The sequence below is a fragment of the Hippoglossus hippoglossus genome, chromosome 3 (assembly GCF_009819705.1).
Source record: "Hippoglossus hippoglossus isolate fHipHip1 chromosome 3, fHipHip1.pri, whole genome shotgun sequence".
In the NCBI taxonomy this organism is placed as follows: domain Eukaryota; kingdom Metazoa; phylum Chordata; class Actinopteri; order Pleuronectiformes; family Pleuronectidae; genus Hippoglossus; species Hippoglossus hippoglossus.
Genome location: NC_047153.1, coordinates 11,406,772 through 11,459,111, shown reverse-complemented (window position 1 = coordinate 11,459,111; position 52,340 = coordinate 11,406,772). Strand labels below are relative to the sequence as shown.

At 40.6% G+C, this 52,340-nt stretch overlaps 7 protein-coding genes across 11 annotated transcripts; 5 read left to right on the top strand and 2 right to left on the bottom strand.

The window, feature by feature from the left end:
* The first annotated feature begins 3,717 nt into the window (after positions 1 to 3,717).
* Positions 3,718 to 6,255, top strand: LOC117758759 (60S acidic ribosomal protein P2-like). 2 transcript variants are annotated; one of them, XM_034580723.1, is made up of 5 exons: positions 3,718 to 3,864; positions 4,869 to 4,992; positions 5,095 to 5,143; positions 5,633 to 5,728; positions 6,141 to 6,255. In XM_034580723.1, the coding sequence occupies exons 2-5, from the start codon at positions 4,870 to 4,872 to the stop codon at positions 6,212 to 6,214; spliced, it is 342 nt and encodes a 113-aa protein (XP_034436614.1). In that variant the 5' UTR covers positions 3,718 to 3,864; position 4,869; the 3' UTR covers positions 6,215 to 6,255. The 2 variants fall into 2 exon arrangements, with proteins under 2 accessions (XP_034436614.1, XP_034436606.1); XM_034580715.1 differs by having other exon boundaries at positions 6,135 to 6,255.
* Positions 6,256 to 10,892: 4,637 nt separating this feature from the next.
* On the top strand, positions 10,893 to 14,050 carry LOC117758741 (ferritin, heavy subunit). Of its 2 annotated transcripts, XR_004613352.1 has the most exons (6): positions 10,893 to 11,190; positions 11,865 to 11,970; positions 12,819 to 12,965; positions 13,248 to 13,373; positions 13,595 to 13,821; positions 13,897 to 14,050. XR_004613352.1 is itself a non-coding variant. In XM_034580688.1 (5 exons), the coding sequence occupies exons 2-5, from the start codon at positions 11,869 to 11,871 to the stop codon at positions 13,751 to 13,753; spliced, it is 534 nt and encodes a 177-aa protein (XP_034436579.1). In that variant the 5' UTR covers positions 10,893 to 11,190; positions 11,865 to 11,868; the 3' UTR covers positions 13,754 to 14,050. The 2 variants fall into 2 exon arrangements, 1 of the variants encoding a protein (XP_034436579.1); XM_034580688.1 differs by having other exon boundaries at positions 13,595 to 14,050.
* A 1,637-nt stretch (positions 14,051 to 15,687) lies between these two features.
* Positions 15,688 to 18,849, bottom strand: mcee (methylmalonyl CoA epimerase). The gene is made up of 3 exons (XM_034580703.1): positions 18,713 to 18,849; positions 17,600 to 17,940; positions 15,688 to 16,038 (listed from the first exon to the last, which is right to left on the bottom strand). The coding sequence occupies exons 1-3, from the start codon at positions 18,738 to 18,740 to the stop codon at positions 15,886 to 15,888; spliced, it is 522 nt and encodes a 173-aa protein (XP_034436594.1). The 5' UTR covers positions 18,741 to 18,849; the 3' UTR covers positions 15,688 to 15,885.
* Positions 18,730 to 23,593, top strand: mphosph10 (M-phase phosphoprotein 10 (U3 small nucleolar ribonucleoprotein)). The gene is made up of 11 exons (XM_034580505.1): positions 18,730 to 18,915; positions 19,832 to 20,504; positions 20,596 to 20,777; positions 20,874 to 21,039; positions 21,375 to 21,516; positions 21,643 to 21,710; positions 21,798 to 21,935; positions 22,024 to 22,134; positions 22,428 to 22,535; positions 22,627 to 22,857; positions 23,309 to 23,593. The coding sequence occupies exons 1-11, from the start codon at positions 18,830 to 18,832 to the stop codon at positions 23,459 to 23,461; spliced, it is 2,058 nt and encodes a 685-aa protein (XP_034436396.1). The 5' UTR covers positions 18,730 to 18,829; the 3' UTR covers positions 23,462 to 23,593.
* Positions 23,594 to 24,508: 915 nt separating this feature from the next.
* Positions 24,509 to 29,485, top strand: ist1 (IST1 factor associated with ESCRT-III). Of its 3 annotated transcripts, none has more exons than XM_034580527.1 (10): positions 24,509 to 24,618; positions 25,132 to 25,231; positions 25,397 to 25,577; positions 25,698 to 25,785; positions 25,886 to 25,969; positions 26,138 to 26,248; positions 26,341 to 26,559; positions 26,678 to 26,779; positions 27,266 to 27,311; positions 27,492 to 29,485. In XM_034580527.1, exons 2-10 carry the CDS (start codon positions 25,144 to 25,146, stop codon positions 27,656 to 27,658), a joined length of 1,086 nt encoding a protein of 361 aa, XP_034436418.1. In that variant the 5' UTR covers positions 24,509 to 24,618; positions 25,132 to 25,143; the 3' UTR covers positions 27,659 to 29,485. The 3 variants fall into 3 exon arrangements, with proteins under 3 accessions (XP_034436418.1, XP_034436426.1, XP_034436407.1); XM_034580535.1 differs by having other exon boundaries at positions 24,511 to 24,618; positions 25,128 to 25,231; positions 27,305 to 27,311; XM_034580516.1 differs by having other exon boundaries at positions 24,511 to 24,618; positions 25,128 to 25,231.
* Positions 29,486 to 31,803: 2,318 nt separating this feature from the next.
* On the bottom strand, positions 31,804 to 44,172 carry LOC117759246 (polycystic kidney disease protein 1-like 2). Its single transcript, XM_034581293.1, has 23 exons — positions 43,792 to 44,172; positions 42,598 to 42,705; positions 42,427 to 42,452; positions 42,308 to 42,341; positions 41,660 to 41,712; positions 41,473 to 41,535; positions 41,197 to 41,355; positions 40,977 to 41,089; positions 40,745 to 40,868; positions 40,544 to 40,666; positions 39,433 to 39,652; positions 38,583 to 38,764; positions 38,231 to 38,461; positions 37,801 to 37,902; positions 37,059 to 37,237; positions 36,768 to 36,914; positions 36,451 to 36,653; positions 34,752 to 34,939; positions 34,439 to 34,571; positions 33,508 to 33,703; positions 32,717 to 32,936; positions 32,476 to 32,560; positions 31,804 to 32,093 (listed from the first exon to the last, which is right to left on the bottom strand). Exons 1-23 carry the CDS (start codon positions 44,108 to 44,110, stop codon positions 32,047 to 32,049), a joined length of 3,255 nt encoding a protein of 1,084 aa, XP_034437184.1. The 5' UTR covers positions 44,111 to 44,172; the 3' UTR covers positions 31,804 to 32,046.
* A 971-nt stretch (positions 44,173 to 45,143) lies between these two features.
* On the top strand, positions 45,144 to 52,040 carry dhodh (dihydroorotate dehydrogenase). The gene is made up of 9 exons (XM_034581294.1): positions 45,144 to 45,267; positions 47,249 to 47,461; positions 47,551 to 47,750; positions 48,479 to 48,561; positions 49,090 to 49,277; positions 49,587 to 49,700; positions 50,696 to 50,849; positions 50,984 to 51,143; positions 51,329 to 52,040. Exons 1-9 carry the CDS (start codon positions 45,250 to 45,252, stop codon positions 51,468 to 51,470), a joined length of 1,272 nt encoding a protein of 423 aa, XP_034437185.1. The 5' UTR covers positions 45,144 to 45,249; the 3' UTR covers positions 51,471 to 52,040.
* Positions 52,041 to 52,340: the final 300 nt, after the last annotated feature.

The following is a 52,340-nucleotide window of genomic DNA, read 5'->3' as shown; positions in this document are numbered from 1 at the left end:
GTGTAGTGTAGGAGACTCAACCTCAGGATGTACACACTAATGGTGGTTGATAGGACGAAGAGGAGGAGGAGGAGGAGGAGGGTCACAGCGAATCATAGAAATGACTCCTGACATTGACAGAGCAGGTTTAAAGTTTTAAAGCATTGCGTGATTGGCTGATTGGATTACAGTAAACACCTAACCATCAGCTGATCAGAAGAGGCCGGGAGAGAGAGAAGTGTGAAAAGAGGATGGTAGAGAAAGTCTCCCTGAGAGAACTTACGCTAAACGTCCTATGTCAGTCTGCTGTTCCTTGAAATGTCAGGTTACCTGCAGCACTGTGATCCCAGTAGAAGGTGTGGGCAACTTAAATGAAATTGTGTGTTACTTTAACATACATGTAGAATTACCAGGTGTGTTCTCTTTAAATCCTGAAACCAAACTCCTGATGACACCTCCTTAATTTTTGGGATAAAATCTAATACAGCACAGACACACACAGTACTGCAAATCAACTATCTATGCAAGGTCATGGCAAAACTTGTATTGGTGAAAAATAGTTTTGCTGCAGAATGTTATTGACATTTATGACCTAAAGGCTGTGTGGACAAATGTGATGTGGGAGCCGCTGCACTTAAAATGATTGGATTTACATAATGAGCTGTTTGGTTCATTGTAAAAATCCAATATTGATCACCATCAAGTGAAAATTCCCATGTGATATTAGCCTTTCTACCTAATTAATGATTGTCCGGATGTATGTAGGAGAATATATGACAGCGTGGTTATTAGTTTGACCATTCCATAGCTTTCTTTAGTTAGGAGGCAGAACATTTAGCAGAAGAGCAGGATGTACAGATAAGTGGAAAGGTCTTAATATAATGTATACTTTGTCCCTTATAATTGTGTTTTATCAGGCTTCAGATAAGTAACTAACGAACGACAAGTAAATCAGGATCAAAACGTAATGAGACTTGGTTATTGATCTTGCACAGTCTCCCCCTCCACTGAATGTCACTGACCATCGTCTAAGTTAGTTGCAGAACCTTTGTGAAGTCAACTTTCTACCACTTCTCCTTGTCTATATATTGGAATGGTCAATAAAGTATTTTTTATAATAGTTTTGTTTTGATATTTTTCTCAATTTTTATAAGTGGGTTTTCCTAAAAAATAAATACCAGGAATAATTGGTACTTCCATTTTGACTTGTGTACCAGGACATGTATCAGCGAAGTCTCTCTGAAATGCGGCGCTGATGTGGAATCGATCTTGCGGCTGTATGAACGAACGAAACCGTCCTCGATCAGCGCTTCTGTTCTGAGACCTGAACTGATATGTCTTTTCTTTTTAGTACCAAGACCAGACTTGCGACGTTTGTGAACATTTTTGATAATGTTTTGATATGTTTTAATCGTTGCTCGTTTAGGATTATTACCTGTAGACTGTGTTGTGTTACGTTGTGTTATCTAATTTCCTGTGCTAACGTTGGTGTGGAATGTAAACTGTTGTGATGTAGAACGTAACAATGATTTGACTGGAGGCTGAATAAACCGTGCTTCAATGTGTGACTTATGATGGGTTTTCTTTAACGTCTTTCACGCACACAACACTTGTTTCAGTTGGATTCTCAGAAGCAGGGAAGGAGTTTTGAGAGGTCGCGTCTGACGCCATCCCTTCATGATCAAAACAAGATGTTCATAGGCATGTCTCTTATGATTCTTACAGTACGCGAGCGCCACAACAATCTTCACACTTCATAGTAATTGTCATGCCTGGCACATACGGCAAATGTTTTATGGACACTGAACGCATGCACACCACGCCCAGCACAAGCTCCTTTTGAAGTGGAGAGAAACATGTTTGCTGTCAAACACTGTTGAAAGAATGAACCCGCTGTGAACTTTCATGCTCAGCTATTGAAAGAGTTGTTATTTTCTGACTCATCTGTAACACTCGTGTTTGTAGCAGGTTCACCAATAAACATTTCTCCTTCCTCCTCGCTGTTCTGCGTCACTGCTCCATCACTGTCATGTCAAGAGAAAGCAACTTGGCTTTTACAGCATGAGTTCAAGTGTTTCTCTTGAACCACAACAGTTTCTTGGTTGAAACCATGTGTCTGTGAGTAGATGGAGACATTCAAGGGACAAAAAGACATGAAATGAAAATGAGATGGCAATAAAGTCCTGTGGTTTCCTACTTTGTCTGTCATGCTCCTGTTTGGAAGCCAAAAAAAAGACCTCATTCTCTTTTTATTGCAAATTAACATTTAAGCAACACTTTGCCCAGACTGCCGCAGCTTTTACAACCAAAAGAACAAAGCTTTTTGATGTTCCTTCACAAGATTCATGCTTTTATTGGGGCAGCTGTTTCCCAGGAGCAGGTCGTCCACTAACCAGAGGGTCAGAGGTTCGATCCCTGGCTCCTCCAGTCTGCTTGTTTTCGTCTGTTTGTCAGTTAGCAGGATTATTATGCATTTAACCGATTATTATGGGCTATAATCCAAAGAAGAACCTATTACATTTTGTAGCAGATCTAGGCTTTTCTCTTATATAATGTGAGATATGGCTTTTTTTTTTTTTTTTTTCCCAGGAAATAATACATGGATCAGGCAGGTGAAAAAGAACGGCATGTTTAGGGATCTGATTTCTATGAGTGTGGTGCAGCTTGATTGAAGTTAAGTTGATTGTCGGGCCTTGGTGGAGGTATGGGCTTGTTGTCCCTGCTCTGTAACAGCAGATTCAGTGGTAGATCGGGGCCGGTTGCCTGGAACCAAACAGTGCACGTGACAGCGATTCATTAGAGCTGATTGTTCACACTACAGCTGGAGACCAGAGCGCAGATGCTGGTATCTCATGGTGTGGGCCCCCGATCCGTTGCAGAAGCTCACGTGTGGATGCTTCACTTCGTGCTTTCTGGCAACTAAAATCAATCACACCCAGGAGCAAACCCAGCGGCAGCAGCAGAGACTTGAGGACGAGGCAGGAGGCCGAAATGGATCAGGAGCCAAGTCAGCAGCAGGAACAGAGCAGGAAGAAGCTGATACCCAGTAAAACACACACACACAAATCTAAACTCACTTTGCTTTTTTCTCATTTTCATGCCAGGCTTATGATGCGAGTCAATCCAACATCACTCATTGCCCAATGACATTCACTGGAAACGTCTAACTCATTAACACGAGTGAAAGAAACAGTGAGGACGCCATGGAACAAAATGTGGAAAAAATTGCTATAGTATCAGTATAGAAACACATAAAACATGAGACAGGTGTATGAATCAACTGCCTCTGAGCATACTGGGAGGCTGCCCTTCACATTGACCCCATGATGGTTAGTGAGTGGTGGGGATCAGGGTTTCAGCTCCGCTCATTACCATCGCCAAGGAAGTTATGGTTTCACCCTGTCCATTTGTTTGCTGGTTGGTTTGTTTAGCAGCAGGATTATGCATAAACTACAGAATGGAGAGTTGTTTCTTTCTTTAACATTGCAACACGTAGATTGTTGTTTTTTTGTACATTTTCACAATCTCCCCAACTTTGTTTCATGGATCTTGGTGAAAAAAAATTCATAATAGTTCAATAATAATATAAGTGTGAGTGCAGGATAGCTTCAAGCAGGGTTAAAATAAATCACCAAACTCTGAGCTGATATTATTATTATTATTATTATTATTATTACTGGTGAGACTCAGGGTCCAGTTGTGTTGAACCAGCAGTTCACGTTTCATTGCACTGTCGGTAGGTGACCAGCAGGAGCCGCCTTCACTTTCTCTCGCTCTGATCACCGTAGAAGAAGAAGCACGGTTTCTTCCGCCTCCATCAGCCGACGCTTCTTCCTTTCTGCCCGCTAACCCCGAAGAGAACACGCGTTCACCTCTGTAGCTCAAGTGAGTGTCTACTTTTAATAACCTAATAAACACGTGAATCAGTGCGCAACCGAGCACAGCGTGTCGAGGAACAACTTAACTTCTGCTCCTGGTAACTCAGAGACAGTAAAGAGCGATGTAACGTCAATATTTAATGTTTTTACGCCCCGTGGCAGCAGTTAGCTAGGCTAGCTAGCTAAGTTGGCTAGCTGGACCGGGGCACACGCCGCCACATGGGTGTCAACCCTAACCCTCTTATATCAAGTTTTTAACTGTTAACTGCGATTCGCTATAACAACAGGTTTTAACACTTCATATTTGTTAACACTTGAGAGTTGAAGGTCCCACTCATACACCCGGGAAATGTGTACGAAGCTGTGGTGTGTCTATGCTAACTGTCCAGTATTCTTTTCATGATCTGGTGACAGTCATGTCAAGCGAACCTTGGTAATGTGTATTTGTAAGAACACAATGATGATCCTTAATGTAGATTGGTAGCGTTTACTCTACTTTCTACCTAATAACAAGTTGCTCAGATTATATGTAGACAAATCAAAGTGACAGCAAGGCTAGCTATCATACTTCCATATAGAGGCAAATAAAGATTATCTCTGTATAAAAATCAATCAGTGACCATCCACAAAGAAAATAAAGGATTCGAATTTTCCTCCAGTCTTCATGTTTTTAGTGAAGATGTCTGTGAACTGTGAAACAGACCAAAATTATAATGATCACGATAAATGTCCCATCATTTCTCTCAACTTTTGTTCCTGAGCAAAGAATTTTGCCATTGATGGAAACCCTAAGTGAGATTACAAACGTGAACAAGCTGTCAACAATATATTAGTCTATGTGCTGGATAGACCTGGGTGTGTCACACTGATGGTTTTTACGTTTTCTACTGTTTAATTAAGATGAAGAATAGGCTTCCTTTCAACAAAGTTTTCTTCCAACTTGTACGTCTCTTGTATTTCTGGTTGTCAACAATACGTCTGTGTTAAACCGTCCCATTGTTGTGTCTTTAGGATGCGTTACGTTGCTGCATACCTGCTCGCTGCCCTTGGAGGCAATGAACACCCTGAATCCAAGGACATCAAGAAGATCCTGGAAAGTGTTGGCATTGAGGCCGATGACGCATGCATGACCAAGGTACAGAGCAGCCTGCTCTTCATTGTTTCTGCTGCTACAGTTGAACGGTTGGCTGGTCATGACTTTGGTGATATACATATAATTTGGTCTCCTTCTCAACAGGTCATTTCTGAGCTCAAGGGAAAGAATGTGAATGAGGTGATCGCATCAGGTGAGTCTGCCACTTGTGGTGTACCTTTGTGGTGTTTAATTTTGATGAATTTGGTAGATCTGAGTCCCTCTAAGACAATGAAGCACCTGTTAGGATTTGAACAATATGTGCCTTTGAATTTTATCCAAAATACATGGAACTGACCCAAAATATCTGCTAAAAACAAACTTATTTGCAGCCAATGATGATAATATCCAGCTTTTAAATATTTACTGTAATCTGAATTGTTTTACACTTGGTTAAAACCAGACAATACTGACTGGGTTGAATATTAAACTTTGACTCTGCACTCTAAATATGACGACCAAAAAGGCAGTGTTCACTTAGCTAAATCTGTAAAATACATCAAAATATTGTCACCAAGTCCAGGGAAGATGTTTATGCTAATATTGTTGAAGCTAAATATCCACATTGTCTTACTGTTCTGTTTCTGGCTGCTGAGTCCCAGTGTCATCACTCATGCTTTGTTTGCCAACCCATCTCCCCCAGGTTACGGTAAACTGGCCAGCATGCCAGCAGGTGGTGCCGTGGCTGTTGCCAGCTCTGCGGCTGCAGGCTCAGGTGGAGCCGCAGCCCCTGCTGCAGGTGAGCATTTCAGCTTAGCACCTTGTTTGTCAGCATCAGTGACACTTGGCACACAGTGCCTCTGCTTTCACCTTTTATGTTAGTAAGATTACTTCAAGCCAAATTAGTTGTCGTAGTTTTCTTTATCATATAGATTGTGGGTAAATGCCATTAAGATGCTTTTAGGGTTTTTGGGCAACAATTATGGATTCTTTGTGTAAATTTGTAGAAATTGGTGTCATAATTTTCTTATTCACAAGTTAAAGTATAGTATCCTCTTGTACAACAGTTTGTCATATTAACCCAGTGGACAGCTGTTTTCTAACATATGCACAAGTTACCTTAGTGACCTCTTGAGCGTAGCTGTTTGTTCAAATGTGCTTTGGTGTTTATAGCAGAAAAATAATATCAAGTTGTTGTTTTGCAGCTGCTGCTGCTGAGGAGGAAGAGAAGAAAGATGAGTCGGAGGCGTCCGATGACGACATGGGATTCGGCCTGTTCGACTAAACTTTTCAAAACATGAATAAAGTTTATAAAAAACTCTTCTCTTAAAATCATTTTTATTTTTTTACAAATCGCCCTCCTGTAAACCACATTTTGTGTCACGTAGATGGTAACATGCTGTTTTAAGCTGCTAACTATAATGCTCCCTGGAACAATAGTTTTCAAATTTGATTTGACCAAATAATGCATTTTCTCACTTTGTTGAGGTTTCAAAATGTATTGACTGATCAAAATTGACAGCTAAGCAATTTCATAGGACCAGTGTCAATATGTGAGTTGTAGGATGTCAGTGTTTAGTCTCTAGGTCCAATTGTGCCACAAAACAACGGTTTCTTTCTACTATATTACATCCGGTACTGGACCATGACTTGTGTAATTGAGTGGTATGGCCAACAGATGGCAATATTGAGTGTCCGACTAGTGCAGTGTGTCAATGTTGGCTGCTGTGGCTAAGTGCTGAATTATCCATGAGAATAGATTCCTACACCAGAAACAACTCTGCACCTTTTCAATACTTAGTATAGAAACCCTACGACTGCAGGTGATGTGCACGTAGTTTACCACTGAGAGCATATAAATTAATAGATAAAAATAATATAATTGTTTGTTTCTATTATCCTGGATATAAGCTGTGTTAACTTGAATGTGATCTTTTCCTTAATGAATACTTCAGGGCTCTGTAACAGGAGTGAGAATCCATCACTGTCGCTGAAACACGAGAACATCAGTTCTCAGACAAAAAGCAGGTTATTAATAACCTCAGTCTTTGATCTAAATCTGGAAATTCAGCACCATTTCAGAACAGACAAGGATATAATAGTATAAATAAAACACAGAACTTTAATGTTGGCCTAAAAAGCAGAATGTCTTATTACACAACATCAATTGAACTTATCAGTGAGTTTTATTTTCTCGGTTTACTGCCACTCATAATTAATGACTGCTGCAACCAATGAAGAGAAAAGATGAAGCTTCACTGGTTTCCTGAGGTCAGTTCATTTCATGAAATTCAGGTTCAAGGGTCAACACAATGAGCTCAAAGCACTAATCATTAAACCACACAGACGAGTCAATGTCAATAGCAGCAGTGAGTTTTGTGAGCAGGTGTAGGACACAGTCAGACTTCATGAGAACGTGTGGTTGTGTTTCCATTGCAGCACCAGGCCTATAATCAGGTTTGAAACTATCGGTCATATGTACAGTGTGTTCTGCTGACTGCCTCGACACTGCAACTGAATATTATCATCTAGGTTTTTATATACAGTCTGTTATCTACAACACCGTGTGTTACGAAACACGAGAGTAGTATAGAGGATGACTGAATCACTAAAATCCCATTTCACTGTGTACTGTAATAGCTCTGATTACATTATCCACCTCTCAGGCTGAACTCAGGCACAATGTCTAAATCTTTGCTCATATCTACATATCTTTGCTCCCGAGTAATCACAGACAGACCATAAACTCAAATACGGACCTTAATGGAACATATATAATTAGAAGGGCACTCAGTAGAGCACATACCTCCACCAAGGCCCAACAGTCCCCTTAAATGTAACAAGCTGCACCACATTTGGCACTCATACCCTAATCCTGCCGTAACCCAGAAGTGAGACCTAAACACAGCTGTTCACATTGAAAAGAAAATGTCCCTGTTTGTCAGAGATATTCAACAAAACGACACATGGGGTGTTTTTGCATGATGGTGACAATACAGTGCAGCAGAAAGAAAGAAAGAGCAGGTTTACCTGAATCATATGATGTACGACACACGATACTGACTGAGAGAATCAGCTCTGATTTGAGTGAAATATAAAACAATGTCCAGACGTGAAACTGTTCCAGCATGTAGCCTCCTCTTCCTCCTTCTTCTTCTGCCGTTGTTTGTGTTTCTCGGATATTACATGTGCATGTTTTATTTCAGCAAAATACGTGAATTATTCCTTAAGAAAATAACAAAAATTGTTTAAATGTTTAGTTTGTCTAATCTGGCCTACTGTAAAAAACATGGCGGTCTCCGTAGAGAGGACCCGCTCCTGATGTAAGTATGAAGTATGTAAATATAAAGGGCCCATTCTAGGGTAAAGAAAACAACAATTTGGACAATTTAGGTGATTATGCACTAGTGACAACATCACTAAGATTAATATATATTCAGTTTCTGCCAATAGATCCCTCGCTCCACAATCTTACAACTTAAATGGGTTCTTCTTTCGCCCACTTCCCATCCTTCCACCCAGTTTTCTGGAAATCCATGGACTTGGTTTTATGAAAGGAAATTTTGCTTACAAACAAATGATCAAACATACGGACAGGGGTTTAAACATAACCTTCTTGGTGGAGGTAATACTTGATGGGCATGTTAGGTTCATAGAGGGTAAAGCTAACATGTTTCTTTCTCTACTTTTTAAATTTAGTCAACCCTTCCCTCCAACGCTAAACCCACAGAACCAAAGCTGTTTTCTTATATGATGACTCCTGAGTATCAGTAGGGGGCTAACATCAAATAACAAGACCCAGCTTATGGCTCTGGATGCGTCATTAAAGCAGATGAACCCGGGACAGAAAAGTTTCCACTGTGGAGTTTTTTTTATCAACTCAACTAATATGTCTTAATCAACCAATGAGTCATGTCCGGAGTGTGACTATAAGACTGTTACTTAATCTTAAACTTTTTTTATTTTTGCTGATGTCACTGAAAAGAACAGAGCTGAGTCATGTGTTGTGAGGTGAGTAAGTGGGTCTGTGACATGTTTTGTGTTTTATGTCTGAGGACAGAAAGTGCTGCGCAGATTGTTCGTCATCTGCTCTGTTAAACATTTAATGAGGGCTGTGCAGATACCGGAGAGAAGCATGGAACAAGATTTGAAAACACAACAAAAACATCATAATAGCCTGTTGATTTATAGCAACACGTATTTAGACAGAATGGAATCTTACAACAAAGAGCCTCCTGTAATTTCCCAAGACGTGAACTCCCCAGGCACTTCTCCTTCTCCAACTGAGCATCCACGGACACGTCATGTATGGGAAAGTTCATGATGTGACGTAAACTGACCGGCGGCAGCCAGATCATTATTATTAATTGTTAAAGGTTCTTCTTGCTAAGAGCCTCAGACAAGTTGGTGTTAATCACAAATGTGGATTCTCCCAAAGTATATTTACATAAGTTTTGTACTTAAACACAACTTTGAGGTATATTTCCATTTCACGCCCCTTTATACTACTCCACTACATTTCAGGAAGAAGGGAAATTTGTGAAATGTTGTGCGGCTTGATTGAGTTTAAGGGAACTGTTGGGCCTATGTGCTCCAGTAATTAAAGCTAGTTAAGATCCATAGTTGTGTTTACGGCCTGTCTTGGATTCCTTAGCAGCAAAGTTATATAGACATTGTGCCTTTCAAAAAGTTCAGCCTGAGAGGTGGATAAAGTAATCAGAGCTGTTAGAGTACACAATGAAATGTGATTTTAGTGATTGGGTCCTCCTCTATTACTACTCTTATGTTTTGTAGAACACTATGTGATACGGTGTTGTAGATAACACAGACGGTATATAAAAAGGTAGATAATATTCAGTTGCAGTGTCGAGGCAGTCAGCAAAACACACTGTACATATGACCAATAGTTTAAAAACCTGATTATAGGTCTGGTGCTGCCATAGAAACACAAGCCACATGTTCATAAGTCTGTTGTCCCCATTGAACTTGTCTGTGTGTTTAATGATCAGTGCGATTACTGTACTGTCCCAGTCAGATCCTAATAAAAGTCCAGATCTAGTGTATTTAGGGTGTGTTTCATAAGGAGGCTGTTGGGCCTTGGTGGAGGTATGTATGTGCTTTACAGAGTAATATTCTAGTTTTACTTTGTAGTTTTGGTACTTAAAGTAATAGAGTAAGACTATATCACTGAGCCCTACTTTACTATATAGGTTCATATAGAGTACTACATTGTGATCTCATCACAAAAAGGAGAAAATTCACTGCAAATTGCGAACATCGGAAATGTTTCCAGGGGAGCCAAAAAAGTGATGAACCTGGCTGTAGTTCAATGCTTTGTGAAGTCAGTGAAGTCTGCTACACAGTGGTGACGGGACTTCTTCGGGGCATTTTCTGTTTTTTTCTGTGTTTTTTTTACATTTGAAGAGGTGGTCACCAATTACTTCAACTGTGTGTTGGATTTGGCTGCAACACTGACACTCAAAAAGTGTGTAGTGGACTCAAACACTTCACCCACCCCTCCTTCGGCATAGATCATTTGTGAATTTTCTTTTTTCTGTGAACTATCCCTTTAAACTTGACAGTGAAGCTATCGATCTATTGATCGTCAAATTGATGAGCTGGTTTCTTGATTTGCACGTGTTTTTTTCTATTTCCCTGTGTTTTCTTACTTTGCAGTGCGTTGAACTCTTTCGGCCACCGCGATGTAGGCTACAAAATATTTCACTCAACATCCGGACACCACTACAAAATGGCGGACTATACAGTGATGAGTGAGGGATTTCGGACACAGACAAAGTGTTTACAATAAAAATGAAGACAATTCTTGAGTTAAGTAAATTAGTTAATTTTTAACGCTGATGAAACACGTGACTGTTAAATAAATGAACGGTACTGCGCAGACTCCTCCCACCAGGCGGTGGCGCGCGCAGTGACGTCACGGTCGGTTTATAGGTGAAGATCGAAGCGCGCTCCTCAGTCGACTCCTCGCTAGCGGACAGTGAAGGTTACCTGCTTCAACAGTGCTTGAACGGCAACCTCTCATCTTGTCTCCCAACACCTCGGCTTAGGACCTTTCCATCCGATCAACTCCTCCATCCTCCCGCATCTCACCGCAACTAAACATCCACCTCCGAGGAAACACCGTCCCGAACACCGTTAACCCGACAGCTAGCCAACCGTTTGTTGTGCTAACGACACCAGACGCTGCTTTTCAACCTCCTCACAGGACGAAGAAGTACAGACGAACAACACCGACGTTTGGTAAGGAGTCTTTGTTTCGACATGTGCGTGTTAACGTGTTTGTCACGGACGGGCACACGCACACACACGCAACACGCTGCGTCAGTGTTGTTGTTTTCTTTCTTCTGCGGCCTTTTACGCAGACTCTTCCCTGCGTCATCTCCTCAGCTCGGGGACATCTTCACCACAGACTCGGACATTTCAAACTAAACAGTCCTCACACACTTCACTGTTTTTACTATGAGCCTCCATGTTTACTCTGCTGTAATATTATGTTAAATATTTGTGAAGAAAACCGTTTTAAATTAAAGGATTTAATAATAAGCTTTAATGTCAATGGCAAGAATTGTGTTACATAAGTAAATAAAGCCTGGTTTATAATTATCAGCAGATATTTGGGAAATCGAATAAATCCCCTACTAATTTGTGGTGATATGTTTTAGTTTTTCTTTTGTGAAGTAGTTTGGGGCTGTTGATGAGGAAAGGATGCGATTTAATCAAATTTATCAGAGAATAAGGTGACGTCTTCAAATTACGTTTTTTTTTCCCGACCAACAATTCGAAACCCCAAATATATTCAGCTTTTTTTTTCCTTCTGCAAATGCACTAATCAATAACTTTACTAATTCAATTGTATATTTTTTGTTGATCAGTTGTCCCATTGTGAGACGTTTGGTTTGTTTGCTGTGTTTCAGAACCATGACTTCCCAAGTGAGACAGAACTTCCATCAGGACTGCGAGGCTGCAATCAACAGGCAGATCAACCTGGAGCTGTACGCCTCCTACGTCTACCTGTCTATGGTGAGAGTCAGGTCCATTTATAGAGGAAAACGCTGAAGCCATAAATAAGATTAAATAAAGTAGAAGTGGTTGGTGTAAAGGGAAGTAGTTTATAACAGCAATCCTGGTAATGGTTATTATTCCTGATGATTTTAACTCTGTTTAAACGTACTGGTTATTTAACTGCTCTGTTAGTGTTTTCTCGAGTGTTCCCTGTGTGCCAACATCCTTCACAGGGATGAAAGAGCACGTGGGAGGTTTGGGTGGGGGAAGGCAAGGCAGCCGTTGGCCATCTTAAATAAACACACAGTCGTCAGAGCAGCCATTTATTTCCAACTAGAACAACTTGTAAACATGTTTTTAGGAACCTGTTTGATATCATTTGCCTGAACTGAGGTGAATGAATGTTGTGTGGCTGAGTAATAACACAAAGGTTGAAGTTGCTTCATGTGCAGAGGCAAGGCAGACGGTGCGTTGCCTTGTAATTGTTATAATTTTTATAAATGATTTACAAGGTGTGTTGAGACATATTTTAAAGGTTTTGTATTCTATTTACCTTGCGTGTCTGAGCTGTTACTACTTCCAGCCCTGCTGAACATTCATATTTTTTACCACCAACATCATTACTGGCCAAAGGTGTATGAGTATGGCTTTGTGAGATATGATTCGGGTTTTGGACGACACTGAAACACATTTTTTTTTTTTCTTGTAACTGAATTTTGTCAAATTAGCCTCTGCCCATGTGGTTGTTTTTGGATGTGTGTAGTAATTTTGCTGCCAAGGAATGTGTGCTCTCCTTCAGCCACATTTCACCTGAGGGAAATGTCTAGTTTTGAAAACACTAACTTTGTCCTCTTTTCTCCTCACAGGGTTACTTCTTTGACCGGGATGACCAGGCATTGCACAACTTTTCTAAGTTCTTCCGTGATCAGTCACACGAGGAGCGTGAGCATGCTGAGAAGCTAATGAAACAACAGAACCAGAGGGGGGGGCGGATCTTCCTTCAAGATATCAGGGTATGAGCTCCCGGTTCATCTAATGTGTCTATATAGATATAAATGTCTGTTTTCTAGTGATTTCTTTTCCATATCTATAATGTTGGGTGGGTAACATAAGGTCATACAGATACAGAGGGTGGGAGGGCGCTGTCCAGCTTATCTTTCTCGGACATCCACAACACACACCCTCAATCTTGAGTAAAACGTTAAACTGCCAACCCGCGTTGTGTCGGGTTACTAGACTCCTACCTTTTCATTAATGAGTGTCTCACTGCTCTCTTGACCTGCTTTGTGTTGCAGAAACCAGAGAGAGACGAGTGGGGCAGTGGGATCGAGGCTCTTGAATGTGCCCTGCAGCTGGAGAAGAGCGTGAACCAGTCACTACTGGAGCTGCACAAGCTCTGCGCTGATCACAACGACCCACATGTGAGTATTAATCAAACACTTAGTTGCACGTCTTCCTCTTTAAGTCAAACTTTAAGTTTTAGAGAACACCAGTCCCAATCCTCATAACAAAAAGAGGTGTCAAGTATTATATTACTAGTACATAAGCTTATCAAGAAACAGATCTGGTATTAGTCATAGATTTTTAAAAAAGTTCTCATTGTATTTGTTTAATTTAAAATATGATCCATCTCTCTTTTCAGCTGTGTGACTTCATCGAGACGCACTACCTGGACGAGCAGGTGAAGTCCATCAAAGAGCTGGGAGACTGGGTGACCAACCTGCGTCGCATGGGAGCTCCTAGCAATGGCTTGGCCGAATACTTGTTTGACAAACACACCCTGGGCAAAGAGAGCAGCTAAATCCCTGCACAGTTCCTTCTCAGACGCCTCTATATGTATATTTGTATCTTGCGTCTAAGTATTTTAAACAATACAAAGGCGTCTGCATGGTAGTGGCTTGTCGTTTGGAATGTGTTCGCTTCTTCTTTTCATTGCTGTTTCCTCTAATCTTAACATCTATGAAACACTTGAGTGCTAGTCCATTCAAATCGTCTCTCATATCTTGCGCTCTCTTTCAGCTGCATTCTTGTCATTACGATGTATTTGCTGAGTTTTATGCCAAGAACTGTTGAATAAATTGAGCCCTCTGGATTCTGATCAGTCTCATATTTTAATGTCTGTGTTAAGAAAAGGTAATTTGAATGGTCTAAATTAAGCCACGTCTGAAAAACCGCAAAAGTCCTCCACGGACAGTGAAAGAGGAATTGTAGAATAAACTATTTGTTTCACTTCCATTACCTGAGGAAAACATAACTCGAGTCCTAATTATGGGTAGTGATCATAGTGTGGAACGAACTCGAAATTAAACCCAGGTTTTACATCTTCACATCTGAAACTGTGACTGTATTTAAACAAATCCAGAACAAAATGTTGGTAGCTGACGGAGACTCCAAAGTGACTAATAATCAAGAATATAAACACTGTTTATCTGAATGTAAAGATCATAATCACTGCTTTCCTCACAGTCTGGTCTCTAGAATATAAACACCAACAATCCCAAATAAGCAGCTTGATGTGAAGCTAATTCATATCATCTGCTGTTCACACTCATTGGTGTCTGAGACTTTCGTAGACTGCTGTGACCTTGGTTAATTGATGGTTCCCTAGACTAGTTTTTAAAGGTGTATGTTGACTTTTCTGGACCCTTTGGAGGATTTCTAAAAAACTGATGCAACATGCATTTATGACTCAAACGTTTTCCACGTGTAAATATATCTAGCAGGTGCATTCAGTGTTTTTCTGTTATGGATCTCGTCTGTTGTTTCTGTGTCTGTGATTGGTACCAGTGTGAATCCCTCGACTAGTGATTCAGAAGTAACGAGACAGTAAACCACAGCGCTAATGCCACCAATAATGAATAGGCCAGAATGTTCTGACAGTAAAGCTCATACCTCCAAGTCCAACAGTTCCCTTTACTTCACTCAAGCTGCACCAAATTTCACAGATATCAGTCACCAAATGTGCCACATTTCTTTCAACAACCATTAATTCTCTGAAAAATCAATGAAAATGTTGAAAAGTGCCTCTCGCAATCTAGAAAAGTCAAAGGAATCCCTGGATCAGTTCTTCCTTGGCTCATGTCCCAACACTCCACAAAATGTCAAGGTAATCGCATGAGTAGTTTTAGTGTAGTCCAAATAAAAATGCAGATGAAATGCCTCCTTGGCAGAATGGACTTTGAAACAGCTTTAGACATGTAATCAACACACAACTACATATACGTATAAATCTTTTTATATGCAAGAAAATCCATTTGGACCTTGAGTTAACATCCTCTGTAATACATGAGGATGATTCATGATGTTTTTACTGCACTCCTGAACATACTGTACTGAAAGTGTGTTTCATTTTTGCTACTGTCAACCAATCTCCAAACATTTCCGAGTTTAAAATTTATGAAGAAAATGTCATTGTTTTAACCTAATTCAATCATTTTCATTTTAGGATCTGTTTCATTCTAGTGAAATTATTGTAGAGTTGTAAATCGTGTAAAAAATAAACAGTAACAGCCATGTTATGGTTAAAATAATTAAGTACTTAATGTGAACTCATCAGCTGGAAATGCAGATATTAAACTTTGTTTAAATCTTTCTGCAGTTCATACTGGATCCTGTATGTAGTCATTACATACAGGATCCAGTGTGTCGTAGCACATTGGAGCGAAGTTAAACTCCTTTTTAAATGCAATACTCATATTCAACATTCATCAGAAATACACTTTATGGAAGCGGTCATAACACACCACTCTGTAGTTTATTCCCAACTAGAACAGCTCTGAACAACAGTGAGGCACCTTTCTCAAACGAGAAGTTCAAAACTTAAGTGCTACAATGAACAATATTACAAAATCAACATTTGTTGATAATCAGATTCACTCTGGAATATGTGAAGGTGAATTAACAGCGACCACAGTCCCGGTCATATTGAGGCTTTCACGCTTCTTCCAGCTCCACCAGCACGCCATCACAGTCTTTAGGATGAAGAAACATCACTGGTTTCCCATGAGCACCTATCCTGGGCTCTGCTGACAGAGTTCTGATGTTCTTAGCTTTCAGGTCGGCTATCGCAGCGTTGATGTTGTCCACCTGCAACCCAGGAGCAAAATGTGTTCATTATTCATCTCACTTCACTTAGTCTGATTCAGACTCATATAAAATTCAGGAAAATTAATGGATCTATTGTATGAAATATAAAACAGAGGGACAAGTGGGACAACACGGTTTAAAATGTGCAACATTAAAGCTGCTTTCAGACATGAGCTGACATCCGGACATTTTCCTTTCTCAAGAGTTTTTGGAGACAAAGGCTGATGTCGTTGTGCTGTGAACACAAACATGTGATTTTCACCACAGAGTTAATGCGCCATGTCCTCCCAGCACTCTACCCAGGCTCCACCCCTCACCTAAATTATTTTTACAACTTTCTGTTGTTGTCGTGAACGTGTCGGACTTTGACCACCTCCTGCTGCGTTCTTCATATGTGAAAAGCAAACTCCAGAAAATGTCCAGACATTTTACAGAGTTAATGTCTGAAAAAGGCTTAAGTGTCGCCTCAATTTTTTTTTTTTTTTTAAATAACACAGCCCACAAAGCTATCTCTTTCAATTCACTCATCCCAAACTCAAGTACATTCCTAATAGCACTGAAGACTTCTGCACAAAACCCCCCGCAGCCAGAGATGTGGCACGTTTGGTTTCAAGTAGCGTTACTGTGATAAGAATAAATTAGACAGCAGATGTTTCTGAAGCGATTATTTTCTGAAGGGTTATAATCAGCATGGGACAGTTTGCTGTTCACAAATAAGATTCGTTAGCGCCCTCTGGAGGACAAACCTTTTAATGTTGACACTTTCTGCTGCTGGTTGACAACTGCATACATTTCTTTCACATTTTTGTAAACCTTGTTTCTAGATGTATAGAGGGAACGATGATGACACTGAACTTTAGACTCTGATGCCTTAAAACATAATTAAAATGTAATAAAATGTGCACTTTTTTTTGATAAATCCAGAGCTGACATTTTGAATAATCAGACACAGTTGTAACTGTTAAGGAACGGGTGATGGACACATGTTAAGTACTTCAGTGGCAATAGAGACCTGATGTTGACCTTGTTGATGATAAACACTTTGACCCTTCACAGTAGGTAAAGCAGGGGTGTAAACTAACACCTATGCTTCTCCGAGTATGACGCATCAAAAAGTCCTGTAGTGCATGTTGTTGTTAATTACCTCTGCCAGTGAGGTTATGTTTTTGCCCCTGTCCATTTGTTTTTGCAAAAACTACTGAACAGATTTCCACAAAACCTGGTAGAAGGATGAGCCAAGTAAGAACTCCTTCATCCTGATGCCGATCCAGAGGAAGTGGCAGATGCAACATTTTCACAATTTTTTTTAATCAGGCATATTAAGAGGACTAATATCAATGGGTATGTGTAATTTGGTGCCTTGACTCATTTTAGGGGGAATGTGTTGGGACTTGGTGGAGCTATGAGCTCAACTGGGTGCCATTCTAGTTATACCTGTGGTTTTCCTGCAGCAAGAAAGCTCAATTCAACCTGATCTAAAAGTAGGTTCTATATAAAACTGGTGAGATCTAGCTAATAAAATGTCCACTGACTAAAAGGACTGCGATAGATGCCGCCTCACCTCGATACAAATGTGGTGCATCCCTCCAGACTTGTTCTTTTGTAAGAAGCCAGCGATCGGGCTCTTCTCCCCCAGAGGATGGAGCAGCTCCAGCTTCGTGTTGCCGAGCTCCACAAACACCGTGTAGACGCCGTGCTCAGGCAGGGGCACCTTGGCACTCACCGTGGCCCCGAGCACGTCCCGATACAGAGCCGTGGCCTTCTCCATGTCAGGGACAGCGATCGCGATGTGGTTCAGCCTCCCCAGCTTCCACAGAGATGAGGGAACGCCCTGGTGGAGGGGTGATGTTATTGAATAAGCCCTCAGGAGTGGGAGACGGGAACATCTGGAGAGACCTGCCACTGAATAAAAGAATGATGAGATGAGAAGGTGGAGCCTTTACCTAAACTTACCTAAATCCTCTTTGTCCCCACTGCCTGACATTATCCCATCTGTACCAACTTCCAACTCGTACAAAGCTTTATGATGTTTACAGACTGAACACCTCATGTTTTTGCGCCTGCATCACTCCATCAAATGAAATTGAACTAGATCTTTCATGTCATGTGACATGCTGCCCCCAAATCATATCAGATATAATTTACTAGATATGAGTCCTTCTTATATTACACATGAACATTGACTCAAAACAAATGCTGAACTGTAATGTTAGTCTAGAAAAATAGGACAAACCCCTTTTTGATGAATTTGAGTGCTTCATATATTTGATATAAATATTTTACAACACACATTTTACACAGAAGAATTGTGTTACATCCCTCCAGAGGAGTTCAGAGACAGGACCACTGAAGCAGATGTAGTGTCTTGTATTTTAGTTTAGTATTGATACTTCCTGTTAGTTTTAGTGAGTATATGAAAGTTGTGGTCGAGACGGATTTAACTGTAGTGAGTGAAATCATCTTTGCCGTCACATTAAATAAATGCAGGAACTTTTTTAGCAAACAAAACACGATAAGTCGCGTGTTTGCAGCAGCTGCGTGAACTGAACATGAGCTTTAACTGAGACATCGGTATGAAACAGAAGAGTTGAAGTCTTGTTTAATATTCTACACTAAATTAAAAAAGGGGACACAGCGCAGAAAATCATTCTTTTCATTATTGACACAAACCAACCTGCAACCTTCAGCACGGCGGACGCCATCTTTGGACCCCGGAACCAAGCAACAGCGGAACGGTTTCTCCGTGAGCCTGTTTACCTGCGACACAGGCACACACGCATGTGGGGACAGGATGGCGAGCGGAGAAATGTGGAGCGCGCTGGAGGAATGTGTGAAGACGATAAATGACAACACATCACAACCAGAGGATTTTCTCAGGCAAGTGTTTCCACCGCGTGTGTTGGTGAAGAAGCTGTATAATGTCGCAGCAGCTTCGTTAAACGCGCTGTTCGAACGTGAGAGGCTCGGCTAGCTCACCACTAGCTAAAGCTAACACGAACAAGGACCCAGCTCCTGTGCTCCTGTACTATCAGTGCTGCAGCTTATAAATACTCTGTAACATGTAAAATTACTTTAAAATCATATAGTACTAGTTATTTATATTGTTTTGATGTCCAGCTCTGGATCAGGCCCATTCAAAGGGTCAGGGTATCAATCTGAGATCATCAATGAGGCACAGCTGGCCCCTGATTTCATCTTCAACACTGACTCGAGATTCTGACCTCTTATAGATTTAAACAAGGATAATACGCAAGTGACAGGAAGTGAAGTAGCTGTAGGAGTGACTGCAGTGAATGCAAGATGCACTCGTAAAGATTTAAATCTCCTCGTTGTACATAAATTCAGGGCTGAGCTATAAAACCATAGTTATACATTTATGTTTCGTCACTGATTCAGTGTAGTTAGCAGATATTGACGATCAAAGCAATTGACATAAGCAGTAAGAACAACAATCTTGCTGTGATGTAACACCTGTATTTAAGGCTTTTATTTTTATACTTGTCTGTTAATTTGTATGAAATTATCAAAGAGGATCTTTATTTCCAGTGAAGCAACAAAGTCTGCAATAAACCTTTGAGTGGGAAAACTGAAACTGTCCCTTAGAGACAGAATTACAATGCTCAGGGCTAACAGTCATTCTTTAACCAGCGTAATGTTTATGCATCACAGATGGATGTATTACATTATAGATGTCATTGAAGATGATAAGCCACCTTAAGACAAATGCAAATAAAAAAGTTTGCTTTTAATAACTCCGACTTGCTTTACTGATTGTGTGTTTCCAATGTTGCAGTCTTCAGGATGGAGTGGCTGCAGACTTTACCTCTCTCACTAAGACCCTGTATGACCTCCATAAAGCCCAGGAGCCTGCGAGTTTTAAAGGCAGCCTGTTGACACAGCTGGTGGTGGAAGACTTCGATGAAGAGCAGATCTGGCAGGAGCTGGAGCTGCAGAACAATGCTGTCCTGAAACACTTTAAAACGGTCATTGATGAGGCTGTGTCAGATGAGACTTTAACAGTGCTGGTAGAGGAGGAGGAGGAAGAGAATGGTGATGAAGCAGAGGTTGAGACTGATGATGAAAATGTTGATGATGGGGAAGAAGAAGAAGAGGAGAAGGAGAAACCACGCAAACAGCCAAGGAAAAAGGCCGTGGAGGCTGAGGCTAACACAGACGAGGACTCTGATTTAGATTTTGACGTGGATGCTCTTGAGAAGCGAGAGAAACGGAAGAAGGAGATCGGGAAGAAAGGCTCACAGACAAAATTTGTTCCTTCTGAGATTGATGATAAGTTCTTCAAGCTGTCCGAGATGGAGTCCTTTCTCGATGATATGGACAAGCAGGAGGGAAAGGGAGATGAGGACGAAGATGGCGTTAACTATTTCCGGGACCTGGCCTCTGATGAGGATGAGGATGATCTTGACCTAGAAGAAATAATTTCTACCAAACAGCAAAAGAAAAAAACGGTAAATATTTATCACGTATTAATCATCTATTTGAATGTGTCCCGATGATGCAGACCACGGGAAATCAGTTGATTATTGTTATTGTCTGCAGGTAAAGAGCTCCAGGAATCTCAAGTACAAGGACTTCTTTGATGCTGTGGATAGTGAACCAGCTAAAGCAGATGAGCAGTCAGATGGTGAGGACGACAGCGAGGATGAAAGCCCGGCGAAGGGTGAAGAACCAATAGATGATGAAGATGATGACTCTGATGGTGAAGAGGAGGGTGACGATGAGTAAGTGTGATTAATATTATGCAGTGTGTGTATAACTATATATGGGAGAATCATGTTTGGTTTATTCCACTATGTTTGTGAACCACTCTTCGATAGGGATGAAGGGGGAAGTCACCTCAAACCTTCCAGTAAGAAAGTGGCCTTTAACCTCCCTGGAGACGAGGACAGTGAAGGAGAAGTGGTGGAGGACATTTTTGGAGGAAAAAGTCAGAATTCAGCGAAATCTGAATCAAAGTCATCATTTGAGAAACGACAAGACAAGGTAACAAGGTTTAAACTATACATTAATTTATTTTGAATTTTTTCTATTTAACAAATTAATAATATCCTCTCTTATTCAGGCTAAGAAGCATTTGAGTGCCTTATTTTTAAATACTATGCAAGAGATAAAAAACTTTTTGGTTCTAGTTTGATAGCATTCAGTCCAGACCTTTGTTGAGTTGAAGGTGATATGGAAAAGTAATTATGTCTAAACTGGTACTTGAGGCAACCTATACTCACCTGTGCAACCCCTTGAGTGTTTAAGTGCAAGCCAGGTTTCCATCTGTATGCCCACTGATATTGATTATTATATCCTTTTGTTTTCCTAACCTACAGATGTCAGAGAAGATTGGGGAGCTGGAGAAAGCAGCTCTTACAGCGAAGCCCTGGCAGTTGTCTGGAGAGGTGACGGCACAGACACGTCCCGAGAACAGCATGCTGGAGGAACATGTGGAGTTTGAGCAGACGTCCAGGATGGGTGAGTAACTCATCTGGGTTTGTGTGCATCTTATCAATGTTGTTATATATTTATACTCTTTCACTAAGGGCCCTCTCTGTATGTGCTACATTAAATTCATCAACAACATTCTATCTTCTCTTTTAGCTCCTAGTATCACAGAGGAAACCACACTACAGCTTGAGGACATCATTAAACAGAGAATTAAAGACCAGGTTAGTCACAATAACTTTGTTTTTATATTGTCTCGACACAAAGGATTTTGTTGCCTGATAATAACATCAACCTTGTGTTTCCATCAGGCATTTGATGATGTGGTTCGCAAGGAGAAACCCAAAGAGAAGGTGTTTGAGTACAAGAAGAGACTAACATTGGACCACGAGAAGAGCAAGCAGAGTCTCGCAGAAATCTATGAGCAAGAATACCTCAAGCAGAATCAGGTTTGACTTTTCATCTTGTTTTCACTGTTACTCCAACACATATTCATATAAAATATTCATTCATATTTTGTATTTGTCTTTATTTCAGCAAAAGACAGAGGAGAAGGAGAACCCAGCCCACGTGGACATTCAGAAGCTTATGGACACACTCTTCCTAAAACTGGATGCTCTCTCCAACTTCCACTTCACACCTAAACCAGTAAGTTTTGTCTGACAGCACCAAATATGCCTGAAATAGGGAGGCTGTTCTTTTGAAAGATAAATAGAAGTTAACTGAGTTGGCAGGCAACAGAAATAATAGGCTCAGTTTAATCTGTGATTCTTATTGCAATAAAAAGGTTTTAATTCATAGAAAGTCATATCATGTAAAAATGCAACATGTCATCCTATCGAGAACAAAACTGTTATTACAGCAATTGCATTCAAAATTTAAGTAAAGTTAAACTGTAACTATGAACAAAAAAGTTCTGACCACCTTCATGTTGTCCACAGCCTGTTCCTGAGGTCAAGGTGGTGTCTAACTTACCATCCATCACAATGGAGGAGGTGGCTCCAGTCAGTGCCAGTGATGCAACTCTGCTCGCACCAGAAGAAGTCAAGGTTTGTCATCCATCCACGTTCAAAACATGTATTTTGATCTTGGTATATTTTGTCAAGCACTGTGTCTATTAATACTCTCCTCTAACCACAGGAGAAGAACAAAGCAGGAGATGTACTGGGTGATGTTGAGAAGACATCGACAGACAAGAAGCGTGAGAGACGCCAGAAGAAGAAGGTGAAGCGTCTGAAGATCATGGAGAAAGAAAAGAGACAGAAACTTAAAGAGGCCAGTAAAACTGGAGAGAACAAAAAGCTAACAAAGACTGAAGTCACAGAAAACCTGAAGAAACTCACAAAAGGAGGCAAAGCCACAATACTCAAGGTGAGTGGTCATCTTTAATACAATTATAAATAGAAACAATAGGAATCAAGTGAACTGTTCTCCTGTGCATTTTGATCAGATATTAGAGATTATTAGAGAACCTTTCCAGTAAATAAAATTAATAATAGCTTGACTTAACTACATTTCAGAAAATATGTCGCAAATCACTATATTTGACATCTATAGTCCCCCCCACCCCCACCAACACTGACTCAATCAATGAAATGCTCAGATGAATAAAAAAAACTATCTGGTGCTGTGTGTCCTGCATCAACTGATATGTTAGCTTCTTACTGCATCATAAACTAGGTCATCTATTTTAAGTTCTTAGACTGATTGCTCAATACTCTGCTTCCATTGCTCAGACATCTTCACACACTTAAATGGTAAAATAACATTATTGTGAATGTTCCTGAGGTAACTGAACTAATGGTGTGTTCCTCTTTTCCAGGACGAGGGAAAGGACAAGGCTCTGAGGTCGTCTCAAGCCTTCTTCTCTCAGCTGCAGGACCAGGTGAAGAGTCAGATCAAAGGAGCAAAGGACCAGGCTTCAAAGAAGAAGAAGAAACACAAAGAGGTCTCCGTCAGCAAACTCAAGTTATAATAACTGATGGTTTGTTATGTGAGATCAACTTGTTATTGTACAGAGTCTTTTTACGAGCAAGCAGAAATTTATTAACTCTGAAAGTCCTTGTAAAATGTTTCCATTTTCATTTAAATAAATCAGTTGTCTAAATCCTGGTGTGTATTTGATCTTTGTTAGAGCACTTGGAGTTGTTGAAATATTACCAGTATAACGCCAGTGGAAATCCATAGAAAACCATAGCAGGTGATCACATAAATGAAACGTTTGTATAAAGCTGTTCAATAACTAATTTAAACCACCTAACATCAAAATGGACTTATTAATGAGAACTATTTCCTAACTCAGTCAGGCTCGCGAGGCTTTGATCGTCACCACATACGTCATCAACACAAGCCTTTATACGCGCTTCACAAAAATCTTCCTGTATTACTCGACACACGCCTCGAAGCCTCGACACGGAAGGACACATCACTAATGTTTTGTATGTAACAACTTCAAGTGATTTTGTGGATTTTTATATTTTCAAACAAAAAGAGGTAAATGCACCTTCTGCAGCAAACAGACACATTAAAATGAGCTTTTATTTAGTGTTTACACACTTTTGCATTCACTACAGCACTAACTAAAAATAATATTGTTTATGCAAAAGTTTGGACACCCAACTAAAATAAACCTGGTGCATTCAAGGGAGGTTGGAATGATTGGATAATCTAAGATTACATTTTTTTCTTGTTATTATTAAATAAGGACAATGCTCAGACACTAACCAGTAGCTTTTATTGCGATCGTCTCAAATTTCTCACTTTTTTCATTTTGCAAACTATGTTTATCTCTCACAAGCAGCTAACTTAATACTTTTTAACTAAAACCGACAGTTTAATAATGAATGTGTGTACGTTTTAAATAATTTAAACATAAACATACCACACATGTTTTATTCGGGATTTTCACCCACACTCTGCGGATCACGAGCAATTTTCAGGCCCTGACACACAGCATGTTTATGATTTACCTACATGTCATTTTTCCGATTATTCCGCGGCCACGTGAATACACTATAAGACTCCGCCCCTTACAGAAACGTCCCATGACGTGAGTGAAACTCATTGCGGAAGTGACCGAGGCGACAGACGCAAACAAACAAGTTGGTGCGGACGATTGACGGATATTTACCGGTAAGTTACGGTCGCTCTCTACGACGCTGGCGAATTATTTCAATGTTTCATCAGTTTGTATCGCTGAAGCTAACGTTGAGCTAGGTAGCTAGTGCAAACGATGACACAACAGAGACGTGCTCACAGAAAGCTATCTTAACAGGTGTAACATTACAGCTATGCTAATGCCTTCCAAACACAACAATGCTGTGGTTTATTATAAATGTGAAAATGATAAATAAGAAAGGTAAGATTGTATCGTTTCGAGTGGCACGGCTCGTGTCTTTGTTAGCTGTCCGGCTAAAGCTAACTTCCGTAATGTTACGTAGTTTGCACAGTGTCAGTGAGCTAGCTTAATTGGTATCGCGGTGTTTATGTTTGTTTGGGAGTAAATCTGCGGAGTCATTCTGCCGCGATGGGCTGGTCATGCCCACGTGATTAAGTGACTCGATCGGAGGTGAGGTCAGCTGGCCTGTGTTGCCTGGTTTCGGTTGAATACTTCCGCCCCTCTCATGCTCTCCTGCTCTCAGACAGAACACCACCATCATGCTGGGAGGAGGATTCAAAGCAGAGAGGCTGAGAGTGAACCTCCGGCTGGTCATCAACCGACTGAAACTCCTCGAGAAAAAGAAGAGTGAGTCCTGGGCTGGGTGAAAAAAACATGCGTTTCCCCTCAGCTGATCAGTGGATTCGTGCTTGGAAGTCAAGATTGTTTCTTAGATATAATTCTCCCGTCTAATCACTGTTTATCTTTCACCCCCCCCCCCCCCCCTTTCCCATTCACAAATTTACAATAAAGCTGAGCTCGCTCAAAAGGCAAGGAAGGAGATCGCCGATTACCTGTCATCAGGAAAAGATGAGCGGGCTCGGATCCGTGTGGAGCACATCATCAGAGAGGACTACCTGGTGGAAGCCATGGAGATCCTGGAACTGTACTGCGACCTGCTGCTGGCTCGCTTTGGCCTCATTCAATCAATGAAGTGAGTACTAAACACACTGATGCACAGTCTACATGAATTTTCCACTCCAGCCTTTGACATAGTCCATCTGCCTGTCGCAGTGCTCAGCCTTGTCAAGCCAGTTTCTGTTGTTTCGATCAGGGAACTGGATCCAGGCTTGCAGGAAGCAGTGTCCACACTCATCTGGGCAGCGCCTCGTCTTCAGGCAGAAGTGTCTGAACTAAAAATTGTAAGTGCTTCTAAATTCCAGCAATCCCAGGAGTATTTAACAAGTTCTGTCTATTTATTAGATTTGTCTTGACAGTCTTATCTCTGAACCTTTCTTGCAGGTGTCTGAACAGCTATGTGCAAAATATAGCAAGGAGTACGGCAAGCTGTGCAGGACAAACCAGATTGGCACAGTCAATGACAGGGTAGGGTTTTTTTTCTCCCACCAGCTGCCAATGCCTTTTCAAGATTATTGTTGGTGTGTTGTTGTTTTATATGTGAGCTAAAGTATCTTATCTTATCTTAATAGCACATGAACCTTTAGTCTGGAAAGTTTTTATCAGTAGCTTACTAAATATCTGTTGTGTTTTTAGCTGATGCACAAACTGAGCGTAGAGGCCCCTCCCAAGATCTTGGTAGAGCGCTACCTGATTGAGATCGCCAAGAACTATAATGTGCCGTACGAACCTGACGCCATGGTCCGGGTGAGCATTTAAGAATCAGTTATCACTCACTGTCAAGGATGAAGTCGTACACTCTGTTTACTTACCGCTCATCCACTCCTGTCTCTGGACAGCCTGAGGTGGCTCCTGGCGAGGAGGCAGACCTGATTGACGTGGACAATGACAAGAAGTTTGGAGGTGGAGGAGGGTTTGGAGGTGGAGGAGGAGGAGGAGGTGGTGGTGGCGGTTTCGCTATGCCTCATGCTGGTGCTATGCCTATGGGCATGCCTATGGGCATGCCGATGCCTATGCCAATGCCAACAGCTTTCAACTATCCAGCACCCAAAGGAGCCGTAAGGAATTATATTTAAAGACTCTATTCTTTATTTCTTGCACATGTGATTAAAACATTAGAGTTCAATAAGAGTCTTAATCCACAGTAGACTTGCACCTGACTGTTGTTTTTTCCAGGAACCGTTTAATGCTCCAGTTGGAACCTATGACCACTTCCATCACCACATGGGAGGAGGGCAGCCCCCTCAGCTGCCCAATTTCCCCCCCACATACGAGTCCGTAAGTGACTGAACTCTTCCCATCCATGCCCCCTTCTCGTTCACACAGATGGACAGACGGACAGGGCAGGGCAACACTCAGGGAAGAGCAATTTATTCAGCTTGCTTGCAGTTTTGCCTGTCGTCTACACTTTTACACTGTTCCTCAGTTTTTGCTTCATCCGCATGGATGTCAGTAGCATGAGATGCTCATACCTAACTACTAACTATGACTTTATTAGTTGCTCTGGGTGGGATTAAATTGAACAGATGAGGGTGTTAATGCATTTTGGAGCGAGCTTAGGTTAGTGCAGTCTTAACACCCACTCGCTGAAGGTGGTGGTTTCTCAAAAGTCCCCTGCAGTGCTCCCTTTTCTTTTCTTACTGTTTGTGTTTCTCTGCAACATTCAATTTGATTGATAATTATTTCACAATACTAACCCTTATGAAATTATTTTATTTCAACATGAAGATGACAGAAGTCCTAAAACATTTGTCTGTGTTTCAGATTGATGACCTAACTGATGCGCCTTTTGTTCCTTCCCAGGCTGTAGGTGAGTTCTGCCAGACAGATGGCTAAATCATTTCCTAAACCTACTGGGTAGAGTAGTTTTAGCAAATTCTACCCCCAAAAAAGTATTATATACAAAAAGGTTACATTTCTGTCACGTGCGAAGAACCCTATTCTTTATATAAACTCACAATTAATTTTTCAACCATATATTTCTCTCCAGGTCCTGGACCTTCATCTAAGCCATTTGACAACAACGCTCTCCCAGAACTCCCCTCTGTTCCAGACACACTCCCCACATCGTCCTTCGGCGGCAACACCACCAGCTCGGATGACATCGACTTTGATGATTTAACACGACGGTTTGAGGAGCTGAAGAAGAAGACTTAATTGCTATATCCCTGGTCAACACAAACACACAAAAACACACTCAAACACACACATACACACACACACACACACAGTTCTGTGTCATCACCCGGAACAGGAATTTTGAAAAGGGCTATGTATCCCATTTGCATAGTTCTCCCCTTACATGGCAAATTAATCTCATACAGATATTAAACATACATGTATTCTTACCTCATATATATATATATAAATATGTCCGGCTCACCGAGGGTGTGGTTGCTAATTCAACCTCGTCACTTATCAGAAATCAAATTTCTGTTCACAGCTCTAGCGAGGAACCATATGCTTTAATATCTTTATACATATGACACATAATAAGAATTCTTGCCACCATGTTGGTGTTGACCCCTTTTTGACCCTTTTTCATTTAAGATCACACTAACTTTTATATTTTCCCCATTTGTCTGTGTGATTTACTGTGTGATCATACCTAGATTTTAATCGTAGCTTTTCCCAGGGTTTTGGTTCTGACTAATAATTTACAGCACAGGCTTTGATTTTGCTTTGCACATGCTGTGTCCCTGTGATCTCTGCCTCTGTGTCGCTCACTTCTGGCTCAGACTCGTCAAACAAGCCCGACTGGCCATCCCAGTTTGGACGGTAGCCGGCATTCACACCCGTTTAGTTTACAGATAGGAAATGACATCAAGACAGATGGAAGCCATATTTTCATTGTCTTGCTCAGTCGTGCAGTTTTGTCGTGTGGGGAAATACTCTTTTTTTTTTTTTTATTTACACACTCCTTTCTCGCCGCACTTCTAAAACTTCATGGTTTATTTATACCAGAGAAAAAACAGGGGTGAGCCTTCCCGGAAAAACTGATGGTGACTCATATCAAACCTTTTCTGTTCATATGTTACATGGGTGATGGGGCACAGATGTAAAACAGTGTATGGAAATCTGTAATAATGCATTCAAAATCATATAGATTGACCTATTAACATGGATAATTTAACTCTACAGCAAAAAAGTATCTCAAAATTATGTTTTTAAGCCCTTTTGAATGTCACTTTCAATAAACCTCAACCTGCACTTTCTTATTTTGTACGTAATTAATGTACAGGGAGAATGTGTGCAGACAACAGCAGTCACACAGCAACCTGATTGATGAGATGCAAATATTGACCCCAGACTAATGGTTTGTGTCGTCCTCTGTTATCGTGTGTGCAAGTCTTATACTTTATGTGCGCCACTGCATCTGCCTTAGTTACCATCTCTAATCAGAGGCCTTGTCAGTTTGTACTGAGTTTATCAATTTGTTATCCATCAAGACTGGATGAGTTACCTGCATTGAGTCGCAGTTGTTAAGATTATACTTTGCTTTACCCGTCAACAATTCTGTAAAATCTGTCGAATTGATCTTTGCATATTGGATTGAAAAAGAAAAAAAACGTCTCTACTGGAAACAGAGGTTTGTGTTTCCTGTGGTGAAGTGGGACTGAGACGGTTTTAGTTTTTTCGTGCAGACGTGATTTGTTGTTGCTGCAACCTGACCCCACCTAGGCCTGCTCGCATGGCAAATGAATGGTGGCCTTGAATAAAATGATTCACTGATCTCTGGAAAGCAGATTGAAGAGCGTTCCAGCCGGGTGATAGATGGAAGGTTGTGTATAGGTGTTACTCATGGTGGGGATAGTAGAGAGATTCATTACACTACAGAACTGTGATGTGCTCATGTGTCTTTTCTACGATGGACTGTTCTTTCATGCTATAAACCTTGACACACAAATTGTGTACTGTTGCAAAAAACAGAATTGTTTTTCCACTGTATAGTAAGATACCAATTTAATAAAAGATTATTTGGAACTGGAAACTGGTAAAGTTATTACACTATTCTTCACAACACTGTAATGTCAAATGGTAAACAGCAGGGGTCCTCAGTGTCAAGAAATACTCTTACAGGGATACCTACTACAACAAATCTCTTTCGATAAGGTGGATTATATATCTTTGACGTTTAGTCTGTCTTACTTCCGACGAGAGGAATCAGTTCTTCATGGATTTTGATCGTATATAATTTATTTACAATAATATATAATACATCTTAATGGTCCTGAACCACACTGAGACATATTTTACCTGCAGGTCTCTAAATGTAAAATCAACTCACGCTCAAGAATTTCTGTGAGAGCAGCGATGAAGGAGGAAGTCGTTAACATCCAGACTTATGGAGATCATATCAAGTCGCTGGGAGGGCAAATCAAAAATGTACTGGAGGACTCGTGGTGTGATGTACAATGTGGAACTTGAGGCATTTGAAAATGAGAAAGTTGAGACGATATCCACAAACATGAGAAGAGTGACACTTCAAAAGTTTCGTTAAAAAGTTTATATATATATATAAATTTGAGCTTGTGTTACATCAGTGGTGTTCATGGCTTGTCTTTTCATATACACTCATTGGCTCTGAACCTGTGGCTCTGACTATGGTTGTCCTTATCTCATCTTGTCCATTTTCTAAGAAATTAATGAATGGTTCCCTCATTTTGGCTTGAAACTGGGTCAAGCTGTTCTCCTGTGGTGAGGTGAAGAAAATGAGGACCGCTAATACAAGCATGAGGCAAGAGCTACCAGATAAAAGCACTTCAAGTTTCTATTCCACTGAAAGAACACAGTCGTCATAGAAAATAATGACTTTACCTTGGCTTATACAAGTGTGTGGGTTTTGTGGTGTCGGACATTGAGGCTTACATCACTTGGTGAAATAGGTCATACAGTACACTGCTTTTTCACTACTGAATAAACTGATGAGAACTTTTACTTTGTATATATTGTCAGTATGTACTAGAATATTGCTGTCTCTACCCTACAAGGACAAATGTGATATTAAAATGGATCTGCCCTGATTTCTTCTATGCTCCATATACTCACCCTTCCACCGAATTTACGTGAACACTTTTCAGTATTTTTTTGCGTAGTCCTGCTAACAAACAAACACAGAAGAAAACATAACCTCCTTGGCGAAGGTAAATCTGCTTCTAAAAACTCACACACATATTTCCAGATTACACCAAATACACGATTCCAACTATCACGTTAAATGAAGGCTGTTTTCAGATTTTTCTTAAATGTAAAAAATTTCTTGCAGTGAAATACTAAAATTACTATCGACAAACTTTGAACATTTGCATCCCTGTTTTTCTTGTCTGATTGACAACTCTGAGCACATAACACTATAAATCCCCTATTCACACACACACACAGCAGCTTCTTCTCCATCACTCTGCCGGTGCAGCTGTAAGGGGCCACTTAGGGTTTAATGTCTTGCACAAGGACACTTCAGCATGCCGATTGAGGGAGCTTGGTATTGAACCCGACACTTTGGATAGTGGATGACCCAGAGATTTAGGTGTTTGATGTGACCATTGTAGATATGTTGCAATTTAATTTCTATTTAACATATTTTGATCAACAGTTTGGTGTAAAGACTTATCAGCTACTATGTCTGCAGCTCATATCCATTTATTCAAGCTTCCACATTCAATACATACAGAATCAAAAATGACAAAAAATAAAATCAGTAATTTCTGAGAAAATAAAAGCAGAGGCAGTTTAAGATGCCACAACAATGTGCATGTCTGTGTGTACATATGTGTCAATATTTGAGAAACACAAAAAGTATCGACTGAATCTCGTACATGGATACATACTAGCAAATTAATTATTCCAGCAACAAATATAAGGGTTTATTATTTTAAAGCTCGAACAAGAAAGATTCAGTCTTTTATGCTGAAGTTTGAGAGTCTTTTGAATCATAATAATTGAACAATAAAATCCTCAAATTAAACTCAAAATTACATATTAACAAATAAATAAAGACAAGCAACTTGCTGTGTCCACTGGATTGAGGACAGTTTCTTAAAATAACTTTGATGTTCATGAAAACGTTATTGCTGTAGACTGTTTATAAAGATGGACGACTTGTCTCCACGTCGTCCCTCTACCCAGACATGAAGCTAAAATATCCTGGATATGAACGCTGCCATTTGGCCCATTTGGAGCCAGAGTCTGCGCAGTAGCGATCGCGGGATGGAGCCGCCGTAGCACAGATTTACGACCTATACTGCCGCCAGCCACCAGGTGGGGGTCGAGAGGCTTTGGCATCACTTTTGGGGGGGGTGTCAAGAAGCAACACTTTGACATGCAAGAGCGAACATTTACCCTGACTCACCAATTCAGAAAACATACTGGGGCATTGGAGATTCTGTACACATGCGAAACACCGGAATGTGTTATGCAATTTCATGCTCAGAAAGTAAAACTTCCATTAAGTGCAAAAGAGTGTTTAAGAAGCGAGGGGTGTGTTGAAGCTGTGCCCATCGGAGGAGACGTCCCCCCCCCCCTCCCCCCGGCTGGATGCAGCATCCTCACAGCGTGGGTCTGCCAGAGTAGCGCCTGCACCTGTCTTGTTGCTCTGTGAAATGGAGGAGACGGCGCAGTGAGACTCACAGTGCTTCACCTCTCTTAAACTGAAGGGAGGATGCACAGAAACACTTGAGGAAAGAGAGAGAGGAGTCACTTGGGACGAGAAGAAAACTAAAAGGGTCACTAGTTACAGAGTTGTCAAAGCAAAGAGTTTCACTGTTGCTTCATTACATAAGTGCTCTCTGCAGTCAACCTGAAACTAAATGCAATGGATACATCTGTCTGCTTCATGAAATATGAATAAGTCGTCTGGGCTGAACAATTCATGTGGTAAATGACATTTAGAGACTTACAACACTTGACTAACAGCTCAGAGACTGTCCAGCCAAACCAGTTCAAGTAACAGATGAGCTGCAGAATGTTTTTCTTACTTAACAGCACTTGCTCTATTTCCTCAGTCTCCTCCACAGATACAGGTTTCAGCAGCAGGGCAAAGAACACAGCGATGCCGATCACCTGCAAAATACAGACACAGAAAATCATCTGTTAATGTTCTGTATAAGAAATATAAGACAATATACAGAAATCTGTTAAATCAACTGCATTGTTTTGCAGCATGTAAATGACCATAAGCTTGGTTATATTACCCCGAGTTTTTCCATGTTTACCAACCTTGAGCGGCTGCAGTATGAAGATGCTCTGGAAGAGGGAGAGGCCCAGAGACATGACCCACTTGATGGACTTATCTTTGCCGTACTGAAAACCGTACAAGAGGGTGAAGTAGGTGGACACTGCGCTGATGGACAGCAGCAGGAACCAGCCCAGGAACACACACCACCACGGCAGCCAGCAGCCCCCTGTCCTCCTCTGCTTCTTTTTCACGGGAGGTGGGCTGGTCCAAGAAGAGGGAAGAGAACGAAAGAAAAATGGATGATACAAACAGTAAAGAATAGTTCTACTATACTATATACTACTTTAGTATGTTGTCACCCCTGTCTGTTTGTTGGTTGGTTTGTTTCTAAGCATGATTGCACTTAAACTACTGGATTAGCACAAAACTTGGTGGAAGGATGCAGCGGGGGTCAAGGAAGAAGCCAAATAAGATTCTGGTGTGGATCTGGATCAGGGGGGAAATCCAGAAATCTTCTTTTACTTTCTTTCAACCCCCCTTGGGTTAAATTTGAAACATTTCTTCGACGGTTCACTATACTTTTTGCAAATAAAATTTAAAATGACCATACTTTAATTCAACTGTGTGTATTTCTTTAAAATTCATAGCAAGAAATACAAGGGTTAACATTGCGAGAAGTTTGAATGTTTATTTTTTCCAGCGTGTTTAAAAAATGTCTGGATTTTCCCAGGAAATAACTTTGTGGATCTTGATGGGAAAAAACCAGGCACATTTAGCGAGCTTATATCTGAGTGTGTGAAATTTTAGTTTCTTTGTGCGTTTGTGAGCTGACCAGTAGGCCAAGTGGCTGCTGAAGACCATCTCCGCCTTGCGAACCAGCACGTTGGTGACGTTAAGTGCCTGCTGGTACTCCTCTGGGCTCGGGAAGTTTTTTCCATCCAGCTTTTCCAGGTCCATCAGGAGGTGACAGAGACCAGCGAGGAGGAACTTGCTGCAGTAAACCCAGTGAGGGTCACTCTCACTCTCCCCTGTGGATTACAGGATTACACCAGAGGAACCAGCATGTAATAACATTTCTCTGCTCAGCGTGATCATTCTCGCACTTGAGGTTTCTTTCTTTGAGTAGGAAGGAAGTATTCACTGCACAAAGCAAGTGTTGCTTTGTATTCTGGTCAGAAATTGGGAGATACCTAAAATGTAAAGGTTTCAGTAGCGTGCTATGAGGGAACAAACTGAGTTACATGTTCCTTTATTAGAGTGAACATGGCACTCTAGTTTATTTCAGGTCAATCTCACATAAAACATCCTCTTGCTGTAAACACTCACTTTTGCACCAAAATCTGCAACTTAAAATTCTCCCCTGAAAATGCACATTTTATTCTTGTTCAAATATTTGCTAATAAACTACATTGCCCGGCTGATATGGCCTTTTTTGGGAAAGTATATATTTGTGATCTGTTTTTTAACTAGAAATGTTTGAGCTGAGAGAATCAGAAAGGCTGGGGAAGAGCATTGAGAGACAAGCTGAATTGGTTTTGTTGTTTTATGGAATGTGTTGACAAAATTGTACAATATCAGCAACCTTATCCTTTAAACCTTTAAGGCATCTGAATGTATGTGCCCACTTGCCATTTTGGTTTATTTTCCTCAACAATGCTGCTCTGGTTATTTCTGTAAAGAACGTCCCTTTTCTCATACCAAACAAAAGGGGATCAAGTTTGCTATTTTTCTGTAAAAGTAAAGAAATGAAAAAAAAAACCTACCTTGCATGAGTTGGATGAAATCATGCACCCTGTCCAAGCTGGAGCAGAGGTCAGCGGTGGACTCCAGCCTGGACGTCTCTGATATCTTGTTCCTCGGACTTTTGCTCACCAGAGAAATCACCTCCTCTGTGTCCTAGGAGGGATGAACAGCAAAACACCAAATGCTACATGTACTGTATATATCATTAGCAGGAGATGCATCATTAACTGAATGCAAAACAAGTCTCTGGTCTCACAAGGAAAGCGATGAGTGCAATTCATTAGAGTTATGCACAAAACAAGTCACATGCAATTGCTGAGCACACTCTCACACCTTGAGAATAGTCGGTATGGTAACTGCACAGCGTCTCAGGCTCTCCTCACAGTCGTCTTTCTGAGGAGTTGAAATGACGCGGGGTCGGATGCTGCGGAAGATGGTGATGATGAGGATGTTGATTGGGAACATGAGGAGACCACTCTGAACGCCCACCATCAGCTCCTGCCAGGTGATTTGCAACGACCCTGGACAGAGACAAAGACACAGTTGTTGAAGCAACTGAAAACAGGCCAACAACAAAAAGATGGCTGCAGCAGCAGGGATTTGGACATGTTGTGCAGTTTTAATGCAACCTGTACCACCTTTACTTTGAGGTTTCTACACTTACAAAATGTACTATGCATTTTGTTAAATGCTGAATATTTAATTCATCCAAAGAATAACAGTGGTGTCATAATGTGAAGACTAAGAGCAAAAATAATTAAAGGAAATCAAATCAGCAACGTTGATTTTTTAACCATAACCTTTGTGGCTGTTAAATTCATTTATATAATATCTCGTTTTCTTAAACCATGACAATTGTCATGTGGTCAGTTTAGTGGTAATACAATACAATAACAATAAAGATTTTTTTTATTTTTTATTTTTCTTGCAGGTGGCGACACCAAGATGTGTGTATATAAAGATAAATGACATAACATCTCCCCAAAAGTGAAGCAAAACCGCCACCTGGTGGCTGGCTGAAGTATAGGTCACAAATCCTGTCTCCTCCATGTTAATTGATGGGCCATGGATCAAGCGGTACACACTAATAACATTTTTCTAAAAGGAGGTTTCTGTAATTTGAGGGAGGAATTATCACACCGATGTGTGTTCAAGTGTTGATTTCTTCAGTAAGTTTGTTTGGGATTTTTCAAAAGTCGTGATTGAAATTTGAGACTGACACACGATTGGTCGAGTGCCTATATCGACAGGACCTTGCTACCATGGTTCCATTTTCCAATTTCTACTGCACAGACTCTGGCTCCTAATGTGCAACATGGCCACGTTCATATTCAGGACATTTTAGCTTCCTTCCTGGATAGTGGGAGGATGTAGAGACGTATGTCCATCTTTTTTTACGGTCTATGACGTCATCTGCAGGTTTTGCTGACAATGACTAAACAGCTTCCTCTTGTGGACAGTCTGTAGTCACCTAAATGTTAGTGACTGAGTTAGTGAGATAAAAGCCCAGCTGGATGAGTCACTTCTCCACACAAAATCATTGTGAATAACTCTCTGACGTCCAGCTTACTGGTTACAGACACCCACACGTGTACGCACAGTCAGCACGTTGTTGGAAAAGTGTTTGTGGTGCTATGAGTGTTTCTTTTCAACTCCTACGACCTCTAAAAAGCAACACGCTCAGTATGACGTGTTTATGAATGTGTCTCTTATTCTCTCGTCCCACTTTTATTTATCTTTTACTGCAAAGCTGTACTGATGCCTCCATGGTCGAAAATGTTTTACGTAATGGGTTTGCTTCAACCTTTCATCCAAAACTTTGAGACCCAAAAAGAACAAGTCATTATATTAGATTTTAAATGTGTGTGTGTATGTGTGTGAATATGTGGATTATTAGAGACACTTTCTCATAAAATAGTGGGTTTGTTGTGCAAGTGACTTGTGATTATTAGATGCCTAAAACACAACCTGATGAAATTGACATAAAGAGTAGTTTTCCCTCTTGGGTGAAACGTGTGTTTGAAGGATTGACCTAATGAAAAAATCACTGGTGAGTCCTCATTTATAGGAATGTTCCAGAAGGCGATGTTAATGGCCATGGTGCAGAGAAGCAGGCTCATGCAGCATGAGACCCTCTGGGCTCGTGTGAACGGACTCCGCGAGGGTGGATCCACGATGGACACCCAGATGTGTTCATCCCTAAAGCCGGTCGACGTTCTATTCTGGAAGATATTCCTGATAGAGAAAAACAGAAACTCAAAATAACACTGATCAACTCCTACAACTTTCACAAGAGCTGAACTGGTTTCAGTTTCAGTGTCAGTGTCAGTAAAGTGGAACAACTCTGACCTGAAGCTGGCGATCTCGTTGCTCTTTGCAGCGTTGAAGGTTTTCTTGGTCATCCCGTCTCCACGGTCGGCGCTCAGCCAGCAGTCACAGAAGAAGTGCCCCACGTGTCGTGTTTGGAGGTCTATTATGATCACTCTGTTTATATACCTTTTTACAAGGGACATAACACAAAAATATATTATATATATATTACCAGAAAGTTTTTTTTCCATTAGAAGTAACGTGCCAGTGATAGTTTGAAGAATGTGTGAATTGCTTCTGAGGCGTGTTTAGTCTCAGCCTGTGTTGTACCATGATGGGTGACCTCCAGAGTTGTCGTGCTGCAGCCGCAGGTTCCGCACTTCTCCCATTGGGAACGGCGCGGCCAATAGGAACATGTCGACAGCTCCTCTCTCGAATACGGGCTTATCGGGATCAGTGAGCGTGTGTGTCTCACTCTCTCCCTCTGTGCCTATCAGCTTCATCGTGACCTGCAGGAGAGCACGACATAATGATTCAACAGCAACCAGGATTGTGTAGAGGAGCCCATTTACTACACATTATATATACCTGACATAACCATAACTACCCAAGCAAACCACAAAACATCATTGATTGGTAATGCAGTTGGGGAAAACATGGATTATCAAATTTCTGTTTTAATTTTAAATCTGATTGATCTGATTTTCATGAAATCAAATCATATTTTTGAAAAACTATGAATCTATCCTTGAAGGAAACAAAATGATATTTCTCTCGTCACAATGTCTATGTTTGCTTCTTGCTTGCCATCTGGATTAGATTTGTTGGCTAATCTAGCACATGAACACCGTGCTTGTCACTGTAAAGCTGTAAAAATAGGGTAACTGAACCGAATACGTTTTCTGATTGACGACAAATATATTCAGGTAAATGGAGAGAAAACATTAATCTGAAGTATCCACAGTGTGAATCAAACCGGCTTAAAGAAGCAGCATGGGTCTTTAAGTCAACATGTATGGTACCTCAGTAAAATTATTATTCTATGAGCTATTCATGAAAAGAAGACTCTCACGCTGGCAGTCGTCCCAGCATTCTTGCGATGGCCAGTTTGGACACTGATCAGGTAGTTGTACTGAGCTCCTGGGTGGTTGTCCTCCAGCAGAGTCATCTTTCTCTGATAGTTCAACATAAAACATTCAAAGGCATAAATACGAATGTTTTGGCAGAAATTGCTGTATTTTGGCCAGTGGAGAGTTTAGTTTCCAAACAAAACATCCACCATTCACAAAAATGACATTATGGCTTAATGGTGGGAGGTGATAAGCTTGTAAATTGCTGATAATCAAGAAGAGAGCATTTGTTTTTCTAATGTAACCTGTTGAGTTTCTGGAAGCCGAGCTGTTCCAACAACTGCATTCTGACTTGAAACCTAAACTTGAACTAATAATATAGTATGAAAAACATTAGTTGACTAAACCTGAGAGCAGTGTGGAGAGACTGACCTTAGAGAGCGCCCTGCGGTCAGAATAGCAGGCCCACAGCAGAGTGACCAGGTAGAGGCCGAAAAACGCACACAGCAGGGCCAGCACCACAAAGTTCTGAGAGACAGTGGCGAACAACTCGGCCGTATGAGTTATGTCCACGTAGTTTGGCATCACAAAAAAGGAGCTCCCGAACAGCGTGAGGTGATTACACAGACACTGTGTTCTTCCTGGAGTGGTTTTCTCTCCCACCTTAGACAACGACAGCTAATCACTGATTTGCAATTGCTGCAAATACATAACTGTGCATGTACATGCGGGGCCAAAGTAAAACAGCCACGTTTATTAAGACTTTATCCATGTGAAAACTCACCTGGCAGCCCTCTGTGGTCCACATCTCCCTCTCTATGTGCCAGTAAAGACACTTGCTCATAAAAGTAGATATATTCAGTGTCAGGCCTGGTTCCCATGTGGAATTAAAGAGTCCAGCTTCAACGTACCAGATTCCAGGAGTCTGCTCTAACATCTCTGAGGTTATGATCCAGCGGTAGCGTCCTGTAGCAAAAAGCAGCTCAATAGGACATCATAATCCAAGAACCTATTGAATGAAACTTCAAACAATTTGTCTATTTGATATAAAATAACATATGAGAAAGAATATACAAAGCATGGAAAAACTAGAAGTTCTGCCCTGCGGTTGTATTCCTCCACCGCCCAGTGCAATTTCAGTCTCTACAGGTGGTTCCTGATGCATTGCATTCACAACGATAGGAGGTCATTGTGACCTTTGGCCTTTGACCACTGAAATCGGATCAGTTAATCTTTGATTCTAAATGATAACTGGCCAAAATTTGAAAAAAATCCCCAGTTCAGATGTCAAAAACAGGTTTGTGAGGCTCTAAATTTGACATAAAATCCCTCAAGGTGCTCTTGAGATATCATCTTCAAAAGAATGGGAAGGACAGACGGACAACCCAAAACTGCCATACCTGTGGCCACTGACAGTTGCCGGTCCTGAAGCATTAATATTATACTAAACAAAATTTGTCTATAACTGTTTTGTATTATTGCAAGAGTCCCAACCTGGATCAGGATTATTCTACTGTTGCAGATACAGATGAGTTTAAGAGACACATAAATCTCTCATGAATATTAAACTCAAGTAGTAAAAATGACAAAACTCTGTCAGGGTACATGGTTATAAATCAAAACCTGATGTCTACCTGTTGGTCTCAAGATGGTTGTGCTCTTAGAATATGCAGAGTTAGGAGGTGACACATGAGACAAGGTGAGAATCAGTGACACATTGATACTGGGCTCCACGTCAAAGACGATGGTCATGTTCGGGTCAGAGATGTTGATTTTGCTCAGCGCCTTAGTGTTTCTCTCCAACACAACAGTATTGTTCATCACTGCTGAAGCACTTGCACGAGGCATAAAGATCTGGAGGAACCAGGAAACATAGCATCAAAATATGAAGACAGAGCATCAGACAGTTTTTTTTCTTCAACTAAAGGTTTTAAAATGAGAATGTGAAGCCAAATATTCATGGGAGTGGAAGTAAGAAGAAATATCTTCATATTTGCATATTCAGGACCAAATTAATTGTGTGAGGGCTTTGATGAAAGTTGGAAAGTCAGTTTGATTTGACACAGGGGAGAATTTCTTTTAATAAAAGGGCTTAAAAGGGAAAGAAAGATAAATATTCAGATGTACAGATGATCAAAATTGGATTGATTACACTCTGTCTGACCTTCAGTAGAGAGCTTCTGAGTTTATGCTGATACCTTCCTGCCGAAGATGGTAAAAGCTTAACGGATGTTTTAACAGCCTCAGACGCAGGTAGGATTTCTCCTAGTCATTCTGTTTCAACTTTTAAAAATAAACTGCAGGTCCCATGATTTATTTAGTTAGCAACAATAACTATGACGCTCACCTAAAATTCTCTTTGTGCAAATGCAGCCCCTCTCTCAGAGGGGATGAGGGGATGGCTGAGAGGGGATGGATGAATTGAGGGTTGTAAGGGGGAGGTTTTTATTTTGTCATTTTGGTTTAAAGGTGGTTGCACCCTCCCTCATATGCCTTCAATTCGCCTACTGATAATGTCAAAAGCTGCTTCCTATCGCCCGGCAGTGAGGAGGTTCACTCTAGACACTCTGAATAACCTTTCTAATAACACTATCATTGGTAATATGTCAGTTTCACCTATTGTAATTTTCAAACTGTCTCCAATCTGTTCTAGTCCCTGACAAATGCCGCCTTTTCTTTCCATTTGCTTACTACCTACCTTTAAAAATAGGAGCACTGTAGTTCAAATGACCCAATATTCTGTACCTCTATCATCTCCGTCAGGTTTTCCAGCTTAATGTCAGAGAACTCATTGCTGAGTAAGATGCTGCAAACAGTTCCTGAGATGTTGTCGTCAGAAGGATGAGGATTCGGTGAGAACGTGGCCAACTGAGAAAGAGAACAGAGAGGCTGTAGATGACAACAAATACAGACACACACATACACGTGATGATGACACACACATACCTGAGTGTAGACCTTGCTGTACCCTTTCAGCTGAGACTGAAGTGCTGAATACGAGGGGAGTTTGACAAACTCACCATCTTTGACTGAACCCAGCACTGCACCACCGAGGTCCGCAGGTTTGAAACTGACGAGAGGGACATAAAAGGTGAATATAAATATAAGAAAATCGAATAAGTCACAGAGATCATGGGACGTATACATTGTCAGGGATATTCTGAAAGAAAATTCCTACCTGTTCTGATAGATGGTGCCTGTCCGGTGCCTGATGATATATTGGCCTGTGATCACGGAACCAATCAGACTAGCGATTGTACGATAGATCTCAAAAACCTGCTCAAACAAAGCCTGGAAGGGGGAAAAGTTCAACATCAACCGACTAGAAGACCAACAACGACATCAGTGTGTGTGTGTGAGTGCTTGTGTGTCACGGTCACAGGATCTAGTGTACGTACTATGGGGCTTGGGTTTTCCTTGATGTCGCATCTTTTTATTGAGAGGAGGACGATGCCGGTGCTACAGTTGATGATGTGACTGACGGTGTCATTGTTTTGCAAAGCAAATGTTGAAGTCAGGTTTTGGGCGATTCCTAACAAATACTTAATGAATTTGTCCTGCGAAGGTAAGAAACAGAGAACTTGTGACGCACCATGACAGACTCTCAGTATAAAAAAAGTTAAATGTCATGATGATAATGATGTATATATTTCTTCCAAAGCGAAGGTACCTACCCTGCTGTCATTGGTCGGTTCCCCTACTGTTGTTTCCATTCGCTGTAGTTCTTTGTCTGCCACCTGTCTCAGAAAAACAGTACTTTTTTTATTATATTAAATAGTTTTAGAAATAAAAAAGTATAATTATAATATATACATAGTTGTATTCATTGTCTGTGTGTTAAATGAGCGAGGCATCTCTCACCTGGAGAAGACTCCTGATTTGTGACAAGGGTGGACCAATGTCCCTTTTAGGTCCTGAAATTGAAGTGTGCGTGTTAGAGGGGCAGAGAAAGACAAGCGGATACTCCGACTTCTGTTCTTTACTTTCAGTGAAAACACAGAAGATGCTTTCAGACACGCAAATGTTGATTGCTCCACACATTTTGCGGAACTTTTCATGCCAGCCCCCTAGTAAAATGTCTGGGAAATACCTGAGAGAGCCAGTGCGAGAATTCAGTAGGAAAATGTTCGGGTGGGTATGTTAATGATGTTTCTCACACACATATCTCAGGATGAAAAAGAGGTGCCATATATGTTGACGCTGACGAAGATGCCAACTTGGAAAGACAATGAGATCTGAGACTTTTTGACCACAAGGGGCGACGCCAGGGCTGCAAAATAACATCATGTGAAATCACAGCGAGATTTTTACATCATGTCCTGGTCTACACAGGCACCTGCCTAAATGTTCTGGACATTTCCCTGCTGTTGTGAACGCTTCTAACCCGAACACTCTCCTGCTGTGTTCTTCATATGTGAAAGGCAAAGTCTGGAAAATGTCCAGACCCAACTTTCCGGCAATTTATGGAGTTCATGTCTGAAAATGGCAGGTCTTTTCAATCTTACTTACGTGGTCTGCTCACATGACTGGACACAAGTTTATTCTGCAAAGACAACATGAACAAACGTGAAAATTCAGTTTGTATGTTTACATGGTTTCACTCTGTTAGGGTGCGATGGATCTCTTACCACTGTGTCTGATGAAGACCGCAAACCTTTAAAACAAGAGTGACACATTCATCAAGCTGCATGTTGAATACAAAGGAATGAAATGAATGAAAGCTAGAAAAAATTAAAAGACAAAGGAAAAGAGGGGAAGATGGAGCTAAAGCAATGATAAGGAAGCAGTTGTTAACATACTGCGGCTGCAGAGGAAGCTGCGTCTCTGGCTGCAGTCTGATGTCACAACGAGCTGAAGAGGATTCAGCTTCATGTATGTGCAGCTGTACTCTGAGGGATCCTCATTTTCTGTCGTGTATACACACACACACACACACACACACACACACACACACACACACACACACACACACACACACACACACAAACACACACAGACGTATAATACAATACTGCTTTTGATACCCATTCATTTTCTGTTGATGGACTTTCAGAACTGGAAAATGGAAATTAAGTGTAATTTACACACATGTTGTATGCAAATCTGTCAGTGTTTATTTGTAGGTGTTTATTGAGTTATTGTAAAGGTTCAGTGTGTAGAATGCAGTGACATCTAGTGGTGAAGTTGCTTGTTGCAGCTCCCCTTCCAAACATGAAAGAGAACCTTTGGAAGCCTTCAGTTGCCATAAAAACTCAAAAAGGTTCAGTCTGTCCAGTCTGGGCTACTGTAAAAAAACATGGTGGCCTGAGAGGACCCACTCTAAATCTTACACGCTGAACCTTTAACACATAGTCAATCAGAACTAAACTTAATCCTTTTAATACGTTTCTGAAAGTGTTGGTGTGGATTTGGTTATTTCTTAAACCCTTAAGGTGAAGAATGACTTTTGGTGTCCATTTATTTTATTTCTATATTTTATTTTGGCCTAAATTAAAGGTTTTATGTTGATATCTACATATGTATAGTATCACTGAGCTTGATGTAATCTGAATGTGTCTAAATCTCATTCTAAACCATTTTTTGTCAAACTGTCCGATTTGGTCAGCCTGAACCTTATGCTGAAAAATCTCCATTTAACACTTACTCAGAGTTACCATAGTCTTGTGTCATCTGAATTATCTAAAATTATTAAATAAGAAATTTACAACTAACTTTTTTTAAATTTCTAAATCTGAGTAAATGATGTTTGAAGATCAGGATTTTATCTTCTCTGTTATTGAATAACCTTTATTATCTACATGGCATCTGATGATAAATATAATCAAACAACTTGAAAACAAAAAGTTGTTCATTTCCTTGAGCTGTATTTGGTTTGACAGTCTCAAAGAAAGGCCTTACACTAGTTGATTTTAAGGATCAGAAGCCAAAGACATAATAAACTAAACATAAAAAACAACAACAAAATAAATCTTGTGTGTGTGTATTTTACTGACCTCCGCTTGGTTCCCCTTGGACCCCCTCCCCCAGCCACCATGTGAAGTTGCTGGTGTTTCCCTGTCTGGTGATGTTCTTCAGGAGAACTTTGATCGGGCTGTTCATCTCCCTCAGGAGCTCCCCACCTCTCTTTTCACAGCTGCTCCTGGCCTGGGACCAGGTTTTCAACTCCTCCACAAACTCAAAGCAGGCTTCTCTGAAAACGAGATCACACCGGGCAGGTAAATCATCGCTGCAACAGGCCCCAGACTCCACAGGTGAAAGTAGAAATCCAGCGGAAATCCACAAAAAGACAGAGGTTCGGAGCAATGTGTCCATGGTGATTGTGATGTACAGAACTAAAGGACATAATGCTGAGGGGACTGAGGCTGCAGCAGCAACTGAGCAAGATCACGTCCGTCTGTCACATGTAAATGAGTGAACTTTCTCCAGAAAAACACTGCATATGTTCTCAATAGATTAGGAAAATCACTGCAGACACTCAAACAAGATGCAAAGTGAAGGAGTCACTCGGCAAAGGTCACACAAGATGAAGCTTTTCTTCTGCAACTGACCAAGGACAGGTTCCACCTTTTTATTTACTGATTCACACGAAAACACATATAAAACTATTGTGTTTGTATCATAATGACAATGTATTACAACAAAATTTATTTTTCTCAAATCAAATCTTTGTTGATATTGTCGTCCTTCTTTTTACCTCTTGAGAAACACTGTGGGTGCAGAAGAAGCTGCGGTGGCCCTGAAGTGAAAATCACAATGACAAATGGGAAACCAAAACGGCAAAATGAGATACAACGACAGATGGTAAAGCACAATAGACCAAAAAGCACAATGGTTAATAAGAAAACAGACCAACAAATAAACACAACTGCAATTAAGAAAACACAACCGTTAATAAAAAACACATGAGACAAATACAGCACACAAAACAAATGACATAACGGCAAATGAGAAAACACAAAAACAAATAAAAAAACTCATTGACAAATAAGAAAACACAACAGCGAATCAAAAATACATTCTTATCTGCTGTTGTGTATTTTTCTTCTGTTTTGTTTTTTAGTATTTGCTGTTGTATTAGCTGTTGTCCTTTTTTTTGCTGTTGACTTTTGTATTTGTTATGTTTTCTTATCTGTTGTTGTGTTTTGTTATTTGCTGTTGTGTTTATTTAGTTGCTGTTGTGTTTTTTGTATTTGATGTTGTGTTTTTTTTTTTTCCGTGTTGTGTTTCCCTTTCTTCTGCTGTGTTTTGTGTATTTTCCGTTGTGTTATGTGATGTGTTGCTTCAGGGCCACCGTAGAAGGTTCAGCTGCTCCCCTGCATCTCCTCCACCAGTCAACGCTCAGGATGGAAACATCGCGAGAGGATGAGGCGGAAGTGGAGCCGGCGTGTGTTTGTGTAACATGTCAGGAAACTCCTCCTGTGTCCTTATAACGCAATGACAGAGTCGCGTCAATGGCGGGACATCTGAAGGTAATGTCCCTCTCTAACTAACCTGCTTCAGGATAGTGTGAAACAACAGCGTGAGACTTCATGTGACGGTTGTGTTAGCTTAGCTTCTCCTCCGCTGTTAAGTCAGAAACAGTGAAACCTAGCTTCGCTGTGTTTGCAGGACAACACACTGTAACTCACACATTCACACAGCGGTGGTGTGTGTTTGCTCATTGACAAACAAGCAGTAACTGTGTGTAAAAAGTCCCACAGAGACACACGTGTACGTCAGTGTGTTCAGGTGGAGGATATCCAGTGTTCTCCCCGAAGTGTTGCTGTGTTTGCCCAGAGACAAACGCTGGGTCACCGGGTACAGACTAGGAGGGAGGCCGCTGCTGAACAGACCAAAGATTCAAAGACACGATGGTTTAGTGTCTTTGTGGCTGCAGTGTGCATCTTTGTATCTATACCATAGACTGTAGGATTTATACACGTCATAATGAAGCACTGTTGTTATTGTAATCACAACACCACAACTTCTCATCCTTACTTGCACTGTTTTTGCAAAAACATTTTATTTTTACAATGAATACTCATATCATTCCATATGTGTGATGCCTATATACCCTTTCTATATTCATATTTTATATATATATATAAAGTAATGTTAATAGATGCACTGTGTGAATGGGCGAATGGCAAAAAAACAAACTGTACTGTAAAGCACTTGTGGTCATCTAGACTAGAAAAGTACTATATAAATGCAGACCATTTATCTACCATATGTATATATAATACAGTCTTTATACATATTCACAAACAGGGACGTGCACAGACATTTTGGGGGGCGGGGCTCAAGTGAGAAAGAGGGTACTCTTATTTATTTAAGAAAGTGTTTTAAAACCAAAAACTAAATATAGTATCACATCTCTGACTTACTTTACTAATTTATTTGAATACCCTAACACTCACACAATTGTTAAATACTCAACAGAAGTAGAATGAATAGTTATTAGATGAGGAGCCTACAATCAAAATTATGCAGTTTAAGTCGGGACACTTCAGGTGAAAACATTGCTTTTTTCGTCTACTGATCAATTTTGAGATTTTGGTCTATTTTGCTTCCATGTCTTCTTTCACTCACATTTAGATGGTGTTTGTTTGACTACCCTGTTTGTTTGCTATAGCAAGACACAAGTTGAATATATTTGATTTGGTCTTTAGCCTAATTAGCTGTTAACTTGAGGCACTGGTAGCTTAGTTTGTTCATCACCACTCAGTTCCACACAAGCCAAGAAAAGTTCACAAATACTTAATATTGTACATCTTCTTGCAATCATCCTGTGCACAACTACTTTTCTCTACCCATAATATTCAGTCCGTAGTGACAGGTGTATATTAAGTACATGTTCTCTGTGTTGTGGTTGTCTCATGGTTGTTTTGTTGTTTTGTTGTCTTTTTGTGTTTGTTTTGTCAATTTTCTCTCTAATGTCAGTTTTTGTGTCTCTCTGTTCTGGTCATGATCCTGTAGTAATGTTGTATTTCATGTCTTTGTGATTGATTTTGTCGCTTGTTGCTTTTTTCTCCGTGTTTTTTAAAAATTTTTTATCTCTTTGTGGTAATACTGCTTGGCATGCAGCACCATGCTGAAGATATTGTGAACCTCCCAATAGAGTTTGGCCACCAGACATTTTGGGATGTCATAGCAGGAAAAGCACAAGTGGAATTAATTTCATTATTCATTATGTCTCAGTTGCATTGATGTCCCGTCAGCCTTTGCTGTGTTGACACATGAATAATGTGATGTGTCTTGCCGTTACTATCTCTTGCACACGGCCACACATCCTTTCTGGATGTTAACTCGATTATTAAACCAAACCCTGGATGCAAACATATCGTTATTCTGGAAATCGGGACCTTGCTAACATTTTGAATGTGTTTATCAAACTATTACCAGTCTGTTCACAGTGAGTCCTTCTACGATGTAGTTGTATGTATTAATTTCTCACGATCTTGTCAACAGAAGCAGTTAAAAGAAGCGGTCAAGGTCTTCAGCTCAGGGAGCCTTCTGTTTGCCTCCTACCTGACTGTGGTTGGAGATGAGCGTTTCTATGCCAACCAACTTATGCCCCTGCTGCAGAGGATTGTGGGGGCAGAGACGGCACATGTGTTGGCAGTGAAGATGATCCGTCTGGGTCTGGTTCCTCTGAATCGCTACCAGGACCCTGCGTCATTGGTAAGCATGTCACCTCACTGCTACACGACCAGACTGTTTGTTTCAGAACTCTCTAAGACTTTGTTGTGTTTGTCATTGTGTCTCCACAGGAAGTGAACGTCTTGGGATTAAAGTTCAAAAACCCTATTGGCATTGCGGCGGGCTTCGACAAGCACGGGGAGGCTGTGGACGGTTTGTACAAGATGGGTTTTGGTTTTGTCGAAGTGGGGTCCATCACGCCCAAACCTCAGGAGGGGAACCCCAAACCACGTGTGTTTCGACTCAGCACAGATCGGGCTGTTATTAACAGGTATGTTTTAACAGAAGCTGCCCTGTTGATAATCCAGCTGACTATTGTGACTGTGTTAGTTTTAGCTATGTGCACTGAATAAAATGTATATATTGGTAAAAATACAAATAGTATGTTTTGTAATGTATGACTGTGTTTTTATGTACATTTCTTTAAATGTTCCATTTTCAATTAAGATGTTTTTAGTTTTTTTTACTTCTGTTATGATTTAATGGGGGTTTAGCAGGAAATGGGTCACATTAGTTTAAGTACACATTATCATAATAATTTTCATTTTGTAAAATAATTTTCTTTTTCACAGAGTTCAGTCTGTTTAAAGAGATTATGCCTCCTACAGGTTTGCTGTGTAGAGGACAAATTTTCACAGCTGAGAATAAGAGTTCACAGGCTTTGGTCATTTTCTTAGCAGTTTTAATACATGTGTACATGAGGGATGAATAAGTGAAGGAAATCTGTCTTTACCAGTATTTAGTTTCTCTCTGTCATTATACCCAGTAAAATTAGTAATTCATGGAAATGTTCCAACAGACAATTTACTAGTGAATTTAAAGCTTTGTCATTTGATTTAAAGCATCTCATTTGAGTTACTCCAAAGAAAATGTCATATTAAGGTTTTAGTATTTAGTGCAATTGATTTTCAGCTTGTTTTCAAATGTTTCTTTTTTTATGATTCATTTTACTAATAGGCTGGTATTCTAACAAGTTATACTGTGTATGTGTTTGTCCAGATATGGATTCAACAGCTGTGGTTTGGCAGAAGCGCAGCAGCGGCTGAAAGCTCGGGAAGAAGCACAGCAAGAGCAAAGTAAAGGTTAGCAGGCCCTCTGTATATTCTGTAGAGACTAATGTAATGTAAAAAAAGTACTTTCCGTAACGTTTTAATATTTCAACCCATTTTGATTTCTCATTTAAAAAAAAAAAAGCATTTATTTTTATTACAACATAGAGTGAGGGATAAATCTGGCACGTTTTGGCTTCTCTGTATTTATTATTTACTAGTCAGTTAGTTTGAAACAAAGAAACCGAGCACTAAATAGGATTTGGGTTAAAATTGTCTTTTCTGTTAGAATATTCTTGACCTGCCCTTGTCTCCCGTTCTGTTGTGTCTGATCCATACCTGCTCCTAGCCCATTTAGCACATGAGCAGCCTCTGCCCCAGCTGAGTCATGCGTCTGATGATGCAGCCTGTGTTTGTATTTGTCTGAACTTCCTTGTGTGTGTGTGTGTGTGTGTGTGTGTGTGTGTGTGTGTGTGTGTGTGTGTGTGTGTGTGTGTGTGTGTGTGTGTGTGTGTGTGTGTGTGTGTGTGTGTGTGTGTGTGTGTGTGTGTGTGTGTATAGCTGGCCTTCCCCTGGGCATCAACCTGGGGAAGAACAAGCTGTCCCAGGACGCGGGGGCAGATTACTTGGAGGGGGTGAGAATGCTGGGCCCTCTGGCTGACTACCTGGTGGTAAACGTCAGCAGCCCTAATACGCCCGGTCTGCGGGATCTGCAGGGGAAGGCTGAGCTCCACCAGCTCCTGAATAAGGTAGGATTGTCCGAATGGTTGTTTAATTACTGGGACCTAATAGTGACAAAAATCACTGGACTCATTGCTCAACATATCCCCTTCAAAAATAAAATGAAATTACAACGAAATTCATTGTTACGTATAGTAGATCTTTATTCTGAAAATGTGTGAAGCTCAATCTCCTTCATCCTTTCATTCACAATCTCTCAGCTTGTCTCTTGTGCCTCTTTCTGACACAAGCGTCTGCAAAGTGAAATCACCTGGTTCTGTAGTTGTGTCTCTCTGTGCCCTCTCACCTGATGTTCTCACTTCACACAATCTGCTCAGGTGTTGAAGGAGCGTGATGCCCTGCAGGGAGAACACAAACCTCCGGTCCTGGTGAAGATCGCTCCCGACCTCACAGCGCAGGACAAACAAGACATTGCCGCTGTTGTCACTGAGGTTTGACGTTATTGTGCTTTTGATTTGAATTTCATTATGATCTAACATTCATCACAGCTGTATGCTGCTTTCATTGCAAATAAAAGCGCATGTGCAGGTTTTATTCAGACAGGAATCAGTTCCTCATCTGTGGAGTTTTTACTGGGAGGGATAGAGATTACATTTTTGATTCTTATCTTTTAAAATGTAAAACTAATCTGGCAACAAAAAAAAAATGGAAAACATGTTTTTAAGTTTACACATTCTGCTTTTATAGAGTTAAATCTTAAATCTTTTTAAATTGTGTAGTTCTTTCATCCCTTCTCAAGAATACAGGAAAAAATATGCAATTAAAAGTTCAGGGAATTAAATTGATTAAATTAAAAAGAATAAATAATTTAAAGTGTCATGAACAAGTAAAACATTTGGTATATTAAACATGGAAAAATGAAATCTTTGGACTAATATCTGTTGCTTTAGTTTTATTCTTTCTGGCTTCAGCATGTTCCTAAGTTTGTGTTTTAGTTCTGTTCAATAAAGAATCTTGTCCTTGTTAGAATGAGGCCTGTAATTCTTTAGTGATCAATCATAGGGTTTTAAGTTGAGCTTTTCTCCAGTATTACGTAAATCACAGGTATGGAAATCTGCCTGACGTTGACGGTTTTAAAGTTGTACTAACTTTTTAACTAGACTCATCAGAGCTCTGTTTAAAATGTGTTGCGTAACAGAATCACTCACAAGTCTCGGCTCAACTCTGCTCTGGTTACGTCATCACGACCTCAGTAGGTTAACTCTAATGTTTTTTTTGCTCATCGGAGCGAGGAGGAGACCAACCCTAATGGAAGAGACATTAAGGAGGGAAAAGAAAGCAAATATTTTAACAGCACTTAGTAACGGTGCACTTTACATTGGAGGTCTGTGATAGCCAAATGTCCTTTACTCATAGTCTCCCATCATTAATCATTATCTGTGACTTACTTCCTGTCCTCGCCTCTTTGTACGTCCTGTCTCTGCAGCTGGGTGTGGACGGTTTAATGGTGTCCAACACCACGGTGTCCAGGCCCGAGACGCTCCAGGATCCACACAAGTCTGAGGTTGGTGGGCTCAGTGGCCAGCCGCTCAAAGACCTCTCTACCAGCACTGTGAGAGAGATGTACAACCTCACCAAAGGTAATGTCCATTCCTCATCCCCTCTGCTGCAAGACAAAAATGTTTTTAGTTTCTGTTTCTCAAATGGGATAATTTTCAGTTTTTTCTCGTCTTAATTCGACAGTAAACTGAAAATTATATTCATGTTATTGTAGGTAAAATACCAATTGTGGGAATTGGCGGTGTGGCCAGTGGGCAGGACGCTATGGATAAGATCCGTGCTGGGGCTTCATTGGTTCAGCTCTACACTGCTTTGACCTATCAGGGTCCACCTATAGTGTCAAAGATCAAGCGAGAATTGGAGCAACTTCTGAAGTGAGTATGACTGTGAGTGGAAATGCTGTCGTCCTGTCCCTCTGTTTTTCTGTCTGTCTTTCATCGTCACAGTGACATTACAGTTGCTTTGTGAATCAAATCTTTAAACCCACACTGACAGGCACATTTTGAACGACAACAAAGCTGCTAATATTTTTAATTCAGGGAATTATCTCTTTTCACAGAGAGGAAGGCTTCAGCAGCGTATCGGAGGCAGTTGGAGCAGATCACAGAGAAGCAGGAGGCTCGACTCGTAAACAGAACCTGCTGAAAGACACAGACACTCAGGCCTCAGCAGCACCTGCAGCTACTAACTCCTCCAACTAGGAAGCATGATCATCGACGTCGTCCTGAACTGAGTTGAATGCTGAGTATTTCTGATCGTCCGTGCTTCTTGAGAAACAGGATGGAAGCTACAGTCAGGTTTTAACCATATTTTCATTATTTGTTGTGAGGAGTGCAAACACTAAATGCACCAAATCTCAGCTATTCCGTTACTTGAAAGTTATTAAGTGAATAATGGTTAATGATGGTGCATCGGTACAAGCAGAGGTCTGTTTGTAACTTTATTTCAGGCTTTCATCCTTTTGTTACAGTGTAACAGCACTAAGTATTTCTCAATCTGCACTGAGACCAAAGTGCTTGAATTTTTCAAACCCTTGGTCTCGAAACTCATTTTTAATACAAGTCATTTTCTTGTTTGTAAAGACAATAATCTGAAATGATGTTATACAGATAAAATGGTAAAGATCTTACATTCATGCTATGTGTATTTTGTCACTGGTTTGCCATTATCAAAACTCATCGCCCGTGGAATGCAATATGTTCTCTGAGAGGAGGGTGAGAATAATGTACTTTCTTTTAAATTCAAAAGAAGTTGTGCCATACTTTGTTCGCAGCAGTTTTGTTCTTGTGTATATGTGGAGATTGACACATTTGCACCGAAAGATGGAAAATGTGCAGAAATGTACAAAAAAAATAAAAACAGGAATATGGTGACAAATTGGAAAGAACTAAAGTTTTTATTTGAGCAATTAAAAATGATATTAACATTTTCCATCTTCCTTTGGGTCAAGTGATCCCAATCATCTATATCAGGAGTAAATACAGTGGAGCTCTGTTGATTTCACAGATATTCATGCTTGAAAGAACTCGGATCACTTTGCTGTGTTTCTGCCAAGAATAGATAAAACCCCT

Excerpts from the sequence above, each read along its gene's own strand:
- LOC117758759 (XM_034580715.1), top strand. The coding sequence starts at position 4,870 with ATGCGTTACGTTGCTGCATACCTGCTCGCTGCCCTTGGAGGCAATGAA. Across the intron at positions 5,144-5,632 it reads GAATGAGGTGATCGCATCAG|GTTACGGTAAACTGGCCAGC; the intron begins GTGAGTCTGCCA and ends CATCTCCCCCAG. Across the intron at positions 5,729-6,134 it reads AGCCGCAGCCCCTGCTGCAG|CTGCTGCTGCTGAGGAGGAA; the intron begins GTGAGCATTTCA and ends GTTGTTTTGCAG.
- LOC117758741 (XM_034580688.1), top strand. The coding sequence starts at position 11,869 with ATGACTTCCCAAGTGAGACAGAACTTCCATCAGGACTGCGAGGCTGCA. Across the intron at positions 11,971-12,818 it reads CCTACGTCTACCTGTCTATG|GGTTACTTCTTTGACCGGGA; the intron begins GTGAGAGTCAGG and ends TTCTCCTCACAG. Across the intron at positions 12,966-13,247 it reads TCTTCCTTCAAGATATCAGG|AAACCAGAGAGAGACGAGTG; the intron begins GTATGAGCTCCC and ends TTTGTGTTGCAG.
- mcee (XM_034580703.1), bottom strand. The coding sequence starts at position 18,740 with ATGGCGTCCGCCGTGCTGAAGGTTGCAG. Across the intron at positions 17,941-18,712 it reads CGCCGTGCTGAAGGTTGCAG|TGGCAGGTCTCTCCAGATGT; the intron begins GTTGGTTTGTGT and ends TCTTTTATTCAG. Across the intron at positions 16,039-17,599 it reads TGCACCACATTTGTATCGAG|GTGGACAACATCAACGCTGC; the intron begins GTGAGGCGGCAT and ends CCTGGGTTGCAG.
- mphosph10 (XM_034580505.1), top strand. The coding sequence starts at position 18,830 with ATGGCGAGCGGAGAAATGTGGAGCGCGCTGGAGGAATGTGTGAAGACG. Across the intron at positions 18,916-19,831 it reads CAACCAGAGGATTTTCTCAG|TCTTCAGGATGGAGTGGCTG; the intron begins GCAAGTGTTTCC and ends CCAATGTTGCAG. Across the intron at positions 20,505-20,595 it reads AACAGCAAAAGAAAAAAACG|GTAAAGAGCTCCAGGAATCT; the intron begins GTAAATATTTAT and ends TATTGTCTGCAG.
- ist1 (XM_034580527.1), top strand. The coding sequence starts at position 25,144 with ATGCTGGGAGGAGGATTCAAAGCAGAGAGGCTGAGAGTGAACCTCCGG. Across the intron at positions 25,578-25,697 it reads GGCCTCATTCAATCAATGAA|GGAACTGGATCCAGGCTTGC; the intron begins GTGAGTACTAAA and ends TGTTTCGATCAG. Across the intron at positions 27,312-27,491 it reads TGTTCCTTCCCAGGCTGTAG|GTCCTGGACCTTCATCTAAG; the intron begins GTGAGTTCTGCC and ends ATTTCTCTCCAG.
- LOC117759246 (XM_034581293.1), bottom strand. The coding sequence starts at position 44,110 with ATGGACACATTGCTCCGAACCTCTGTCTTTTTGTGGATTTCCGCTGGA. Across the intron at positions 41,536-41,659 it reads AAATCAGGAGTCTTCTCCAG|GTGGCAGACAAAGAACTACA; the intron begins GTGAGAGATGCC and ends TTTCTGAGACAG. Across the intron at positions 40,869-40,976 it reads GGCACCATCTATCAGAACAG|TTTCAAACCTGCGGACCTCG; the intron begins GTAGGAATTTTC and ends CCCTCTCGTCAG.
- dhodh (XM_034581294.1), top strand. Across the intron at positions 50,850-50,983 it reads GATGTACAACCTCACCAAAG|GTAAAATACCAATTGTGGGA; the intron begins GTAATGTCCATT and ends ATGTTATTGTAG. Across the intron at positions 51,144-51,328 it reads GAATTGGAGCAACTTCTGAA|AGAGGAAGGCTTCAGCAGCG; the intron begins GTGAGTATGACT and ends CTCTTTTCACAG.